Consider the following 72,089-nt stretch of genomic DNA (forward strand, 5'->3'; position numbering starts at 1 on the left):
GGTCAATGGTTTATCCATTATAGCACCCAACCTCAAATTATTTTTGCAATTAGTAATATTTATATCTGTTTTTATAGTGTAAAAGAATAAGGAAAGGATAGTCAGCATTTTCAAGAAATACAAGTTAAAGGTGTCCTATCATTTAAAATGATATATCATGTTAGAAAGGAAACTTAAAAGCTGGCATATGCAATCTAAAATTAAATACAGATTTTGAATTTCAGGCTGCGAAGCTAAAAAGATCAAAGGAAACTCTTTACAGTTCTTCAGAATTTGGTATTATACTTCCCGGGAGGTCATTTACTCCCATAATTTAGTCTGACTTATTTTGGCTTCAGTTCCATTAAAAGTATGTAGGAAAGAGAGGGTCTCTTTTTACTTTAATTTTTAACTGCAACCTGTCAGTTAAAGTAGAAAAAAAAAAGAGAGAGAAAAAAAGAGTGTCTGGAAGAGGATGATCTACAGAAGCACTAATAGCTTTCAAATCTTTTGACTTTTTGAGCCTCATATGGCTAGAAACTTATCTGGAAAGATTGTATTTTAACCCTTTTGACTGTTCTTGGACATAATGTGTGCTTTTATTGAAAGAGAACTTATTCACTGCCCTTGAACATATTCTGTCATTTCCACAATAACATCTCCCTTGACAGCAATGCCTTGACTTGTTGGACAAAATAATAGAAGGACCCTAAGTTTAAGGTTCCTAAAGGCAAACATCAAAAGAACACCTTTGTTAAGTCAGACAGATATCCAGAAGTTTACCTACTGTCTGGAGAAACCCAAAAATGAGCAGGATACCTGCTGGGATGTGAAGGCAGTGATGATAGGGCTGAACAGACTAAAACAGAGTTTCACTTCACTGCATTTTGGGAGCAATAAAAGCAAGAGTAGTTTGGAGAAGACGAGAAAAATTTGAAATAGCTTTTGCCTTTCAGAGAAGATGTGATATAGTCCTGAGGTCACTATTTATTTTACCTATACCACTTTCCAGAAACAAGACCTTAAGAAATAAGATATAAGACACACAGGTACTCTATCATGTAAGAACACATAAGACCACCTGATGGAAGCAGTAGAGGTGGAAACAAGATTCTTTATGCTGAAATAGGAAGTCATCTTCCCCCTTAGTACCACCCCTTTTTCCAGTGAGGAGTGTAAAGAGGGTACAACAGTTGAATTTTTCTTCTGCAGGAGGTTGGCCTGGGCCAGGCTTAAGGCTGGGGAATGAGGCAGTGGGGCCCAGACTGTGAAAGATTTTTCTCTGTTTGACTTTCAGACTTTCCACTGGTCCTGAAGAGAGTCCCACAAAACCACCCAAAAGCTGTGTGATCTCATATCTTGGTTATATTGTAGGAAGTAAGGGTTCATGGGGAAAATTCTGTCTTGGGGGTTGAGTTCAATCACACAATATGTTTGTGGATATAGATTTAGATATAGTTTTGCTTCTTTTTTTTGACCATATGATTTCATTATTTTATTTCATTACTTTACACTGCAGCAGCTGTTTTGTACCTGGTTCAGTGGAATGCATGCATGGGTTGTTGACTCTTCTATTCACCCCTCCACTCTCGTTGGTTTTCATTTAGCTTCTAAATTGTTACAACCAGAAGTTTTTGAGTCTTTTTCTTTCCCCCTATATCTGTAATGCATTATGGCAAATAAAACTACTAGAAAAAAAGCAGTCTTGGACCATAAAGAACACGATCGACTAGTCTTGTCTCTGGCACTTGGGAAATCTGGGGCTCTTGCTGTTCCATTAGAGTAGACTAATGACAGTCTAGTGTATACTAATAATTTCCCAGCAAGATATGTGCTTGAAAATATCTTCCCATATGATTAATGCTTCTGAAAAATAGCTGTTTCCTTCTGACAGAACCAAATGGATTAGAAATGTTCCAAACGCTTTTTTTTCTTTTCTTTCTTTTTTTTAAATTTTTTTTTGCATTAAAAGGAGTAGTGGCAGCAAAGAGGTTAATTCTCCTCTTTTCATGAAGGTATCTTCTTAGAAGAGAAGTGATTAAAGGAGGGTTTTTTTGGCATAAAAGTGTTTTTCTAATCTTGTTGAAGTGCCTAAAATGTGTTTGAAGAGCCAGATAAAAGCATGGACTTCTTATTTAATGAGTTACCAGTTATATGTACCAGTGTTTATTTTGCTTCTGTCATTGAAACATATTTTCTTAAAATGTTTTTTCTTCACCACAGTCAATAGGAATAATGATACAATTAATTTAGAATAAATTTCAGCATTAAGTACAAAAGAACAGCTCTCTCCTGAACTTGTACAACTGCACAGACCAGGTCAGAAACAAGCTCTCAGTTTTAAATAATTCTGAGCATAACTTCAGAGCATGCTGACAAAACCAGAATTTGAGTTGCAATTTCTCAGCAAGTTACTTACTAAACTGAGGCTGTCCAGGAAAAAAAATCAACCTATTCCTGCCAACTGTGCTGCCCAAAATGGTTTCACTGATATAATAATGCCAGAAATCTGATTCCCAAAGTCTCATTTTAATTATTCCCTTTCCCTTTCCCTTTCCCTTTCCCTTTCCCTTTCCCTTTCCCTTTCCCTTTCCCTTTCCCTTTCCCTTTCCCTTTCCCTTTCCCCTTTTCCCTTTTCCCTTTTCCCTTCCCATTTCCCCTTTTTCCCCTTTTTCCCCTTTTCCCCTTTTTCCCCTCTCCCCCTCTCCCCATCTCCCCTCTTCTCTTTAATGTGGGGTAAATTATTTTCTTTATTTAGATATCAAATAGTTGAGCCTGGTAGAAAATGATTTACATTAAAAGAGCTATCACTTAATTTAAATCACAGATGACAGAATACCCCTGCCTTCCACATTAGAAGGAAGGAAAAAACCTCATTGTACTCAAGGAAATGTCTAGCTAAAAGACTAGCATTGTCCCATACTGCAAATGTTCTCTGCTGGTATTAGATCATTCAGTGGAAAATTAGGTGCAAACCTAGGTTGTTTATTGAACTAAAGGCACACATGTGCTAAAGACAGCTCTCTGTTCTTACAAAGATATCGACTGCTTCTATCATCATAGGGTTTCCCACTATGCTTTACCACTGGGAAAGGAAGAGATCCAAAGCGGAGAAAGAAAAGCTGTCTGAGCACATGCAGAACTTCCCTGAACAGCAGTGGCTTTTTGTGCTTCTGCCATGTATTGGAAAAACTATTATGACTAAAAAAATCATCTAAAGACAGAGCTATATAAGCAAAATGAGTCCTACCTGCGACCTCCAAGGACCCAGCTCTCCCCTAAGCAGCATCCTTCCCTTGAACCCTAAGTCTGCAAAGTCTCATCTACATCAGGGCATCTAAACAGGTTGACCTTCATGGAGCACACAACAGATTCATAGATTAAAATGGCCACAAGGAAACTTCACTGCACCATGGAATTTGGTGGACTTGAAAATAATTAGTCAGTGTGGCATGTTAGCAAAAGTTCTAACTGTACATAGTTCCCAGAGAAGTACTTAGGCCTTACATCTTACATTAAGTCTGTTCCTCTCAGCAATTGAGATTCTTCTCCATGTTAAATATTTCTTTTTCACTATTCCTCTGTCCTCTTCATCTAAACCTGTCTGCCCTCTCTTTCCCCAGAAATTGCAAGAATTGGAAGTCGCAGCGGTCCAGCTTCAGTATCCATTGAGATCAAACCTAAAGAAATGGACCCATCTCTATTCAAAATGAATTTCCTTTATACAAAAACCACAAAGGAAACTGAAGCTACATTTCTAAATACTGAAAAGCAAAGAATAAAAGGTGACTTTTCCCTTAAAGTGTTCCATGTCAACGTCATTTAGTGCTTTGGCAAATCCCAGGATATTCTGGGAGGACTAGTTTAGGGTAGCAAGCCATGCATGTACCTTTTCATTAGCCCCTTATTTTCAAACAGAGGCCTGCAGAAATTCCAGTGCTCTGAACTCTCACAGGGGGATGGAGCAAACAGAAAAGATCTTGTTAAAACTGTCCTTCTCCAAAGACTACCTTTTTCTCTCTCTCTCTCTCTTCTCTTTTCTTTTCTTTTTTTTTTTTTTTTTTTTTTTTACTTCTTTTTTAAGTACTCTTCTGTGGGGAAAGAGAAATTAGGTTTAGCTGAATATGTCCTCACCATGATAGCTTCCAGTATTTTTCTGTATTGGGCAATGGCACCAGTCAGTTGTGGCATTGCCTCCTGTTTGTCTGTGGCAGGGTGCATGAAAGGCTGCTGAAATGCCAGATGAAATGATTTATGTACATGGACAGATTTTGTGAGATCAGCCTCTGTATGTGCTAAGGCTTCTTCTCTCCCTGTGTAAACGATTAACTATCATTACTACACAGTTACACAGAAACTGTGCTTACACAAGGCCAGTATTTAGCTCTCGTGTGCTGCTTTCGTGCCTCAGTGTGGAATCTTCTACTGATCTTAGAAGCACCTGGAATATAACTCTGTCATCCCTGGCAATTCCTCTCTGCTTTGCACTATTGGCTTTCTTTTCAAGTACCTCTGATAATTGACTTTTTTTCCTATCTTGTCACTTTTTAGTTCTTTAATAAAACAGTCTTTATAATCCTTTATTTTCTGCCTTACAAACAGCTCTTTTTTGTTTTGTGTTTTCCTTCTGGATTTTTTTCCTTTTAAACTTTTGTTTATCTGTGGGTAAGCTAATAGATCTTTAGCTTTCTCTTCACAATATTGAATCTCTTTCTTTACTCTTCAATTTTCTACCAAAAACTGTTTAAATATCTTTCTTAAAGAATATTTTATTGTACTTTGGAAGACCATGTGGATGATTTCATGCAGAAATTACAGGCAAATAATAGTGATATTGAGATTGCAACATTATGCAAGGAGAGTGACATAATTCAAGCCAATCAATAAGGGTTAATGAAAGTTAGATCTCATCAGAATAACTTGATATATTTTGATGAAAACCTTAGGATGTTATACATATATAGGGAGAAATTATATTTTTTATGTGCAGTGTTCTGATTTGATTTTGCCCAACAGTTTATTACAAAATGTGACTATTACAAAATCAATACACAGTACTTATTAAGTTGGTTAAACATGATGCTGGTTTCAAAATCTAGTTGGAAATGCTGGATCATCCACTGACTACAAACACTTCTAGTGTGTTGTTCATGTTACTGTATTTGATATCTTAATTCATGACATGGAAGAAAAGGGTCACAATAAGTTGTAGAAAACACTGAGGCTGTGAATGGAGCATATAAATAAGAGATGAAGGAATAATGCAAACTGTTATGGGGTACTTTGTTCACAATTAAGTTGGGCACAATCCAACTATGCATTTCAATGAATGTAAGGCCATATGCTGAGGAAAAATGAAGGGGGGGTTGCACTTAAAGGAGATTGAACTTATAGAAAGCAATTACACTGAAAGGACTGGCAGTGAAGGATGGTTCTGTGTAAAATTTCAGTGGGACAATGAAACCAAAAGATCCTCCCTTAACATGATGAGGAAAAAAATGACTATAAGTCGGAATTTCTTTGCTTCTATGGTGAGTAGTGATGTCTCTTGAAATACTGTGTGTTATTCCTGAAACTATACTTGCAGAGATGTAGAACAATAACAGAGGAGTCTGAGAAGAGACAGGAGTCTGATTAAAGGCCAAATAATCTGTCTGTTGAGAAAGCTGGAAAGCATTGCTTGTCAATTTGTCAAACAAAAATTTAAGGGCTGATTTATTTGCAGTCTATAAGCCTGTATACAAAAAGAGAAATGTTATAATACGTACCTCTTCATTATGTGCCAGATTATTAAAACCAACAATATTTAGTGAATCCAAAGGACCTCAAAAAGTCTTGCTTGAAAAAACGTATGATATTGTCCTGGCGAGAATTTTTAATCATTGGAACAATTAATGCAAAACAGTGGTAGTTTTTTCATCACTGAAAATTTAGATATTAGAGCTGGCTGTTTCTTCTGAGAGAAAGGGAAGGCTGAGCAAAACTGAATTTGAAGAACTCCTGTGGTATACAGGAGGTCAGACAAGATGTTTAGGTGTTCCCTTCTGTTTTCACCGTCTATGAATCTAGGCAGGTACCAGCTCAGAGAATTTATCCTCTTGTCTTCCGTGGGATTACTCATATACTTTGAGTTGAACAGGTGTTTAAGTGCTTTGCTGGATCAGGGCCAAGCAGAGCTGGGATTGTGCCATTTCAGTGCCCCCTCTGCAGCTGTGGCAGAGCAGGGCTTGAGGCTGCTGTGGTACCAGTGGTCACGCTGCTCCGCGTAATTGGCTTAGAAAATGGTGCAGATTAAATGGTGCAACCAGGACTAATTTTAAGAAGAAGGGAATACTGGATTGAATGTGGAACTCCTAATACATTAAAATTACAGCTGTGTGGCTCAAGTGATGCTTGGAAGGGGTTTTTGGAGTCCTATCATGATATTAGTCTGGGATATTGCTATAAGTGCATCAGTTTTGCAGAGACATGCTATTCCAAGTTTGGAATTATCTTCAAATAAATGGTATTAACAGTGGGAGAGTATTTTAATCACTTTCTTAACTAGTGCAGCTCCTCTAATATTACATAGTTGTGTAGGCAAGCTCATAGGCGTCTACAATAGTGACTGTGGCTTTATTTTGTTTGTTAGCTTTCTCAATCCCTACCGTATGTAATAACTAATTTAATGACCTGAATTATGTCCAGAGATGTAGGATTATGTCTGGGCAAAGAATGCCTGAGCACTTTTCACAATTGATTTGATTTTGGTCTATAGTAGATCAAAACAAAGTTATGAAAGGGAGAGCTGTATTGAATTGAGGCTCTACTAAACGACACAATCCTACTGCACCAAGTTATTGGGTTTTTTTATCTGACAAGTTTTTTACTACTTGTCTCTTTATACTCACAATTGCTACTGTCTGAAAATGCTTTCTTTTACTTGTATCTCCCCAGATTTCTCATCTATCTATTTCTGTTTGGAAAATATGCTAATGCAGAAGATCTGGTCCCCATGTCCTGCAACTTTTCTGTTACAGCTTGCTGTTCACTATGTGTTTTATTTGGTAGACTTTCCCAAAATATAGTGTACATCTATTTGTACAAAAGATACATCAAAGTGATATGCTAATACTGTGTGAGGAGACAAATAGCTTCTCCTCCTGTCATCACTATTTCTATTGACAGTAGTAGCTAATTTAAATATGTTTGGAAATTACATTTGGAATTGTTACAGTTCCAACTTTTCCCAGCTTTCTCAAAATACATTTGGCAATTGCTAGCTCTGTTCAAAATGCTGTAAGGTATGACTTAGCCAAAATGCTGATATGAAATGCCCACATGAAATTATGCCAGACCACACCAGCACCAATGGTACTGCTTGGTACCACAGGAAACCCCCAGCCAGCAGGACTGGGTCACATTCTTTGTCTGCTGTTTCTCCAAGTGAAGTAGGGGAGCTAGAAATGTGCAGTCTGAAAAGTCTCTTAAGTGAGTGAATATTTGGGGAACAGTTATGCTGTGTTCTTCAAAAGGTACCTCCTGTGCAGCCAGTCTCAGCACACGCAGGGTGTTCTGGTGTAACACACACCACGCTCTAACAGCGCTGCCTTTGCACAGCTCCTCGGAGGAGCACAGGAACCCAGCTTGTCCCAGGGCACTCTGGTCCAGCATCACCTCAGGCATGAGGCTCAGGGCTGAAAGGCCAGAAACAACTCTGCCTCTTTAAAGTGCCCATCTCTTTCAGTGTCACATCAAGCACAGCTTTACAGGACACAGGGGTCTTTGATTTTAAAACTGGCATATATTCTAATGCATATCCCACTCCAAAAAAGAGAACCATAAAATCTTTGGATTTTGTTATTCGTATTTAAAAGCCCTCAAGCATCTTCCTTGATAGGTCTGTATGTACACTGCAATTATGCATGCATACATTAAGCACTAAATGAAAACAAAAGGCATTTAACGTTAATTACTCTAGAAAGTCACCGTATTGTGATCACCCACAGCACCACTATTGCTGCCCAGCTAGATATCCCAACAACAGAACCAAATTGAATTACATAAAAAGAAGCTACACACTGACTCCCAGCAGTATGTTTTGACAAAACACTTTGTCTACTTAAATGATTTCAGAAGCTGTAGTCAAAAGCCTTGACTGCAAATAATGGGTTCATAAAACCTATCTTTAAAATTTTACCTGACAGTAATGCTGTGCAAATATCTGCACTTCTAGTTCACCTTCTCCACTTGTTTACATCAGGATTTTAATAGAGTGGCTGTCACAGAACAACAGCTAAAGGCCACTGTTTGATAAGTTACTGTAAAAATAGACTGCTTAAAATGAGAATTTCCTCCTAAATTCAGTCATCACAAAAAGGTGGTGGGTAGGAAAACATTGAAAGGAGACAATTTCTAGGAGGACTGCAATAAAGTCTTTTCAAGTTCAGTGACATTCTAACCCACAATGACTTTGTAAGAAACTACATTTCCCATCTGTCTTCAGTTTTACTGAGAAATGACAAAAATAAAAGGAGAACAGGAAAAGTCAGGTGAGAGAGAGAGAGAGAGAGAGAGAGAGAGAGAGATGGATGGATGGATGGATGGATGGATGGATCTTTTTTTGATTAGCTCACTTAGCATCCATGCATAATATTTGAAGAATATATTGACTAGATCTCCTTAACCACCTGAAGAAAGAAACTAAACACCCAGAGAAGTCTCAATGGCTACCTGTGGAGCCAAAGGGAGAGAACTAACCTGAGAACTAACCAAAGGTCTTTTGTTAGACAGTGCCCAACCATTCAGCTGCTGGCTTTCTCCATGCACAATGTCTCTGCAGAAGGTGACTGGGTGTTGATGGCTCTATGTGACCTGCAGGCACACCCAAGGCCCCCTTCCAAGGAGCCACCCTCCACAGCAGCACTCAGTCTGCACTGAGGTTATCTCAGCAAGATACAAGGTAGGAGCTGTGGGGAGGGAGCGTACTTTAGCCACTCACTTCTTTTCTGAGGAGAAAACATGATTTGGAGGGAGGTTTACTTTGCTCCAGCAAGAGGAGTCTGTAGCAACAGATGTGATCTTCTGTCATGTGGCAGACTTGTACATTTCTGTTTTCTCAAAATGGGAGTTGTTCCCTATAATTTCTAATAGCTGGTTAAATGTATAGCTGAATCCTTTCTGAATTCTGTATCATTGAATAAGATTTTGATGGAGCTACTTGTAAAATAGAATTTCAGAACCAGAAAAGAGGAGATAGAGATGCAGAATGGTTTGATCTAAATGGTTTGGGTTAATCTAACCTTATTTTCTGCTATCTCGGTTGCAGATCTTCGGTCTCAGTAGATTTTGGCATAGTCCAAAACCTTGGAAACATAGTATATAATATGCATGTTAAATATATTCACCATGCTTCCTTGCATTTTACAAAATCTTGAGATATTTATGACTACTTGGTAGCTATGAAATATAAAGTAGCTATATAGTGTGGCAACCTGCCTTTTTTGATTTTGGGTTGGATTTCTGGGTTTCTTATTTGTGAGTGTCTTTTTAGTATGCCCTGATTTCCTGCTGTGAAACATTTGAAACAAATCTTCCGGTTTGGATGAGCTTGTACCTGATACAGCTCAAGGAAGAAAAGCAATGTTAGAGCTGTACTCTGTGAGAGATATGAAACTGCTAAAGTCCATTCTGCCAGCCTCTGCCTATGTGTACCCATATTTCTCTGACTCCTTTGCCAGTGTTATGTAAGAACTCCTTTTGTCCTCATTCAGGGCTCATTTTATGAATCATTCATATTCATCCATTGATCAAAATACCTCTTCCAGATGAGAGAGTTGGGCTTACCCTCAGGTCTAATACAGCAAATGTCCCGTATGGCTCTCCAGAGCTACAACATTAGCAGCCGTAACAGCAGGACTTCACTGCAAGTCTCTGGAGCTGCCCCTGAACCAGAGCTTTAATGAGTGCACAGAAATCTAAGGCAGAGCACAGCACCCCCTAAACAGAAAAAACGTTGACCTAGAGCCTGCATTGGTGGGACTACAGAGGAAGAAAATGAAATACTTTCAGTTCTGCTAAATTGTTTGGAAAAATAATTATTATTATTTCATGAAGAGGGAATTTTATTATATTAAGGGACTTCAATATGCAGAGGGGATTATGAAGTAGATTTAGTGAGACTGATATCATTAAAATTAGGTAAATATGCATTGTTAGCTTAAACAAGTTAGTATATGACACTGCAAAGGCTTTAAATATTTATTTACACCCAAACCAGTAATAACAGCTTCATATCTTGGTGCTTTTTCCTCCATACATATGTTTTCTGTGAACCAATGCAGTCGCTGCAGGGGATCGGACCCACACTCAGGGCTTTGGCAGTACTGATCTTGAAATGCAAGAAGCACAGAACTGGTTTGAACATCTGTGGAACCCCTCTGTGCACTTGGGTCCTTAAAGCTACAAGCCCCTTCTCCTCTCCCTCCTCTTGCCTCTGAAGGCTGCAGAATGCCCCTGTCAAGGAGACAGACACCTGTATTCACCTTTCTGTCTTTAGCTTATCAATGCCTAATGTTAACAGCACAAGATAGCTCCACTTTTTCTTTCATTCTAAGAAATGCTGAAGATAGGCATTGATACTGTACTTAGATCATGCCCCCACATTCCTTTCTGGACAATGCTAGCATGCTTATAAATTGTCAGCACAGTTATTATTAAATAATTTGTACCTGTGCAATGACTTCCAGCCAAGACAGCAAAATACTTTGGTGTTAAGAGAACACTCAATGTTTGCTGGAGAAAAAACTATTTCTGGTCAGGACCCTATAGGAAGATGTTGCTGCCTTTGTTTTCTCTTGTCTTGCTTTGTTCAATTTCTTCTCATACTTTTTTCGCCTTTTATTATTCTGATTAATACTTTTATCACAGTAAAAACACAGTAAAAGGTCTGGATTTTTTGAGGCACTCTCTTCTGCCCACTATTTTTAATGTTCCAGAGTGTAAGAGCTTAACTTTTGCTCATTTGCTGAATGCAAGCCATCTTCATGGGAAAGGGTATAGATCTGAAATATAGATCTGATTTTTCTTTTTGTTTTTTCTTTTTTTCTCCTAAAATGCTTTTTAAAAAAGAAAGAGGATTGTGTACAGTCACACTCAAAGATTCTGAGAAATGAACTCATATGCTATGGGAAGGAATTTAAGGGTATGGCCCCAAAACCTGTGCTCTGACCATCAGTCAAAAGCTCTGCTTCTTATGGTAAGTTGTTTTTAAACCAACAGTACCTGAGAGATGTGTAAGGAAAATTAAGATTGCATATTGATGGAAAAAATGTAAAATACTCTGAAATATAGGAGATAGGGTGATGGAAACTGACCCCAGTCACCTATTATTTGTGTAATTTTAATTACTCTCCCTTTAATTTAAGCAGCTGACACACACTTTCAGTGGTGTTCAGAAAGTTAATAGGGCAGCTGAGTAAGGATTTTAAGGTCATATTCTTGTCCTTTGTTGCTTATTTTATTTATTAGCTGCTGCATTAATAGTCCTATGATTACAGAAATGATCATTTATGTATATAATGCATCTTACAATAGTATACAATTATGAATTTTGTAATATCTACCTCTTAATATGTCTTCTCATCCTTGATTCTTTAGCACTAAACTCACAAAATACAACAGCATTTAGATCAAGCTGCTTCTTTCCTTACATTATTTCTTAATTATGGTATGTAGTCATCAGTTTGCTGACAACAATTTTCCTGGATGTCACTCTTTCTTTGATTCCACCCCTCCTGACTGAAATTAAAATATTGACATAAATAATTTTGCATGAGCAGTAGAAAATTCAAGGAGGTGTTTAAAGCAGAGGAGCTTCTATATTTATTGCTTCTATATACATGCATTTGTCTGTGTTTTCCAGGTACATAAACGGTAATTTAAGCAAAATTATTGTGCTGTCTCATCCATGCCTCTTATGTAGATAAACTATGACTCTAACTTGAATTTAATTTTTTTAAATCAAAAACCCCCATGATTTGCATTATAAAACTAGAAGGAATCTGGGTTCTGGGGCTTTTTATCTTTATGGGTGAAAGCAATGGGGATTATTTGACTACCAGTGTACACAGAGTGGTCTGCTCATTTCTACAAACTCTTCACCCATTTGTTGCTCCCTACTTTACACAGCTCTGTCCCTCTTGCTCAGTGAGAAAGGAGAGGCAAAAATGGATCATGGAACTGGCTGGGGATCGAGCTGCAAGTCACGGCAATGGCCTTCAAAAATAAAAGGCATGTAAGGAAAGCATCCTCTGAACACTTGGTAGTCAAGCTGGAGATGGTGATGTTCTTCACTCAGGAAGAAATGATGGTGCTGTGCAATCCTGGGACTGCTCTGCTGAGCCCGTTGCAGCAGGCACAGAGGGAGCTGCCAGGTAGCTGCCTAAGTAATTTTTCCTATGGAGATATCACTGCACATTTCTGCCCCTCCAGACAGGTCCTGCTCACCCACTGCTTGGCCAGGCATGCAGCCTGCAAAGGGGAACTCCCTGCTCCCAGCCCTCAGCAGAGATGTGCCTCCATACAACAGCAGCCTCTCACCCCTGAGGCTGGCGATCACGGCATAAGGCAGTGGGCACACCAGTGAAATTGGTCAGAAAACTTAAACTGGACTCATGACTCTTAGAGTATTTCTCATAATTCTTTGCATGTTTTCATGTATACTGGGGGATTTTTATAGAATAGACACAAATCATTGCTTTTCTGTTCAAGAGGTTATCTTATGATGGATCTCACAAAACCTTGTAGGTTTTATAAACAACGGTGTGTATGTGATGTAGTGACACACACCAGTAAGTATTCTCTGTTTTAAATTCATTGCAGTGAATCGATCTCATAAAGTTAACAAATCTTTTTACATATCCTCCTGAAATGTCTATTCAACTTAAACAGCAAGGTTTAGACATTGAGCAATGGCTAATGAGATCATGGGCACCGCTAGGATCTGAAGAGTTATTGAGATATGAGGGGCAGTACGTTTCCCTGTTGTCAATAAATGTTGTAAATCCTAAATCAGACAATGCTGCGGTAATACCAAGACCCAGGAATCTAAAAAAATTCAAGAGCAGGAAGGGGACAAGCTACTAAGAGTCAGAACTGTTTAGTACTTCACAGAATGTGCATGTGTGGTCAAGGCAAATTTCAAATATGATGTATTGTCATCCTTCTTTATTTACTTGCACAAGTGAGTGAAAATTCAATCTTCAGCGCATAATACAGATAGGACTGTGGAAACACTCATCATTTTAGCCCCAATATGCTAATGCCCCCTGTGTGAATATAGATTTTTCAATTAAATTGAAGTAATTTGATCAAAGAACAAGTCTCACATGTGCAAGTAAAGGTTTCAGTAACAAGAGCCTCAGCTATTCATTGTTGGAGAAGTATTTTCCATGGAAAGGTGCATTGCTGAGGCCTAGAGCTGCACATGACTTTGGACTCAGAAGCACTCCAAAATGCACGTTTCAGTGGGAAAGCCATGAAACAGTCCACAACTTGGCTATACTACTGAGAGTGCATCTCTATATCCCACAGAGTTAAATTTCTGAGGCCCCTTGGAGCTAGCTCAGTGATAGGAAGCTCTGATGCTTTTTCTGGGATCTCCTTTGATGAAACCTGTGCCAATTTCTTTCTAAGAAATTTCCAGACCCACAGACTATTTTAAGGGATAGGACAAAATGTGAGTCTCCAGCAAAAGAATAGGAATCATAAATGAGTGGAATGACCACACATTAATACAACCCATGTAGCCTTATCCACTTACAGTATTTTATATTTTTAACTACTGGATATTTGTAAAAAGTCACCATCTCAATTGGCATTTGACAAAGGACACAGTTAAATGGACCTGGCATTTGCTTATTCATGTTGTTGAGCTACTTGAATTAAGGTTCAGTCACCATATGATACCATGCATTTTATGGATTAAAAAAAAAGACCTAATTTCCATGTAGACAAAAAGATCTAATATTTCTTCCTGAGAAGTTTGACTTCATTCTTTTTATAATTAGAAAAATATTTTTGCTAACTCCTCAGTGATGACCTCAATTTTAGTGCTTTGTCTCACACAGGTACAAGCCTTGCTTGCACATATCTTTACAGATGCACTTTCTGGAATACATGAAAATTTTATTTTAATTACATTTTTCTCTGAATTGTACGACATAATTTACTCACTTTCTTTAGTTTGTTCATTTTTAGGCTGTAAATATTATTAACCCACAGAGATTTGTTTCTGCTTCCTTTAGTTAATTAAACACACCGTTGGATTTATCTTGTGCTACCACCAGGAGGGCACAACAAGTGAAATACTGTATCACTAGATGGTTCATTCATTAGCATAAAATAATCAGTGCTTTTGAATATCTGCAGTTTCTCAGGTTTGGTGTTTTGTGATCGCATCTAGGAAGCAGCAGCATCAGTAAAGAGATAAAGAAGGGAGAGACAGAGAAAGAAAAGAAGATAGAAAGAAAGAGGAAAAGAAGGGAAGAAGGAAAGAGAAAGAGAGAAAGAAGGAAAGGGAAGGAAGGAAAGGGGAGGAAGGGAGGGAGGGAGGGAGGGAGGGAGGAAGGGAGGAAGGGAGGAAGGGAGGAAGGGAGGAAGGGAGGAAGGAAGGAAGGAAGGAAGGAAGGAAGGAAGGAAGGAAGGAAGGAAGGAAGGAAGGAAGGAAGGAAGGAAGGAAGGAAGGAAGGAAGGAAGGAAGGAAGGAAGGAAGGAAGGAAGGAAGGAAGGAAGGAAGGAAGGAAGGAAGGAAGGAAGGAAGGAAGGAAGGAAGGAAGGAAGGAAGGAAGGAAGGAAGGAAAAAAAAGCAAGCAAGCACATTATTAATAGCACACTATTAAAATTAGCAGGTTTCCTTAAGAAAAGAAAGAGGAAATTTGACAAAAAGGGAAAGTCCACAAGCTTGCCCGGAGGCAGATCTAACTGGCACCTAGAACAGAACATGGGAGTCATCTGAAGTAATTCTGTACTCTGCTACTAACAGAGATTGAATAATTAGAAACCCATTCTTTCTATCAAATGAATCCTTCCTTTGGGGAGAAAAAAATCCCAGACTACCATATGGTCCTGACAAATATTTCCATTCATTCTACCTAGTGTTTATCAAAGCAAAGTAATGTTATTTTTCCAAAAAGGAACAATGCCCCAGGATAACATGCATAAATAGATAACGACATATGCAGATATTAAAGGTATCTTGCACCTGCTTGGAGAGACCTTATCAGAGAATGTCAGAGAACACAGATTTCTTCAGAGGCTGCTCACTGTCCTCTTACACCCCTGGGGTCACAGTCTGATTTGCCTTTATCCTGGGACATCTCTGCTGTTTGCCCAGACTTGAAAGACTTTGGATCACCTGCAGAGAGAGCACATGCCTAGGTGTTACCTTGGGCCTCCTTCAAACCCTTCTCCCTAGGTATTTCTCCACCCTTTCTTTCAGTTTTTCATGGTTATATAAAAAATTAATAGGACTCTGATCCATATTGCCTTTTCTCTCTAATTGCATCAGAATCTAGGAAGGTGAAGCAATGATATAAGAGGGGAGGCTGAGGCTCCCTGGCCAAGCTAGGGAAATCAACTTACAGAGAGGACCCCTCTGTGTATAGATGTAGTTGGTGTGACCTATTTCTAGGACCCTTTTTTTTCCATTTTTGGGAGAGACACTATTAATTCATTCTTTCTTTCTGAGGAATAAAATAAGAACCCAGACACATTGATTATTAATCATTCATTTGGGGACTCTCCTCCCTCTTGACCAATGACATAATCTTCAGAGCAATATGTATACTGCAATTGACATTTGCACACAAAAAAAAGAAAAAATCAGGTTATATTGTATGCATCTGCACTAATAAAAATAATCATCTTTCAAGTCTTCCTTTTCAAAGTCCCACTGAACAGACTTCGATATCTATATAGTATTTATTCTGACCTTCTCCTCTGTGATCTTCCTGCACTGGGAAACTGTACAGCAATACAATAAAATAGAAGCTTTATTAAAGTACACATTTAAACTGCAGTCTTCAGAAGCTCCAAAGTTAGGTGTACAGGAATCATTGCACCCATTTGGAGGCTCAGCCTCTTTAAGCCTCTCAGGAATGCCGAGTGTAAATGTCACTCTGACAGTCTGTTGTGTAATTATTTTCCAAACAGTGCTACTGATGTGTTGTGTGAGTTGCAGTAACTCAACTCAACTCATCCCAAACTGAGTCTAAGCTTCTGCTTGTTTAAGATCCCTGTTTTTGATATCATAGGTGATTTAATGCTATCTCTTGTGGTGACAAAGAGTCATAGACAAAGATCAGTCACTCCTACTTGCAGATGAGTCACCCTTTCAGCATATCCTACTTCCAGAATTTTTTTTCCTTTGGCTTGCTTTGGTTTGAGGCAAAATGAGGATGTATGACAGTTTCTACTTCAATTGCATAAGCTCTTTTTTTCAGTCATAAAAGACATGCAGATGCATATGAACATTTGAGTAATTAGGAGACAGATATGTTCACTGTTGTTAGATTAGTTTATGCAGAGATTCTGGTTTGGTTTTAGGAATTGTAATGAAAAACATTCAGGCTTAGAACAAGCAATTAGCTCATGGAAATTCAGGGTTTTTTTTTAAATTAGCCACTAGATGTAAATCTCAGTATTCATATTAAAATAGTAATATTTGTGTTGAGGTGAGCTAAATAAAGCAATTGTCTTTGAGGCTGATGGAGTAATCATGGAGAAAGCAACATGAGCCATTGCAAGATGAAGGACATTGGGAAATAGAGCACTTCTGATACTGGGAAGGGCTCTGTGCCATTAGTATGTATTTTTACAAGTGTAGTGACAGAAATCACAACAGAAAATGCTGCATTTTGGTTTTAAAATAACATCTTTAAAAGAATGTTCCCGCAGAAATTAACTCTATTTTAAAGATATTCTCTAGGATGATGAATCATCAAGCACTGTTACTTTAACCAGTGACTCCCTGAAGAAACAAGTGTCAAAATGTATGAGAAAATATTAGTCCTAATGATTTTTTTCAGAAAATATTGCTCACATAGTAATTTTAATTAAGGAATAATTTAGAACTTTTATATTTGTATTCCCAATGTCAAACTCTTTTGTTCTCACACTTACACCTCTGTTATTAATGTTAGCCATGGTTTGCAAAAGAGAAAAAGCTAGTTATCAATGAATAATTCAGGCTCCATAACTGTCAGACCTCATTATTTTAAATAAGGCCTGGTAGTTCCAGTTGTAACTGGCTAATTGCATCATTTAAACTTAAACTGTTAGAATATTTCATATAATTAACAATTTTTAAAACTTTTAATACATTCAAAACTACTGTAGTACATAGGGCAATTTCCTTTAAATCAGGCTGAAAGAACAAAGAGACATTTGAGTTGTGATACGAGTCCTCAAGTTGTTAAAATAAAAAGAAGAAAAACTGTGGTGAAATTGATGTATCCTGTAGTTAAAACAAAACCCTATCATTAGAATTAAATGATGTAAAATACTTTAAAAAGGCGGAGTTGAAAAAATTAAAACACCTGGAACTAATTAAAACTTAAAAATTTGAACACCTGAAACTTTTGAACACAGTTGTAACCTGATCCTTATGGAGTTGTTGGTGGCAAGATTGTTCCAGCACTGTGAGTGAAAATGTTTCCTTTTGTGTGGCCATATTCTCTGCTCTGGTTTGTTTTCTCATAGTCAACATGTAATTCCCAAAGCAGCTAGAAACAGATGCCATGAACTTCTGAAAAACTGAACCAATATTTTTCCTAAAAAATCCAGGGAGTTATTCTTATTTGCTAGTAATTTCAATTTGTTATTAGAAATTTGTAACAGTATTTTAATTTGGAATCGATATTTACCCTTAATAATAAAGACTTGATAAATTGAGAAGGAAATGCACGTTACATACACATTTTTTTCAGTATGTATGGCAAGAAGGAAGAGTCAAGGGCCATTTATAAATTGAACTATTCTTAAAATGTTATTTAATTTTTCTCTAGCCTTATCCTCAGATTACATCCAGCAGATTTTTACATGTATCCAGCAACTGTAAAGTGAGGGAAGTTAATATATATTTTTAAATGGACCTATTAAAAAAGACAATACAATTCAGGCTTTTCCTGAAAATTATTTAAATGTACTACATTAAGACTTGCACAGTAAAGATTATCCCCATTTTCCAGATAAGACACTCAAGTTCAGGGTAAGGTATATATGATTTCTGCAGTCTCTGCCTTCCCTTCCCCTTACTTCGGAAACAAAGTGAGTTTATTTGGGGTTCAGAGTCTGGCTTACAGCTTTAATGGGAGGCTATAAGAGAAAACATGGTAGACTACCTGAGTGCTGTAAAAAAGAAAAAAGCTATATCTGCTGTCTCTGCAATCACTCCAGCATATTATTTCCTTCTTTATCCAATGAAAAAAAATTAAAAACCACCACAACTTTCAGCTCTAACACTGAAACTATAAATTCCAGCCCACATGGCCATTAAGAACATCATTAAGGCTGTGGAAGTTACACAGCAAGGGCTTGGATCTTATCCGATATGTAGCAGCCTTGCATTGCTGGATATCTTGTAAAAGCCACCCCTACATTTCTGCATCATACTGGAGGTCATTACAGAGTGCATACAGAAACTGTGTGTGTTCTTGTGCCTGAGAGCAGAGTTGGTGCACCACACAGATTAGTTTCCTGGGTTTTCCTCATGCTGAAACTGAGCCATTTCTATTTGTGCAAAAACCACATCTAGCAATAATTGGTCCCCACAGAGATACATACTATCATATTTTCACATTCTTCTGAGATCTTAAACTCAAAGTTGAGGTTTCTTGGGAGATGTATCTCTTAAGAAGACAGGCAGCATCGGGTTGAGTTTTGCAAATCTTTGCTTAAGGCAGATTTAAGGACTAAAAACATTTTTCCCCACCCATCAATTCCTAATTCTCTGTTCATGAGAGGTTTTCACCCCCTGTGCAGGAGGCAGTATGAGGTTTCTGAAGGCAAGTCAATTAGAATTGAATTTTTCCATGTTTTCCATCCTGTATTTGGATTGGAAACATTATAAGCAAGTTACCGAAGTTGTGCGCTTGGAATGCCTTATTTTGACAGTTGCTCCATTTTTGGGGTGTAATCACAAAGACAATGTGTTATCCCTTCTCAGAATGTAACAAGTGATATGACATAAAATGCTAAATGATTTCTCCAGTTAATACTTTGAGTACCAAAGAGAAGTCATGCAATCTCTGCTATGGGCAGGTAATATAATGTAAAGAAGGAGGTAGGAGAGGCCAAAGATGATGCATCACACCAAATCTGGATGTATACAGTTGGCTGTAAACCTTTATCATATCCTTAGGGGAACTTCAACACCATCAACACCAAAGTCCAAAGTTGCCCATGGCTAGAGGCACTTTGTACTGCTGGTGGTTCAGACTAATACTTTATCTGTCAGATTTTAAGTTGGCATTCTGAGATGGAGGTGTCCCAACAGCTTTGGTACTCAGTGCCTGCAAACTCCTTTGATTTCTGGGGTTTTTATCCACCTTACCTCTGGTTTGGTTCATTGAAGAATTTTTGTTAGGTTAGTGCCTCACATTTAACTGTTTGTGAACTATGTAGTCAACACTTGGAGACTGTAGAGTTGTAGAAGGGAAGAACTGGTAAAAATGGAGCTCAAATGATTTATATTTTGAATCATATATATTTTGAATCATAGTATCCCATTACATAGAATAATATTCACAACTCTATACAGACAAGACAAAATAAACTAATACTCAAACAAACTAAATTTGTAAGGTTCAATAAGAACACCATGAAAATTGTAATAATTTTGAAAGTTACGATGTTTAAATGATATTAAAATTTTAAATCCATACTGATTCCCCCCCATAATTTTGGAGTATTTTTCTGCTTGTATAATTTTATATCATTGGGGTAGATTCAAATAGAAATTAGTAAAACAAGTTGCATTTCAGAGGAAGAAAATATTTGCTTGTCTTGTCTTGCAGTGTCTGGAGACTTCTGCACTTGTTTACTTGTTCAGTTTCTGTAAGCTGTTGTCAGCTCAGCTGTCTGAACTACAGCTTCATTTTTAAATATTTTTCACTGAAAAAATACCAACTAAGCCTCTGAATGTTTTATGTCTACAGCACATCAGATATCACAACAAAAAGGAGGCTTATGTCTTGAAATTACTCAGTGTTGGCTTCACCCTTGTCAAGGGCTGGCTCCCCATCCAGAAGCTGATAGGCTTAGGGTACACTAGATATGTTTCATCAGTGAGAGGAATCAAGTTCTGGGTGTGTGCAGGGCATGGTCTTAAAGTCAGTGATTGCACTGACAAAAAACAAAAGACACCTTTTCCCTTCAGAGCTGCAGACACCTGGCTGGAGAGCACAGGGTAACCAGCACAATGTAAGAGGGAGGCGCAAGGCAGCAGGCAGAGCGTCCCTACCGAGCACAGCCATCCTGAACGGTCATTCAAACGCCGCTCTGCAAAAAAGCCTGAATGTAAATAATGTCAACCGTCTGTGCAAGCAGGTGGTTTAGGTCACTGAGCAGTGTACCTTGGTTAAATTATATTATTCTTTCAAATACTTAATGTACATCTGAGCTATTCACTTTGCTTGTCTATAAAATCTTCTCTGAGGAGAGCTATCCGCTGCTTTAGAAAGGAAAGCAAACAAATGGAGGCATGAAGTGCCATTGAATATTGGAAAAAATGTCGGGTAACGAAGACCATGCATTATCTAGCCAAAGGAGATCTGAAGCTAACTGCAAGTGATGAGGAGATACTGAAATTCACGTGAGCATCCCTGAGCACTGTGAAAGAGTGGGGCAAGTTTTTACTATTGGCGTAAAAATATCACCAAATGTCTCATCATTCTTAGATTCACTCTTATTGCAGGAAAAGAAAGATTGTGGTGTTGGTGTTGGAAGAAGCAAAACTTGGTTCTTTAAAGAGTGTATAAATGATGGAAATTCAGTTACATTTCAAGCTCATGTTTCACTCTGGATTGAAATCAGGCAAAAGTTTTGCTCAAGGATTTTGAAAATCCCTTGTGTCTTTTCTCCACAGTGACTGGCAGTTAGACCTGCACAACTGGGCCATGGAACAAGGGAGCTTCTGAAATTTTGACTTTTGTCAGCCTTTGCAGGAGAGGGGAATGAGGAACATGCAACCTCCTCCTCCTGTGTTTGAATTTGACAATCAGATCCAGTTGCAGACTGTCCTCAGGGACCCAGGGATGTGATCTTAGTTCTTTAAGGGATCTGCATAGGAAACAGGTCCCCAGAACCACACTGAGCCACCAGTTGACAAAATCTTGCCCAGCACTCCAGGTTTGCTGTGGAGGAAGTCTTCCCTCATTACAGAGAGCTATTGGGATGTCAAGGTAGGGCAGCAGCTACCGTTCAGTGTGGCATCTGTTGTGCAATGTGGCTGCTTAGGAACTTAGAAATCCTGTAATCAAATGTATTTCACTATGGCAAGATGCTGTTACTTTTCTCTGTTTTAGTTCAAATTAGAGAGAACTCAGCTGTGGCTAAATACTTACTGCTTTTTACTGTGTTTTCAACACAATCCTTTTATGTGTATGTACATCTCGCCTGCAAACATTCCTACACACTCAACAACAGATGCATTGAGGATAATTCTGCCAATTACAAAGCTACTAGGAGTGCTGTAGTTGAACTCTGAGTGTAGAGCAGCCAGCTGAAGTAGACAACAACAATTTTTGACACAGCCGGTCACAGCTGACATTTTTGTTCTTGATCCACTGAGTCATCTGAATCCTGTAAGAACACTCATCATGGAAATAGTCTGAAAGAGAAATAGTCTGAGCTTTCCTGCAGAATATATTCTTGACCCAATCCGCAATGTTAAGAAAGGGCTCTGATAGCTGCATATATTCTCTTCACTTGTAAGTAATAGGGGTACTCTGCTTACTGGTCCTAGTCCCTGTGGTCACAGCAGGATTGTCACTGTTTTATTAGTTACTTTTGCACTTTCTGATGTTCCTGTAGAAAAACATTCTGTTCCAGGAGATGTGCCTGTCAAGGAACCAGGGAGAAGGTGGATGACATGATGAGTGGCTTCCAACACTTTGTTATGTCTCCACGGGGTGGAAGCATTTTGTTAACTCTGCACTCTCAATGTGGATCAGTCACTGCTGCCAACATAAATAATTTCAAATATTTCACTGAGACTTGCTGCAAAGCTACAGGAGATTTTCTGCCTATATGACTGAGACTGTGTCTCCTTTGATTTCAACTTGATTTAATTTTGTAGAAGGAGAGGCAAATACAGCATGAGTGTTAGTGCAGCCCTGCAACTTGCATTATTGATACTTCCAAAGTGTCCAGTTCAAATGGGGGCAGAATGTTAACAGAACTGAGAGTATCAGTCTAGTGGCTGAAGGACAAAAATAAGCTGCCTTTTTGATCTTTGCTGGTCAACAAAAGCATGCTTTGCTAGCTCTAGAAGCCTTTCATGTGAGACAAAATGGACAGAGATGAAAACCCATGTCTGATCTAACACTTTGGCAAGCTTTATTTTCTTACACCCACAGGAGAAGATTTCTGGCCTTTCAAAAAATGGACAGAACTAAATCAGAAGTCCCTTTCTGCAATATAGAAAGTCACTGTTAAAGTTTATTCTGTGTATAAAAACATGCTCTGTATGCAGAATTATCATCCTTAAAGCCTTGCCCTCTGTTGAAATTAAACTGGTCAGAAATCAGGGCCTCTGGGCTTAAACCAGACCCTCAGTTCTTTAAATGGATCACAATGTAAGATTTAGAAAAAAATATTTACTATACTTGTCATCACTTTTCTGGCTTTTTTTTTTTTTTTTTTGGAGAAGCTTGATCAGGCAGAGCTAGAAGCCTGATTAATTTCTCTAACCACTGATGTGGAGTACATATACCTGAAACTGAGCAAGTAATTCAAAATAATTTTTCAAATAAATTCATTTTCTTATTTATTTTCTGCATGTAGAAAACCTGTGAGCAAATAATGAGTTCCATTAATTCTCTAATTGTTTGAACGTACTCCACATATTCTAAGTGATATTTTTATCACCTTAGAATGGAGTGATCAGAAATAATTTGTTGAGTTATTTGCATTAAATATCTGTCCGTGCTTCGATGAGCTTTGCTGTCATTGTGAAGAAAAGAAGATGGGAAATCTTTGAGGCTTCTGTATTTTCAGACAATGGGAACAGATTAGGGATAAGGAAGAGAAAATGAAGATTAGGGGATTTTAGAAAAATAAACCTGTGTATTGCTGTTGGTTTTCATGACAGAAAAAAAAAAAGGATTTTTTTTGATTGTGGTACATTTATTTCTGTCATGTTTAGAACCCATGTAATGGTCTATTGTTCTCTGTGGGTCACTCAGGCAAGCCAAAGACAAGCCCTGCTGCCCTGGACTGTAGCACAGTGCAAAGAAAAGAGCAGGTGAGGGAGTTTCATGGGAGCGGGGATGTCCAGCTCAAGTTCTCCTCTGTGAGTGTTACTGTTTTCATCCTGCTTGACATTTCTCAGAGTAAGCTGTATTTCAGATTAGTAGCCCTTGGCAGTAGGCTGGAGAAAGATGAGATTTTAGTGTGATATGCTACACAAGCATGGGGAGAAAGCAAAGAATATCTGTGAAAAATTGAAATGACAAGGTCATGCTGATAGCTTGGTTGTGGGAGCTGCCACGGTAGTTTGTTGCATTATGATTAGAGATGGGCCAACTAGCATGAATGAGATGAGAGCTGGTTTGAACCTTCATCCACTCCTCTAACCAGTCTGAAGAGGAGCCCACGATGATGATAAAATCATCATCTAGCACTGCTACGTTTGGTTGCTCAACATTATTTAATGAGCTTCTGCTTCTGATAATACAGCTCAAAATAGAAAGCAGGAATCTAGAAAAAATATTCAGGACATTAATCCAGTCTAAAATCCTTCAGTCTGGAAAACTTGATCATATAAAACCTTATGAAGACATTTTCATACCATTCCCTGCTTTCCATCTGTAACAAAGAGCTCCATATCCTTGTTAATAACCATCCTGTTAACAAAATGAAACAAAGTCTGCAAAGCTTTCAGATTTCAACAAGGGGTCTTTTTAATTATGAAGCCCTCAGATGAGATGCCAAGCTTCTGTCAAAGGGTGAGTGTGAGAGTAGTCTGTGTACGAGGACTTGGAGTGGGAACTGCACTGAGCTAAGCATACGATCCCTCTGTCAGCCCTTTCTCTTCTCTTTGGCTTTATCCTGTGGGAAGTAGCTTTACATTCAGATTCAGACTACAAGGGATTCTACGAAAGCCGAATTTCTGCACTGGCCGTGCTTATTCTGCAGTGTGTGTCACACTCCCCGCAGTGAGGGCTAAGTTCTCCCTATTTTGTGCAGCCTCTGTCTAATGCAGACAAAATTCCTCCTTCCCACAAGGATTCCAGGAGAAAGCAAAGGCAGAGAGCAAGGGCAAGTGGAGACAAGCACTGCAGTTTACCTTGGACTCCCTGTTTTGAAACACTTGCCAAGCTCACCGAGGTAATAGTTGTGATTTGATTGAATAACAAAATCCATATCCAGCCCATTTCTCAAAAGTGCAGTCAGCAGCGCAGGATTCTTCTCTTCCTTTTGCCTTAATAATGTCACTGCTTAGTTCTTGGTTACAGGTATTCATGATGATAGAGTGGGGCAGAAATACACAGGAGTCCAGAGTGTTTTGAAGTGGCTCTAGGAGTCACTGAAATAATGACCTATATTGGTACAGGAAACTTTTTTCCTGACCATTTTCATCCTCAGTGTGCTTTACAGACCTGAGAGCTGCATCTCTTTGAACTGTGGCAACGCAGAGCAGAAAGCAGCTTCTCCAGCTGGGGCTGCAGGGAACGCTCTGCTACGTGAGGACTGGAAGGATAAGCAGAGCTTCTCACCCATATCTGGATAAAGGATTGCCTGTTAACATGCTTTCCCTTTCTTCCCCTCCCTTCCACTCCCCTCCCAAAAGTATACGGCAGTGAAAGAAGGTAACCAAAGACTCCTTTTCTCTTTTACTTGGAGGTAAATGAACCTGACCTACCACTTAATGAAATCTTCTTTTTACAGGATGAAGACAGCAGCGGGGAAAAACAGAAAAAGAAAAGAAAAAGGAGGCTTTATTCTTCATGGGTAAATTTGCTGCAAGGAAAATAAAACTTGAAATTAACCTTGCCTGTGATTTTAAAATGTATAGTTTATTATTTACCCCCAGTTATTTTCTGAATGGCTGGGCTTCCATAGTCTAGTAAGTCACTGCACTCAAAATGACCCTCCAAGAGAGGTGTTCGGATTTTTTAACCAGTTATCATCCATTTCTGCTTCCGAAAACATGATATAAGGCCTCAGAATACTGTCCATTGACACCTGCAAATGAAGTCCAATGAACTCCTTACTTGATACCCTTTTGACTTTATAGTTATTGCAGCTTGATTTATTATTGTAACAAATTTACTCATATGGAAAAATAAGAGGCATTATATGGCTCTCTATATAATACATAAATAATGTTTCCTTTTTCGGGGAGTTTAAAGACACATGACTTCGATGTTACTGAAGATTGTGTCATAATCATCAAACGGAGCTGGTGCCAAATAAACCAGATGGAGCTTTCAATCAACAAACTGCATTCATTTTTGATATCTGTGGCTTGTTTGTTATCTGTGCACCTTTTAATAAGATAAGGTAAGGAAAAAGACCTGCTCCCAGGGAAAAAAGAGAGCTATAAGAAGCTCTCATCTTATTATTTGACCTGACAGCACAAATAGATGATGGGAAAAAGTTAAAGTACAATACCCAACTCCAAGTGGAAGGGATTAGTTTGATGCTTTCTTCTGGAGCGGAAGGTGGCATGAATGATTATTTCATCCTCCCATACTATGAAAAATTTCAGTGTTTTTATCTGTGCACATATTACTCCTTAATTATTGTTGATTACATTGCTATACTAGCACGTTTCTTTTTTTTGTCTCTTTGCAAGAACATATATAATTTTATTGAATATATGGCTTTGCTTGTATCTATATCAAATTGTTTTTATAGATGTCTTTGTATATACTGTATTACATTCTGCCTGTAGTATGAAAAGAGAGGAAAAGTAAGGAGTTTGATAGGTAACCAATATGTGTCACCTTTTTCTGTGTGATATGACATAAAACAGCCCTATAGCTATGACTCACTTTGGCCTTGTAGATACATGGAGACATGTAGATACGTAGAGAATATATATATATATAAAGAAAAAACAAACTCTTATTTAATTGCTTTTTAAAATTTTTTTTCCTAATGCCTCTTTTTTGTCTCCTTTTTTTTCCTCATAGTGGTAGTCTTTCTTTTCTGCTAAGTGAAGATGGATAATCCAAAATAATACTCCCCTAAGACTCTTTTAGCATTTGAATGTATGAAGACTATTGTATGAAAAATTATGTTGCTTCCCTGAAAGCTGTTCAGTCTTATGTGTAATTTCCTCTTATCTTCTCTTTATTCACATGTATTCTCCTAAGAGAGGAAAAGTATCTGTTTGTGGCCTAGGATGTATTTTTTTGTTACTGAGACAGATGAAAATTCTGTATGCCAAATGTTCTCATGTTTATAGAGAACAAACAATCCTACACATTCCTTCCCTGTGCCTGTACAGCTCCCTTTCAATCAGGTCCCTGCACTCCTATAACTTTGGAGAATTTCTGCCCCACTTACACGAGGCTGCAGGCATAGACTGGAACCCACTTCCTTTGCCCTTCAGAATATAAAGAAGTTAGAACACAGAAACAAGGATTTTTCCATTTAATTTTAATTTTAATATTTTGACTTCCTAGACCGAACTTTCGAACAAGATCTGAATTTTTCCTTACTGTATGGAATGGTAGTATAATTTCATGGTAATGAGCTGAATGGATTGTAAGGTGAGGTTTTCATAATTTATGCTGTAAATACATTTAATATATCAGTGCAATTCATTTATGTGATTTTCCAATAAAATTTCTAACAGATGAAAGACTGAGTTTAAGACTGACATATGAGGACTCTTCCACAGAATTCAGATTCTGCACGAGAAGTTAATATCTGAGTATGGGCGAGTCACCTCTGTGGATTGATCTGGGGGGCTCAGTCCAGTGCCACTCACCTCTCCGCACCCAGCACTGTAATCAGTAAGTCTCTACACAGAGCAGAAGAGTTAAGCAATCAGGATGACTTAACTATCAACTTGACCTTTAAGATCCCTTCAGAACAGGTTTGATCCACACTGATTTACTTTATCCTTCAAACCGTCAGATCTGTATTAAAACCCTGATTGGCCAGAAGTAATTATTAGATGCCTTATGTTAGCGATGTCCCAAGGCCCAACAGGAAAACTGGGTGTGAAAATCACACCTTACTGAAGTCAAAGGGAGGATTGCTTTCAGTGGAACTGGGATTTCACCCAGAAAACCATAACAACAGCCTTTGGGTCCTACCTATGAAGGGACGTGAATCTATGTGTCCATCATCTTATGTAAAAGGTATCTTGCAAACCACCCTGATATTGTCATCTAAAAATAGGAGATTTTATAAAAAAAAAAGTACAGTGATGGCATAAATTATGTACTGGGTTACTACAAAAAGCTGTGTCACCTGGTATGATAATTATATTGTTCTGTCATTCCTTTGGTAATGAAAGACTTCACTTACGTGTATGGGTTTTTTTTACTGAACATGAGGACTGCAATACATGGGAGGAAAAATGCACAATCAACATTAGGCAGTTATCTTGCAGGCATAGGAGCAACTAACATAGACATTTGTGATAATGACTGACACATATCTTTGGATTTCCATAGCTACTTCTTAGTAACTTTAGTCATTTTGTTTCCTCCTTTAAAATTCCTTCAAAGGTCATTTCCATAACCTCCCACTTCCCGGGGCAGATGAATCAGCTGCCTTTGTAACTCCCTGTTTTGTCTCTAGGGATAGTTTTCTACCTATATCTTGATCAAAGTAGGTTGGATTCTTTCCAAAAACTGCTGAAAAACTAGACCTTTCTCAGTCATGTATGTGAAGCACTGATATGCAGTTAACTCAGTGTACATCACCTATTAGGTAACAAGATTTCTATATTAAGATGTTAAAAATCTTATTCTGATTTGACTCTAATTATGTCATGCATGAAATTCTATTTGCTTATGAGACAGTCTGTAGACAATTTTAACTACTCTCACCAATGTACCTACTCCAGACATTGAAGATGGGGTACTGCAGAGTACTAGGACATGGATGGATATAAATTCCTAAATGGAATGGATATAATGTATCCTAAATGGATATAAAAATCACAGAATAATAGCCAGCTCAATAAAATTACAGAAGACAAAGTTCTGAGAATACTTTTTCCAAAGCATTGGCATATCCTACATTTAACTTTGTTACTGAATTTTATACTAACATGGTGCATCAAGTGTGTACATTCACAGACCCTTCCTCCAAAGCCAATTCCTATTTGTGACATACAAAACCAGAGAGGCTTCTTCACATATTATTCATTCTTATCCACCCAGAAACAGAAAGAAATATGATCTAACATTTGCTGGGAGAAAGAGAGCAATTTAAAATTTAAATAGTCAGCTTGAAACAGTAGAAAACTCACAATTGGTCTTGAAAATAAAATAATTAAAATATTTTATAATTTATTATTTTCTATGATAGGTATATAAATATGCAGACTATTAGATAACATATTTTTACATTGCATTGTATTAATACAATATACAATATATTAATCTACATGTTTTTCTGTACTATAAGAATAATAGAAAATATTTCCTATCCATTTATAGATATTTTAAAGAGTATATTCTATAAACTAGAAATGAGTTATTAATTATAGTTATATATATGAATATGGTGTGTTTATTTATATAATATACTCCCACATTCCCTGATGAACGATTCCCTCTCCCTTCTGGGCAGGATTTCTAGGATGTTATCATATGGTTCTAGCATGGATACATTCTGCAGGCACCAGTTTGCCACCAAAGATACTAATCACGGAAGAAAGTGGTATAGAAACTCACAGTGATGTTTTGCCTTTCCAAAGGAAGTAAATGACAGCAAAACATATTTCAAGGTCTGGTTGCCAACATACTCAATTAAGCAGAATTTGGAGGAGGAGGAGAAGAAGGAGGGGGATAGCTGGAAACTTCCAGTCATACTATAAATGTCAGCTATCTGCTGTCAGAGACCTGGTGACGTTGAACCAAACTGTGAAATGTGTGTAATTCTTCAAATATTGCTGATGATGTAGCACCAGATTTTTATTTTTTTCCATGTGCATGTGACTGCTTTTGACCATGACAGGTTTTCATAAATCTGGTGTCATTATAGAACACATGACTTGTGTCACCACTGCTACAAGAGAAATCCATCACAGATCAAAGTGCCAGGAAAAGTCCTATTCACTATATAAGCCCCACTTAAGCTTTCCAAATACAGCTTGAGTGGAATTTAAGTGGGCCATAGGCCGTGTTTTTGTTCCTATACACAAATATGAATTTTAGAATGTGAAAACAAATTAAAATATAAAGCATTTTCTAATGTAACACAAAGCTATCTGAAGTCACAAGGCCATTCAGATCTAGATATCTTTGCCAGTATTATACACTGAATGCCATGTTAATTATTGTAGAATATGAACATAAACAATAAAACTGTCCAGTATTATTTTAATACTTTTAATATCAGGCCTTCAATCTACATGCCATATTAGATCTATCTGAACAAAGTTGTCCGTAACCTCAGACCACAAGCTCTTTGAACAAGGAGCATGCTTGTCTACTTGTTTATATGCTGTCGAGATTGTTGTGGGCTACAAAAAAAACCCTGTAAGACATTTGTGAACTCTGAAAAACTCACATTTATTTATCTTTCTATATAGTGCATATATATATATATATGTATATATATATATATGTAAACTGATATATATATATATTTGCCTACAGGAAAGGGATTGTGCTACTACACTGTAATGCTTCCTGACTTAGGCAGCAACTTCATATAGTACTACATTCATTTTTACCCTTCCCAATATTTAAATTTAATGCTAACTGCTATTTTAATGTGTTTTTTATAATAAACAAAAGTCTAGGACACTTTAAAATAATTATACAGTAAAAAAACCCATATAACGACTAATTTAAAGCCTATAGAAATATTTATGTCATCCCATTATTTGCAATGAGCAAAATACTTTTTGTGATTGATTTCAGTAGATTCCAGTATCTGCTTTCTTTCCCAAAATTTAAACACATTGATTTTACTAAGCATTGCAGCCTATTATACCTACTTGTTTTAATGCAGTAAAGTAGGAAACTCTGTACCTCTACAGATCAACAATTCCCAATGCGGTGCTTTGAGTTGGCTGTGTGCTCCTAAAGATCATTTTTATTCCACTGATATTAATTTCTCCTTATTTCAATAAAACAATAGAAAATAAAATATTCTGTTCATCAAGGCACATGTATCCAATTTAATATAATATTTCATTTCAAATTGTCTCATATTATTCTCTCTGATTCTGTTAAAAAAATCACTATACTGGGAGAAAGTCAAACTAGAGATTATATTAGGCTCAGGAAAATGGTATTCACCTTTTATAGTCCCTATGTTTTATAATGAAGATACTTCATTGAAACAATGATGCATACTTCAACTGTTCCCTGGAGAGCAGTGAATCCTGTTTGGAGAGATTCATGAATATGTGCATTAGCACAATCCAACTGGAACTTGCCCTTAAAAACGAACCACAAGAGAAGCTGATCAGTTCCCGCTTATGTATATAATCAGAAGGTTATCATATTATCTCCCCCTCCACAGGGAAAAGCAGATGCATATTCTTCTACCACTATAAGAGGAGAAATGCCAGAGGAAACAACAATATCCCCTTCTATGCTTTCAGCAACATTTACTCTATGGAACCAGAAAGACCTTTTACAACAAGAGGAGGAGCTTCTCTAAATGAGTATTTATTTTGCATACAATTAGTCAGTGTAAACCTTTTTTTAAAAAAATTACATCTGCATTTATTTAGTCAAGGCCATCAATAAACCAGAAGTGAGTTCAAAGACTGCTATAAATGGCAGAGATGAGACAAACATTTCACAGAGTCAAGGTTTGCACAGATATACATGAAGCTCTGTGTCCTGAAGATGAATGAGGAACACTTGGCAGTTCTTGAAGCAGTAGTTTATTTAAAGTACAAAAAATTCAGTGAAAAATACTTCTGGCCAGCAGTTGGTGCCCAGCTTTCAAGAAAAATGGCAGACCACCACCAAGCTAGTGACAATGATAAAGAATAGTCACATAGATTTGCAGATTTATCTTTAGGTTTGCAGCAACCTCAGCTCTGTGAAAAAGCATGCAGCGGTGAGAGTCCTTACCACCTTTGAAAACAAACTAAAAGCTACTGCCTTATCACAGTGCATATTATTAAGTAGTCATTACACATACCAGACAGTAGCAATAAACTTTATCATCCAAAATGAGCAATCATTTGATCTAAGCTTGGAACGATTAAACAGTGCAATGAAACCGAAAAGAAAAAACGAAATTTTTGATCATCTTCTGGATAAAACATACCACTATCTTATTACCACCTCTTCTGTATCCTCTCATTCTGTAATATTCATACCCAGTACATTGGTAGGTAGGTAATTGTCCTAAATACAAAATATATTTTGCTGAAAAAGCTGCCTTCAATTTTATTATGGTTAAGAAAAATTCTGATGCCACTGACTGACATGTTTAATTTAAATTGTCCAAAAGTCATTACTAAGACATCTGTGAAAAATTTGGAGAAACTCTTGCAAGATGTAACTTCATGTCACCAAAAGCCTCTTTATATTTTTAGGAATTTTTTCAGGTTTATATCAGGAGTCCAGCCTAGTGTTTTGCAGCCCAAAGATCCCTCATCCAAAAGCTTTCTGGATGTCCTTGGTATTTTGCATGCTGGAAGCAAAAAACACTGCATCTCTGTGTACTAGTTTGTCTGCTATTAGGAGAAGCATTATGCCTTCTAAATAAGATATATAGAGATGGCATAATTATACCCTCTAAAGAGGCTATAATCTCCTAATTGTGCAGCAGAGTTATTCTCAGATTGCACCACAAACCATTCTTGTATGCCTGTTAGACTAACACTGTGCTCATCCACTAGTCTGAGGGTATTATTTTTACTTAAAAGCTGGTTTAATATTGAACATATGTGTACTCATATGTTGGTTCTTGTGTATGAAGTACCCTTTTTCCTAAAACAGATCCACCTATCAGGTTAGTTTTTATTCACATGCACACAGATATACAGAAACCAAGCACTTGAAACACTCAACTGTAATTTTTTTTTTCCACAGCTGATAATGGCTCTTCACCACAAAAAAGAAAAACACTTTTTTAAAATGCAGTGGTGGGGGGAAAGGCTAGCAGGTTTATTTTGCTTAACTTGCTGTGGTGTGTCACATTCAGCTCTAAACACTGCAGCTATTACCATATGTCATCAAATAACCAGCATAGGCAGCTATGTTGTTCCTTCACAGTGACCCCATCTAGAAGTTGAGAGACCAGGAGCAGGATGATACCTATTTCTAGGCCCACACAGTCATGCACATGCCTATGCACAGTTCAAGAAAGTTTTTAAATGAAAAGAAAATATTTCACCCTACTGAATACTTCTGTGTCTTGTTTTTGCAGGATGCATCATTGCACAGAAACATTTGCCAAATATATGGCAAACCCATTAAATTCTGATATTTCTCTTGGTGCAGTAAAGATACAGCACAACTACATATATATTTTTGTATCTATATATGCTTTTGTCCCTGCCGTTTGCTGAGTTTTTGAACTTGTGCAAAAAGCAGTTTTCAGCAGTGTAACAGTGATGTTTAGTGAAGACAAAGCTTGTTCATCACAGCAGGGGGACAAAGGGGAGGGGAACAAAGGTCAAAGGGTAAATTCCAATTGCTGAGACATGTTTTTATGAGTTGAATCTTAACCATGTGATAAGCAGCATTCAGAGTCTGAGCAAAATGGAGTAAGGAATCTTACTTACCTGGGGGAACATTCATGAACCACTGTACCAGTTTGACACCTGGCTGACAAAAGCTGGGTTCTCGCTTTCCAGTGGTTGCTTTCTCCTTTTGTTCTGGTTGTCAAATGGAGTGTTCTTAGGTAATTAACATGTTCCTTCAGCCTTTGGAAATGGAGAGGAAAATGAGTGCTTGGTTTCTGCAGTATACATGGCAATTACTTCTGCTTCACAGATTGCCTTTGATTCCCAAGATACACAAAAGGTGCTGGTGCTACCTTTTTGGTAGAAAAAACATGCAAAAAGGAAGGGGGTTCCCTTAAGTAGGTACAAAAGCACTGTGGGCAGGAACTGCAAACACTGCGTGTGAAGGGGTAACAGCAGCAGCTGCTCCAAGGACAGGTGTAGCAGATTTTCCACTACCTCTTACACAAATAGGATGGGATAAACTTTTGCCCTCTTGGCAGATCCTTTCCTCCTTCTCATCTTAGTCTGTTTTTTTGCTAGCTTCATGGTAGGAGTGCAGGAATCCTGCATTCAAGCAGATGGTACAGGGAATATCCTCTTGTAGGATGGGTACATTGCATAGCTGTGCTGAACTGAACTGATGAAGAGCTGTTAAACACTATCTCTGCACTATCTATTGGTAGCTGACCCAAACAACCGTAAAGATGGGATTTTGGTAAGCCATCCCTGCTGAAATTCCCCAAAATTACATCATTAGAAGAATTTGATTAACTGAGTGTAAAAAGTTAGCTGGTAGCTCTATATCTGGCCTTGCTAAATTTCTCTGCTGATATTATTGTTTGATATAAATGAATGCATCTGCACCAGCTTATGCTTAGAAAAATATTAATCTGTTGGTTTTGTACAAGCTGTAGGAGTACAGTGCATACCACACTGCCAGTGATACCACAAATTAGGCCAAACAAAAATAATGAGGCACTTACATGTTGTGTTACTATATATGAAAGAAGATTTAGAAAACAAGGTCCTCTCCTTGTCCTGTTCTTAAAGCTCTGTGAACACTGACAGTAATTTAATATAACCAGAACCCACCCACACTGTTTGATTCCTGTGTTTTGACAGACAATTTACCAGTTCCTCAGTTGCTCTAAATCTGCAGTTTCATTTCAGTCACTGGAGCTGCATCAGTTTATTCCACTTATGGACCTGATCCAACACCTTCAAATAGCTACAGGAGGAGGAGATTTCTGCCCATTTTGTCCTGCTTTGCAGTATCTGCTCCCCATGTTTTCTCTTATAACAGATATGACATAATTTTCCCACCAATTACTGTTACAACTACCATAAGTGGCGGAAAATACGTCATCCAAGCCTGATCCTAAAATAAGCACCTGAAATGAGTAAATGGTACTGACTTTTAAGGACAATTCTCCTGAGTTTAAGTTTATAGGATTACTGCTGAAGTTTGTACAGTGGTGCAGTTCAGCCTACTTCATTTCAACAGTACAATTTATTAATGGGGGTAATTGAAATGTATCTTTTGCCTATGAGCAGAGTTGTAGCATTCATATCCAAATGTTGATGATGTCACATGTCCCCTGAAGGTCTAAATCTTTCTAAGTCCTTCAGGGGAGATAAGAGAGATTAACAGCCCGAAGAAATAGTCCTACTATGAGCTCTCATGTAAGCTTCATATTTGTCCTGGAAGAATCAAAGTGTAGTAATGGGGCATATTTTTCCACTTCTTAGGTTTTCATTGCGGTATCTTTCTTCTGTACCAGTTGTATAATTGAGTTTCCCTATTTTGGAATGGGTTCACTTGACCCCAGAATAACCTAAAATATTACTAAATTATTTTCACAATTTTCTAAGGAAAAAAATTATTTCCTTTACTCGTAGTGTCAGCAAATAATAAAATATTGTTGCTTTGCTGATAGCACAGCAGACAAAACCCATAAGCCTAAATAGACTATTTGCAATGCTAAAAATTGACTCAAACAGAAAACAAAATTAACTTTTTAATTTTGTTTAAGGCAGAGATATTAAATAATCTCCAAAGTCAAGCACTGTTAAAAATCTTATTTTAAACTAGGGAGCATTTGACAGCATTGAAGGTTTCACACAGCTAAACAAAAGCTTTCTGAGGGAAGTTTCAGAAGGCATTTCTTTGTGCTTTGTCCATATTCTAAGTGCCCTCTACTGCCAGAGGAGCCGTACTACAGAGAAAGCCAGCGAGAACAAGTAGGAACCCACCCAGGGGCTGCTGGAAAGGAGGAATTTGATACTTCCCGGTACTGCTTTTCAGCCTATCTGTAGCTGGACTTGAAAGCTATCAGCAATAAGTTGTTTCGTTTGTTATCAGAAGAAAAAGGAAAATTAATCCAGTGGTGAATGGAAACATGCAATCATTTATTTCTCCTGGCAATGTGAGTTGCTCCTTCCTGCAGCTTGCTGTCCTCCATTGATTTCTCTGCCTGTTTGCGATGTCCATTTCGGTATTTGAGGGAATATTTCCCCAGAGCAGGCAAGTTCTGCCCTTGCGCCCGAGTGCGAGCCCGGCCAGCGACGGGAAGGAGGAGGGCAGAGGCCGCTCCCTGTGCAGCCGTGGGGTGCAGGGGCTGGGGAGGGTGAGGAAGTGTAACCAACACTGCCCGCACTCCACCGCAGAGGAAATTCTTTCTGGGGCACGGGGAGGTGTCAGAGGCAGGCCTTGCTCCCCTGGGAAGGAGCTCTCCTCCTCCCGAGTGAGAGCGGCTCGCCGTGCCCAGCCCTCGGCCAGCCGCGGTGCCTCCCTCGTGTGCTGTTTGCACCGCACCTCTCAGCAGAATGATCCTCATTGCTTCACCAAGCTTATATCGTTCAGCAGAGACCAAAAGTTACTCCGGAGTTTCTGGGTGTTATTTCCATCTAAAACGGTCGGACGGAGAAAACGCAGGTCTGCACTATACGGAGCTGCAGATCTGATTGTGAAAATCACTTTTGAAAGCAGTGGGAAAAAACTCATGGCTCAACTTTGGCCTTTTATAAGTTAGAAGGGGATGTTTATCTATTCTAGACAGTCTTAGTACATTTAAAAATCTGTATTGTGTATAGTGTAAGAACATGCACATGTGTTAGTGCATGTATGTCTGTACATATATATATATATACACACACAAATATATATATATGTGTGTGTGTATTTACTGTGTGTTGGTGGTGATGGATAGTCCAATCACACTGGCCAAGCTGTGAACAAACATCAACCCTAATACTGAAGTCCTTGGTCTCTGATCAGATTAACCCTTCATCTCCCAGCCCACCTGGTAGTGCACTGGAATTCCCTGACAGTTTCCTGTCTCCTGCAGGAGTCATTATGAGTTCAGGTACAGTCTTGGCATTTGAAAGATACAAGAATCCCTGAAAAGTGGGAATTATGTCCATTTGTTGGTGGTATGGAGGTCTTGATGGTTACTGAAGTGACCAATGCTGTGGGTGCAGATCCATCGTGGGGACTTGAAGCTGTTGGGAGTTCCCAGTGCTGCAACAGCCAGTGCTTCATTATAAAGAAGTATCTGAGAAATTACATTTTTGTAATACATTTGCTATTTTACTCCTTTTCTGATTTACAATATGAAAGACATCCCATAGACCTGTGTGACCTCAGGGTGATATTGAAAAACTGTAAAAGCAAGAGCTCAGCTATATCCCCTGCTCTTCCCCATGAACATACAGGATTTTTTTTTACAGGCTATTCTGAAGTGCCATGTCAAACCTGGTTTAAATAAAGCAAACTACAGGAATGAGTTTGCTACTTTTGGGAAAGGCTTTGAAACCAGTTTCCCTTGCAAAATATGGGATAGCACTTTTTAATGATTTTTGCTAGGACTTAGCAGAATTCTGAAAAACAAACAAAAAATTAAAGTCAATTAAGTCTATAGATTCATCAGATTGTGAAGTCAGTTCTTGGACTTGCTAGCTGAGATTCCTCAATAAGCAGTTCATATTGAAAGTGAACAAATTTATACACTGAACATAAGGAGGCAGGTGTTCTCAAGAATCTTTTGCTTCTAGAAATACTCTCATGTTTTACCATGCAATTAAAATTATACCAGCCATATGAGATAGAGCTGAATTATCTTCCACTATATATATAATATATATATGCACATATATATATATCTATCTATATGATGCTTCTGTGCATGTAAGACTTATGAGGACACCTGCACTTGAAAGTGAGGCACTTTGTTTTGGTAAGAGTAACTTTCAGCATGATCCTTCAGGCTTTCCAAGGGCAAGTCATCAGCCCTCATCTCAGTGCAGAGCTCCAAATGCTCAACTGATTTTATTGTTTGAAGTTCCATGTCCCGTTGGTCTCCCTCCAAAGGGAGACAAAAGTCTCCAGTGGAGACAAAGGTGTTGATCATTTCTTACCTCTATTAGTGGATTTTGTTGTGGATGTAATATTTTGAGGTGACAAATTTTACTACGGGTAGAAAACCAGACACTAGAGTTGTTCAATACAGTATAGGCAGACTGAACAAGAAGTTGTGATTTCAAGTGGAAGAGGACCAATTCAACTAAGCAAGAAACTGTGTATAAAACTAAAACCCGCAGCTCTTCTCCAAATTATACAAACTCCTAGTATCTGCAGATAAAAACTTGATACTTTCAGGGAAGTTACACTCTATTCTAGTCAAGCAGAAATTATTTGGTTTACTACAGAGGTAGCTGGGTAGAATTTGGTGGCTTCTGATGTCCCTGTAGAATGTTGGATTATGCTGACCAATGGCAAAAGAGCAGAACTGATGATATTTAGTAGACCCCTCTAGCCAGAGCTCCATGAATGTTGCACATGGAGATGCACTAGATATTAATGACATTGGCCTTTCACAGTCTGTGTCAGATTTGATTCATGGACTAGATATGAATGAGATAATGAGATACAATGTAATGAGATACAAAAGTGACCGCAAGCAGTTTACTTCATCTTGAATTCTGGTGGTTTAAGTGAGTCACTCTCCAGTGGTGGAGTTTGATTTGCCAGCAATGGTATAGTTCCTGTCCTTGAGTGCTGGCCAAACCACCACAAGTGGCTGGAGAAATCCAGGACTGGGCAAACTAGTCAGCAGCAGACTGAGGCCATTGCTAGAAAGTGGAACAAAAACGTACAGAAAGATCTAGCAGTATGAGTGGAGTGAAAAGTGTCAAAGACTGGTACTCCTGAACTGTTTCTCAATGTTTCTCAGCTGCTCAGGTCAAGCATTCATAGCAAAAGATTCAGAGATGCCTTCTCATCACTTGCCTTTTCCTTGGCTGGCTCGCCACCCTCCTTTACAGTTCCCTACCAAGAAAGGGGCACAGTGCACACACTGTTTATGGCAGCTTCTCCTGGAAGACCACGAGGGTTTATAAGCTCCAGTTGTCTGAATCAAAGACAAAATCATTCCCTACTCCCTTCTCCTCTATGCCAGTGGCCAGCACTCCCCAGAGACACAGCCTCACTGTCAGAGTGGCCCAGCCCCTCTGTCCTGGCTGAGGACAGTACTGTGCTTTGCCTCTGTCTTTGGCACTGCTCTCATGCTGGGTCTTGCTCAAACCCATGCACACACTCTCCCCCTGTGTGTATCATCACGTTATGGATACATATAGAAAGTCATATGCACTCCAGTAATATGCATTCCTCTGAGCATTCTTGCACTGCATAGTCTTTACTGCAAATACACAGCTATCACTAATATTCCCTTGCACCCCTGTCCCTTCCACTTGAGAGCTCAACCTTCAAGCCACTAAGAAAATCTCAACAAAGGGTGAGAAATGAAGCAATTTTATTTAAAAGATACACTACTTGGACTATATTGGAGTGAGCCATAAAAACCTTAAAGTCAGATTATTAGGAAGTATTTAACAAGTCAAGTATTTAGAAGCTTCTTCTCAGCCTGGTTGCAGATCTCAATAATTCCTAGCTCAGACTTAAGTAAGCGCTAGTAATTCTTGACATTACTAGGATGAAAAACCATACACAAAATACTGCAAGTGACAGTCTTGCTTATATCAAGCAGTAATGGGGGTGAACCTTTTCTTATTTTGAAGAATTAAACAAGATATTTTAATGAGTATTGATCAACTGCAGTTATTGACAGAAATGTTATCAAACTACCTGATGAAAATAAAATTTTGCTTTGCAACAATAAGATCTATGGAGCATTTGATATGCTTTTTGAATATTTGAATTGGGGATCTAGAACTGTATAAAATAGCTGTTTTACATATTATGTAAGTTAACCATCAGCTCATGGCTCTTGAAGTCTAATTATAAGTGGGAAATTATCACTGACTAGGATCTCACTAGAATTTTTTCCAACTTTGTAGTATTTTTATTAATAACTCATAGAAATCATCTAATCATATCAATTCTGATTAAGTTTTCATATAAAGGAAAGACTGAAAAGTGATAAATAAGGATAAAAGCAGATCACTAATATAAAAGGATCTACACTGCATAGAGAGCTAGAAGAGTCAAACACATGCTTCAATGCCAATGATAAAAGACTCTTTATCTAAAGGAAAATATACGTCATATTAAAAAAAAAAAGAAATTCCAGATTGTAAGTTATCAGGCAGTATTGCCAATAAAAGAAATAGCACTCTTGACAGGCACCTGAATATGTGTTGCTTCTGAGTAGGCATCGTGGCTTCTGTGAGTAAAGGTATGATTTAGTGAAATAAAAGGCAAAACACTTGAGGGTTATAGTGTCTTGATATTGGAGCATCTTTAGTTAGAGTCCACACTTTAAGGAAGATATTACAAATAAATCCAAGAGGGTTCAGAAAAGAGGCAGGAAACAAAGAGAAAAGTTTCAAAGATTACTGTAAATATTAAAAACTGTGGTAAAGTTGGGTTATGAACTTGATCAGTTAACATCTGAATATGGAGTCTTGATCATCTATATTTTGAACACCATATTTTGACTAAGTTTCTGTGGATACTTTAGGATAAATCTACTACTTACTCTAATCTTCTTGTGGTGATTTAGAAGATCTGAACTTCTTGAGTTTCACCACTGCTGACTGTATAACTGCAATTTTTTCCCTCTCAATATTCCTCTGAAGAAGATTGTAAAAGAACAAGCCCAAAGTCTAGGTGGAGATAAAAAGTTGTGACATGTCACCTTAGCTAATAAAGCCATCTGCTAAATTAGAGCCTGGAATTTGCTGTATTTTATGCACATTTCAAGGAATGAACAGCACAGTTATTTCCCCCTTGCCTTCAGAAGCATGTCTATACACAAGCCTGTCTCTGTGCAAACATCCCCGGTGTGAGAAAGGATGGCTGGACAGCTGGCAGGCTTGTGTTTGCCTCTGCTGCCACAATGAAATATGGAGGTGAGCAATGGGAGACAGAGGCAAGGAAAGACCTTGTGCAGCACCACCAGCTTGGTTTGAGCTGCTTGCTCAAATCTGAATCCAGGCATTGCTATCCAGCAGCAGAGGTAAGACTTTGAACCCATCAGAAAGAAGGTCAAAAGAGCAGGTTTTCTCAAATCTGTACTTATCTACATGGGGAAGAGTACTTTGAAGAATGCACCGTTGTTCAGTCTAGCAGAAATATAAGATCCAACACCTGGAAACAGAAGTGGGAATAATTCAGACTAGACGTAAGGCTTGCATTTTTAATATTGTGGGTAATTAGGCATTGTGAACTACCAAGTCAGGATTGCAGTGTATTTTTCATCACGAGAAAATGTTAAGATTGGGTATTTTTCCAAAGTATATTCAGCTCAACCATAGCTGTAAGACTAGAAACAGGAATTAATTCAGGGATGTTCTTTGACTTATGTGGAGAAGAAGGACAATAGAATAGATAATTATAGTATGGCATTTTGCCTTAAAATGTGGATAATTGTGAGTTTGAAAAGAGAAAATGCAAAAGATTTGTGGAAAAGATAGTTAAATTAAGTAGACATAGTGAGAAATTCTAATCTCTGTATCACTTTTCTCTTTGTTCTGCAGCTGAGACTCTACCCAATGTATTTGAATAAACTTGCACGAGTATTGACCAATTTATTCAGGAGCTGGAAGATAATACCTCAGCTCAGCCTCCACCCTGGATCCACTGCACTTCCCTGAGTGACTTCACAAAATTTCAAATACGAAAATCTGTCTGTGCTCTCCAGGGCTGGCAATAAAAGAGAAAATAACTGAGAATGAAAACAGATGGCTTAGGTAAATGGGAGAGAACTAAACATCTACTTAGTCCTGTAAGTTGAAGTGGTGGATGGCTCCACACTTCAAAGCAATAATGTAACCCATGACTCTGACAAGCCTGTCTGCTTTATTCTCTGCTTGCCCAAGCACTGAAATGCCAGTTCAGCAGGTGGCCTGAACCACCCATTCCTGTTCCCTGATGACCAAAATCTAAATGATATTTCCAGAAATGTCATATTCTTTGTGTCATTTTCCCCCTTTTCACAGTTCTTGCAAATCTCTCAGACACCTGGAACTCTCGACCAAGGACCGAATCCTTCATCTCCCACAATGGCAATAAACGATCAAAATTTAGGAATAGAAATAGGTTGCAGCTGCCACATATAATGCCACAGATAACACAGAATGGAAAAAGTCAGCTTTTACTGCTTACCTAAGAAAAGAAAAATTAACCCTTGACTTGCAGTTCTATAGTCACCTCTTATTTGAAGCATTTTTTTTCTTCCAGTTTTATTTCCAGGAATAAAAGCTCAGAACTAGAGTCTGCTCTTGCTTGTTGCCAGTTAAACTTTTAGGGGTAGTTTTAGAACTTCTGAAAAAGAAACGTTCATCTTCCCTGAACCTGTGCATTGCCTAACAATGCCCATAATCATTTGTTCCTCATTTCATCAATTTCTACATTTATTATAGTTTTATCACAGGTTAGAGATAGCTAAGATTTTTTTGCATGGTTGCCAGACCCTCTCTAATGTCAGAATGAAGCTGAGTATATAAAGATTTCACAGATTAGGATCACTGGATGGCCAGAATGGTCCTATTTATTTCTAAGATATTGTAGCAGCTGAGCTCAGATGAGGTATTTGGGCCAGTAGGTCAAGTTCCACTGGGAAAGAGGATGGTGCTGTCTGTTAGGGATCCTAAACCCAAGCAAACCAGGCAGTACAAAACACTGCAGTCTCTCAAATGTCTTTCATGAGAGCCAGAGGTGACCATCAGAAATCTTGGTTCTAACAGATCTGGCTTTTAAAAACAGATAAATTGTACTGCAGCTCCAAATGTGCATACAGACAAGCTGAAATAATAATTTTCATCTAAATTCTCAAGTTTTATTAACATCTTTACTAAGCTTCACATAATATTCTGTTTGGAAATACTCTATCAGCTACATCTGTTCACATGTGAAATGGCAAAAGATGGAAAAATACGTTATGCCCCAACTCACAAGAAGTTTTTCCAGAGTCACTGACTTCATCAGCAGTTTAGAAAAGGTGCTTTGAAGAGTCTTCTCTAGCAAGTCCCTGTTTTTCCCAGCTCTGTCTTTTGGGAAGTCATGCCCACACACTGCACTTTTTTCAGCCACCACCAACAATGGCTCCATTCTATGCCACAGGAAGACCACTCACACACTGAAATGGCAACTGTCTGTACAGCATCCTCTGGGGCAACTCAATGAATGTCAGCCTTGTCTTGGGCCCTGCTTCTCATATAATTTCTGCTCTATTTTAATTGTACCTTAGCTACATGTACATAATTCTTTGAAACACCACATTCTACTTCTGGTTTTGGACCTTCTTTCTGGAGCCATGTAGTTGATTCCCAGCTTGTGAGCTGATTTAACCAAGGAAGACTCCCAAGCTGTAGAGCTGTGCAAAGAGCAGAGTCACAACTTGGTGCACTGTGAAAATGCAAATCTTCCTGGCACATCTATGTTTTTTGTGCACCCTTTGCTCAAATTCCTGCTGTACTCAGCAATGTGATAAGGTCTTCACCAAAAAGTAAAGCGGTTCGTGAGATTACAAGCCTGGCTTATAGCATAGAGAGGATGCCATCTGAGAAAAAAGTACTAAGAAAAAAAACCAAGCCACAGCTTCCATGAGGAAAGCAAAAACAACCCTCAAACCTTGAAAAAAGTGCAAGAAAATCACTGTCAGTTGCTGTCCCACTTATTTTGGGTGTCAAGGATGGAGCTGGTCAGGGTTCCTCACCCAGAGAAGGGTGAGAAAACTGCAGACCAGTACAGGAGATTTGGCTGCAGAGATGAATTACTAAGACAGAGCAGAAAAGAATAAGTCAAAACAAGCTGATTTGTGAGTCTAAACCCACAGATTTCCTCACTTTAACAAACTTTCTTTGTGCCAGAGCACCTAGACATCAAATTTTATCCTAGAGAAATCTTTCTCCAGTATCTCACTGAATTTTTTTTTTCTTGCCCTTTTTCCCAAATAAGAGACCTTATATTCAACAGTATCTTGGTACATACTGGTGCATATTAAGGAAAGACCAGATTCAGTTCAAATTTTTCTTGTTTACAATTTCAGGCTGAATTCTGCCCTCCAGTCCTGACTCCAACGGGAGTAACACTTGTGTAATTGAATACAGAATGCAACCCTTAGGGTTTTGGTCTGACCAGCAACAGAACTTTATGTGTGTTTAATTCATTTTTAGGTTTAGGCATTTGTAGGTTTCGAATTGGGGCATAAGTTCTGCTCTCATGTTAAGAATGAAAATAATAAAAAAAGGCAGAAACTTATATTTGATTTCAGTACACTCATGCATCCATCCATATGTAGCATGTAGAGAGAAAGAGAGGAAGGAATGTCTGGAAGATATTATTTTTAGAGGTATATAACCATTAGATATCCTTCCTTATTGTTGAGAAAGTCTTCAAATCAATGCAGTAACAGAACATTCACTTGTTGTTTATTGATGAGGACGCTCCTGTGCCCAGATGTAACGGGGTCCTGTTCTGAGGGAGAGAGCCTGCAGCAAACTCCCTCAGCTGCACTGGGAGCAGGATCAGGCCTTGCTGGTTTGAGGGTCACTGCATAATACATTCATATTTACAGTTCCGAGCACAGAATGGCCTTTTTGGTAGATTTTTTACTTTCCTGTAGGTTTTACATTATGAAAATATGACAATATTTAGGGTGGGGTAAAATATACCTAAAGAAAAAAATATTGTGATCATAAGGAAGGATATTTTCAGTAAGGAACTTGGCCTACATAAGTCATGGATCACTAATAACCAGCCTCCTCCTGGAATGCTGAATTAATTCCCAAAGCTACAGTAACCCTTAAATCATCAAAGTTTTGCCAGGCCACGGGGAAGTGGTTATTGTACCAGATATAAAATCAAAATTGAGGGAGAGAGATAAAAAGGACAGAGATCATGTAAAAAGGGAACTTAGAAACAAATAATAATTTAAAACAAAACCCAAAATAACACTACTTTGATTTTTACTCTAAAAAACATATCACAAAGCTTGCACCAGTGCTAGTGTGGAGAGGCAAGGAACTGGGAAGTTTTTTGTAGATTTTTTGTATCAGTGCAACAGACAAAATGCTAGGACATTTTAGCAGATGGAGATGAGAAGAAATTGCAAAGGTGAGATGATATTTACCCAAGTTGTCTGAGAACTGATATGTGAACTCAAACAGTAATAGTACTTTGGTTTAAAGCATCCACAGAGGCAGAGAAACAAAATGTGATTAATGCAACATTGATCTTCACTAAAGTTCCTATTGCAGGCCTGGAAATTTATTTCTGTGTCAGGTAAAGAAGTAGAGACTGTAACAAAACATCAGTATCATATGGGAAGAAGGTCAAGATTAACTTTTGTACAGCATTCATGCCCCAAAATCTTTTATAGTTGTTAGATCACATCAATGTGTGTATATGGATAACACAGCCAGTTGATACAGTGTGACTGGATTTCCAACAGACTTTTAACAAAATCCCTCACCAAAGACTCTTAGAGAAACAAAAACTTGAAGATTAGTCACGGGCTAAATGGAAGGTATTCCTCAGGATTAGCAACTGGTGAAAAGAAGGGAAACAAAGGGAAACAGTAAGTGGTCAGTTTTCACAGTGAAGGACAATTACTGACAGAATTCCACTGGAGAGCTCTCTTGGGATTCTGCTGTTCAATGTATTCATAAATTATCTGGAAAATGTTAAGTAAGGAGTTATCACTTTACAGTTTATGAGAATGATTCAGGATTAAATCTGTGATGCAAAGTGTCATAGAAATGACTCAACAATAAAAATAACAGATGGAATAAAGGGTAAAAACTTGGAGGTACACAGCCTTAATATATACAAGAGGAGACATTCTTATCTCAGGAGATTTTAAACAACTGTGAGCCTATTGGCAGTGCCAGAACAATGCTATTGACAACGAAAGGCAAGGAGGGAGTTAGCTGTTACCAGAAGAATAAAAGAAAGAAAATATCATTGTGCTTGTGATAAGTCTCTGGTACATGCATGCCCAAAACTCCATGTGCAGCTGGGGTGAGCAGCATTGAGGAACACCAAATGGATTCTGAGACAGAAAGACTGAACATGCCTGTGAGAGTCTCAAATATGTCTTTTGTGCAACTGCTGACAACTTCAATGTCTGCAAACTGAGCCTAGTGTAAAACCACCCATCTTATACTACCTGCAGAGATTCTGAGCAGCACAGCCAACACGGTATGCTCAGGGCATATCTATTCCCATGAGGAACAACCATCAAGTGTGTGCTCTATCAACTAATCCTTTCTGGGAAGGGCTGGCTGTACTCTGTGTGTTGTATGGGTGGTTTGTGTAAGCAGAGCTACACTTTGTTGAGCAGTGTATAACTGCACACTGCTGTCCAGGAAAATTACGCTGTCAGCAGGGTGATCCTGCCAAGCTCCTGGGGGGATTCCCTTGCATCTCCTCATGCTTCCAGGGCATCCCTATGGCTCTATGTCAGGAAAATCTAAGATTGGCTAGAGTGGACTTCCTGAGATCTGTTTGTTCGAGGCATGAATTGCTAAAGGGCTTTTCTGCAGCAGATACTGTACAGTTTTACAGAATCCAGTTCTACATGTTGCTACATGTATGTGAGCACATCCAGCTGGGTGTGCATATGTGTCATATGGCCGATAGAGACGTTTGATACTACATTGATACCTAGACAGATTTATGGTTGTCTAATTGTGAAAATCATACTATGTGCAGTAAATCCTTTTGCTAAGTCAGATTAAAGGTGCTGTTACTCATGGCAATGTAATACTATCTATAATTTCTGTGTTAAACTTGACATTATAAATCCTTTAATCTGAGTATTTAAAAGCTGTTCTATGGCTCATTTTTCAAACGGCATTCCAGTTAACACATTTACTGCTAATGAACCACGAACTTGTTCTTTCTTTCTTGGATAAATGCTGTTGACCAACATTATTATTTGCTCATCAAATAATTTTTTTTTTGCTTTTTAATTTAATTGCTTCAATAAAAATATACACCAATAATGCATTTTTAATTACACTTCCCAGGTGACCTATGCAAAAAGAGGTTTTATAATGAAGCCACAATAATTAGCCTGTCACAGTCCAGTTTGGGGCTATTGTGTAGTTGTCCTTTCCATGGTTCACCTTAGCCTGACTGGAATTCTAAAAGCCTTATATATTATCTCCCATAACACTTAGAAAGGTATTAAAAATGTGCTCAGTACTGGCAGAAGCAGGCTTTCTAATTATTGTCAACTATTTCCAGTATGACGTGGTAGATCCCCTTGAGAACAGAAACAACAGCCCACTCCAGGATTTGTAATAGGCCCTAGAGCCTAAGTAGTTGTAGACAGAGCTGTTTCCCTCAGGATAGATAATTGGTTTACATAGCAGCTCCACATCTGAACTAAATCTGTTTTTTCCTATTGTCATTTCCCTGTTAAATATACATAACTGTTTGGGGGTATTAAATACAATGTGGCTGACTATTTAGTAGCAGAATCATTTGCATGAGCTACTTTACCTGGAATGCTAATAACTGTTATCACCCTACATTTCCATGCATAAATGATAAATATTATTAAGGTGAAATTCTGTAGTCCTTAATCAAGAACACCTTTCACTGAAGCCACTGGGAGTTTTGCTCAATTAAATATTGCAAAACATATCTCTCAGTTTGTTGAAAGTAAGATATCATCATTAAGATATTCTACCTAATGTTTTTATTGGCCAGCTTATTAAAGGAGTATTAATGTTATGTACAGGTATAACCAACACAGTAGGGTGCTGATCTTTTATCATCAGTTTATAAACCACTTTTATGAAATGCTCAATTAGCAGAATTAATGGTTAAGAGACAAATATATTTACTGTCAGTGGAAATAACCTGATTCTAGCAACTAAATGTCCTGAGTCTGAATTGCTATAAAGAGAAGATAGATAGTGAGTTTATTTTAAAAATACATTTTACTTTAAGCTTGCAAATCTAGGAGCAGTATATACAAAACAATTGTGAAAGAAATCAAGGCACTGCAATAGTTGTGGTTTCTTCCTTTAACAAAGGATGTCTTACTATTTCATGTAAGGAAGAAAACAACTGTAGATCATTTGAATAAAACTTATTTTCTCACCGCTTTTCAAGGAACATAAAATCCTGAGTCTGCAAGTACGAAGTACTTCAGAAATTCAGGATGTTCAGAAATCACAGGATTACATCCTAATCCTTGTGGTTAAATGTGATACCCAGCTGTGCAATGCAGTTAGAGATTTTGTGTCTTTGACACTAAATTTGGTCATGTTGGACTTGAAGGACCCTAATAACAAGATTCATCCTGCATTTTCCTGTTTGTCCTCTCATTTTAGTGAGTATCCTCTAAAAATTATTATTGTGCCTGTAGCTTTTTATCTGATGTACACAAGAACTTAAATTATCCCATATATTTCTAGTGTCTATCATTCAGCACCAGCTCAAAAATCTCATGGATTTCAAAAGCGCTGCTTTGTCACTCTTTTTGTCTGATATTAAAATGTTGTTGCTAGACATTTTCTGTCCCTGAAAGGAAAAATTTCAGAAAAAGAAACAGTAGGAAATCAATTCATAAGAGTGGTCAAAATGTGATACCCTGAAGTTTACAATTCTTTGTAGAAATACCTAGGGATATTTCGTCTCATAAGAGGTACAGGTCAGACCCTGCACACCATGACCATTGCCATTGATTTCAGTGTATAGAGCCAGTGGCTCCAATTCTACAAAATACTCAAGTCCCTGTGAAAAGCTACTAAAGCAAAACCATTAAGCATGGGCTTAGCTTTAAATTTATGTTTAAGTTAAGTGGAAAGCAAAAGGATGAGTCTACATTTGCCCACTACCAAGAAGTTCTTGTGCCCAAAACAAAGCACTGTATTGTGCTGGGAGAGGCAGCTCCTCTCTACCAAGACTGCTGTGGATTGTTCCAGAGATACAGCTGTCAAACTGAAGTTTTTTAATGAACAGTAAACAATATTGTTAAAACAAACCTTAGACTAAAACTAATATGCCTAACATGCTCAAATATGACATGGCATATGTTCTGTGTGTAAGAAGACTGAATCTTTTCGAGGAGGAGAAAGGATGAGCAAAAAAATCAGTCATGTGAGTTGTCAAATATAACCTTTTGGCATTCTAATAAACTGTTGCTTGGATAGAAATATCAAGCTATTACTAATGGCTATTAATGTGTACATGCTTCATGTAATTTTATAGTATCTTATTTTAATATCTGTAATTGTAATGAATTGCAATTTAGGAAGGAAACAATTTTCATTTACTTTATATAACATAATTATGGACCAAATTAACCCCACACTAGTCTTAATTACATTTAGTTTCATTTGGCTGATCAAGCAATTAATGTGCCACTGTATTTTGGAAGTAAAAACCAAGTTGTTATGGTCTGTCTTCAAAAAACATGTACTCATCTCAAACGTAGCCACTGTCTAAAACTGTCCTTTGGAATATTTTTTTCCTGGTTTACTGTACATCCGTATGTTGCAGCACAAGAATGTGAGTATAATGAGGCCCTTCTGCACCTGGGGTCCTGTTATACTATGCTGCTTAATAATCTTCTCTTCATGGCACCCTTTATCTTCTGTTCTCAGATTGTACTTGTGCTTTTCTCTTTTAATTGGGAACTAATTTTAATTTTGCCATTAGAGATGATAAAAAAGCCCACATATAAACTTGTGATTTCCTGAAGCCTCTGTACTGTCATTCAGTGTGGGGTTGTTTTTTTTTTTTTGGTTGTGTTTTTTTTTTTTTTTTTAAAGTCAGGGCTGGAACTCTCTCTTTTTACTCTTCTGGCTAAAGAATAGCAGAGGGAGAATATTTTTAAAAGCCAAGACGAGAAAACCCATAAAATATTGAGCTGCATACTGATGTTCATATTCGGGTTTTCCTCAGCAGTCCAGTGAAATCAATGCCAGCAGAAGGCAGCATGAAAACAGTGTAATGGCTTTAGGATCTGACCCATTAGCATTTAGTACTATCTATCAGTGTGTCTAATCCTTTTCAGCTAATTGAGAGAGAAAACAGCCTTTTACAATATAGGTATGTTGTGAATCTAATTGGGGTAGTACAAGGTAATTTAAGCACAGTTCATAAGCAGGGACATTCTCACAACAACATAGGCACTGTATTATCTATTTATGAGGATTTGGAGGTGCTTTCAGAAATCAAGTGACTCATGTCATAGCAATAGCTTTATGTTATTTTCAAAATCTGAAAAAGGAATGACTATTCCCACGACCTTCACATTTCTCAATGGAAAACCGCAGTGCATTTTAAACCCCAGCATTTTATTTATGCTTCTTGTTTAGAGATAATTTGTGTAGTTTTGTGACCTAGACAGAGATAATTTTCAGCAGCTTTCTTCCATTTAGAGGGTGGATGAAGCACCAGTCTACATGGGATCATACTATTGGCCTTGAGAGTGCATAGTCTTACTACTGGGATTGTATTTGCTGGACTTCAGGAAAATCTGGGTCTTAATGTACTCTTTAGCTACTTCAGTCAAACTCTAGCACTTTTTTAGCTGAAGCAATTCAAAGTCATTTTTAAAGCTTTTTTTTAGTGTCCTTAACAGCAATTCTGAGAAAGTGATGGCTTTACACTTCCTTTTGCTCCAGATAATGCTCAAAGCTAAATTTCTCTCCCTGAAGAACATTAGTCAAACTGACTTTGTAGGGTTCTTTACATGAATAAAATGAATTGGATTTGACCTTTCATTTTTGACTGGTCTGGATGACAATCATCACGAATATCATATTATATTCATGTCAAAAGCTAAAAGATATTCCCCCCACCTCACTCCTAGTAGTAGGAAAGACAGCTCTCTTTTTTTTACCTCTCTGTGTCCACTGTAAATTCTCACCTTAACAGTTATCAAGAGCCAATGAAAAATTGGGCAGAAGGAATGTCGAAGCATCTGTAGCCATGCATTTCATCGAGATGTTCCCACATTTCCCCAGTTGGAACTGGTCCATCCATCACTGCTTCCACTCAGCTGTGTGCCCAAAGCTGTTCCCAGCTGATGTGGGTCACCTCCCACCCAGACAGGGTAACAGGCTGCACAAATCACAGTGTGCAGCAGTTTGTCCCGCTCATGCAAACACTCTAACCAGGGTCACCTCATTGGTGCTTAGCTGATAAAGCTCAAAGGCTGATGTGGACAAAGCTTAGCAAATGATAAAAGCAAATCTGGCATAAAGTCACTCGTGACTTCTCAACTGTAGGAGAAACCAATCTCTCCAAGACAGATAAACTCTGTATCAATTGGATGACACAGTAGATTTTTGAGAATCAGGGGTCAGGGTGAAGTACATCTTCCTGCACGCTGATTTGGGTCAGATCACGTGGAGTGTGGCTCATGATCAAGAGAAGGTGGAGAAGCCTGGTTCTACAGGAATAGCCTGATCAATTAGGATAAACTCAAAAGGAATTTTGCTGTTGCTTTCACCAGTACGGGAATTTTACTCGCACACGAAGCTTCACGCAATTAGAAACAGATGTTAAAGATGGAATTGATTATACCTAGTTTTCCCCTAAATTCTCTCTAGCAATATTTCAAAACCAAAAGAAGGCAGCATTTCCTAATGCTGCTATATACTAAATTTAAGGGAAACTTGTATGGAAAAATGATACAGTCTGAGGTCTAAGCACACTCATTATCAGAGAAAAACACAGTTAAATGAATTGCAATTGGTGCCATATATGTTTCAATGAAAAGAAAATATACTGACTAATGAGAGAAGAGGATTTATTCTCATTTCTAATGCAAACAGCTGAACCACTGTCCCACGCTTTTGACTGAAATAAGCAGTCCAGATGTGGAAATATACAGGGTTTTTAGCTGCATTTTTCATCTAGTGAGAGAACTTGGGCATGTTTACAGTGATTTCATATTCAAAGCACTGCATTGTAGTTTTAAAATTATTAACTGCAATGAAGCACAGTTTTGGCACTTCCTACAAAACCTGTTGGGCAGAGAGATCATTTCAGAAAGAGGAAAAAACAGAGTGGTGGGTGAAGAGTCCAAGTGCAATCTAGCTTTGAGCGTGAAAATGAGGTTATGGCTCCACGTGGCAGACTGAACATGCCTCCCCAGTTGTTCCACAGCATGTAGAACATACATCAGTAACTACTCAGACTTTTAATAACCTAATCCAGCTTTCTTTGTGACAATTGGTGAAGCTGCAATACCTCTCCTGCACTATGACTAGATCTATGGTGGAGTGATGGCAGTGGAAATGCCACAATGCCACACTGCTTTCAGGCTCTCTTTGCTATCCAGAGCTACCAGAGAAATGACACTTAGGAGCTGGATTGACCAAAAAACCCCACCAGAGGAAATAAAGGAGACAAACTAACAGAGAACAATAAAGCCATTCTGAAAAAATGCTGTTAAAATCCTGAAAAAAAGATAGCACAATCAGATTCTGATTTAGAACTGACTCCCAATATTCTTCCAAGCTAGAAAGTATATTTAGGTTGGCTAGAGAAAACTGAGTAACATTGTCAAATGTCTTCTCTTATTTGCAAGATGTCATTCTAACACAACCTCCTATTTTTTATTTCAGAGGAGATTGAAGAGCATCCTAAATAGTATTTAACTACAACTGGCAAAACAATGATTACATACATTCAATTTTACATTATTCTTGATTCTTTAAATTCTAGTTTTAGTTTACACACTGTACATCAGACATTTATTCATTAGTTTGCAGAAGTCAGTCACTCAGTTTGATTCCCCCAGTCAGTTGTTGGTGGAAATTATCCAATGTTCTACTCTATTTCACACCCAAAGCACTTCCATTATGGTTGGATAATGGTTGTACCATCAATAAAGAGTACGAATCCAGTTATGTGGAGACCTCGGCTTAACCTTTCCATATGCTATTGATATTTATAGAGCTTCTGACATAATCAATTAGTCTGAAAACTGGCACTCGTGGAAGGTAAACCCATATAAAGGAACCATTGCATCTGCATTTTCATTAACCTTTCAGATAAGTATGTAGAAAATAAAGACGAATATATACCATATGTAATGAACACTAATCCCCCGAATTTTCTAATGATATTGTGGATCAAGAATAAACTTGTTTAGTGCTATCGTGATTGCTTAGTTCTGCAGCTGCTTTCATGGGTGTTTTTATCTTCAGTCAGATATCTAGAAACACTGTGAAAGTGAAATGAGATTAGCTGACTCTTGTATGATACTCCTCTGAAACTAGCACTGAATTTAAAGTCAGATGCAAATCCCAGTTTCATATGGCAGCAAATCGTATTTGAAGTCAGTTGTCAACAGCTGACATAGCATTGACATGATCTAGGAAATATTAGACACACTACATGCAAGTTTCAGGGGAATATGTAAGCAAGCTGGTTTTGATATCTGGAGATACCTGGAGATATCTGGCCCTGGAAGAGGAGCTAGAACAACTGAGCTGGCCTGATTGTGGTTCACGAGTATTTGTACTCCTTTTCCACTGACACACTGCAGAAATACACTTTTACTTTCTTGGAAGACTTACTGGGTTAAACACCTGATTTTTGTACTCTCTTGATGGTTCAGAGCACAGATCACAATATTTTAGTCATTCTCTAGAATAAAGATCCAGTCATAATGGAAATATTTTCATCTTGAGAGAACAAGCTGTATCTAATTATTAATTAAAACATTACTACAGTAGATTAGTTTTCCTAGTCTGTATGTTTCACTCTATTCATGCAAGTCAGAAGGAAGAGATTTCTGAAGAAATGAGTAGAAGAGCTGAAAAGGAAAGCAAGTCCTTGGTGCCATCACTGTTAAATCCACAGGGCAGGTCTTGGGCACCTCAGTAAAGACAGCTATGCTTGGTTGGGCTAGCCTTGAAAGGAGTCCAAAGGATCGTTCCCACAGATAATGCAAATTCTTCCCTACTTTAAAGAAGGGTGTGGGAAGTACAGCAGAAGAGAAATACAGAGGTCTCTAGGCAGGCTCAAGGAAAGGACCTTTGGAGAAGCTACAACCATACCTGCTATCACCTTTGGGGATTTACAACTGGTTCCAGTTATAGTGCCCAGTGAGGTTACCATTCACTGTTGAACACAGTGCTCACCTCTTTTTGGACCCAAGCCATGTGAATTACTTAGGGAGACTTAGACAGATGGGGTGAGGTTCCCCCCTCGGCAGCTGAAAAGGAAAATTCACCTAGACTTCAAAGGAGACAGATTTTCCTCAGCCATCAAAGGATGTTGGGTCCTTCGTAATAATACCTTTACATATGCATAAGTACAGGCTACAGAAAACCAGAATAGATTATACGTAAGGAAGAAAATGTCCTGCTTATTTAGTACAAATTGTTTGGTGTGAGTGGGATGTTTGCAACAGCAATCACTTTGGTTGCAGGACTGCATGGCAAGACATTCTGGTGAAAGGAGTGAAATTCATTCATTAATTAAATAGATATATAGCTTTTACATTTGAAAAGTGGGACTTGAAAATGTTGTAATTGGAAGGCTTTTTAACTCATAAGATGGTGTGGTAGAAATGAAGGCCTTGTAACCTTATTTTAGCAGTCTGATGGGGTTTTGTTTCAAATCCCATCTTATGCATTTAGTGCAGCTCTAGCCTTTTATTAAAATGGGAAAATATATTGTTTATAAAGGGTACTCCTGACAAATTGTAACCAAAGAAAGGTGCAAAAAATGTATTGTTTCCATAATCAGAGATACACTGTAAAACAGAATAAAGTGATAAATACAGAGTGCCATTGTTTGTTGTTGTTATCTGTCTGTGCCCAGTGGCAAGAAAGTCTAAATGAATTACAAAGAAATTTTTAATAAAAGAACAACAACAACAACAAAAATGTAATGGGCTCCATAACATGGAAGAACTTTGAATAAAAAATGTCCCCTGAAACCAAAAGTCCCTTTAAAATGTCCGCACTTTCTCACCCTTTTCTGGGTTTTTTCTTTCCCCTGCTCTTACTTAAAAGCCTCTGGGTGATTTGTCCTATTCCCTGCCCAATAACAGCCAAACCATTGTTTTAGGGAAGATATTTTTAATGTTGTATATTTTAGTTTTTTGTTGCTTTTATTTCTTTTCCTTGGACATTTCATCCATGCACTGCAGAAAAAGTGCACATAAGCAGCTGCAATATGAGATGAACTCTGAACACCAAATAGGTAGGCCCTAGAGGGGAGGAACTGAAATATGAGCTGCTTATTCTTGGAGCCCTTTAAACCCTCCAATCTGTTTTAAATTATTTTGGTGCCTCTATTTAAAGGTTAAATTTTTGTTGTTGTTGTGAGCCATAGTTTAGTAATACAAAACCTGGGCAACATCAGCATAGAGTCAATTCAGAGATTACACACCCAGGGTCTTTCCTGATCCTGCCTAAAGTGAAGCAGCATGTTTATGCTTAGCAACACATTTTGACATGAATGAACTTTTCACGTCTCTGCTCATAAAATAAACACGTACATTCAGCAGGAAAAAAATCATCTCACTCAACGATCCAGCTTACATATGTTATTTACAGACCATATGTCGAAATCTAAATATGGTTATGTATATGCAAAAATTATACATATAAAACACTGACTTCAGAGCTGTGCATTAAACATCAAAACTTTTACATCTATCGTTAAATGCTTTTTTGGTGCTAAGTCTTTAGTACATTAGATTTCACTAAAACAACCCCAAACTTATTTTCCCCTCTACCTCTTTCAAGCGAAATCTTGGCACCTAAAGCATTTATGCTTTGTTTTCCCTTCTACAGTATTTTGTTTCAAGGCACTCATAATTTGAGCACTAGGGCTTAGATGTCAGCATGAACTCTGTTCCGATGGCTGCTTTTTGCCATTGCCACTTTGAGCTCAGCTCTACTAAGTGCCAATGGGAAATTCCTAAAGGCCAAGGCATTTTCAATAAATTAGCATCAAGACACTGAGTCTTTGTATAGCACTTAGGTGAAACTTGATTCAAAATGCATATTTGGGGATTTCTGACAATGCTTTCTTTGTTTTTTATGCAAATAGAAAAAGCCTTGGAATCTCTTGAATTTATATGATCAAAGATGACCACCATGAATGTGTCTGGAAGCATTACCAAATGACAGAAATACCAGAGACAGTTATATTATGAAGATTAAAATAGACATCTTTTAAAATCTGTGCCTTCTGAAGAACACTGGGCATTTGACAATTCATTAACTTTACGTATTTTTAATCAAACTAATTTTGAAGCATCACATTTGACATGATACACATCAAATGGTTACCGCTGGCTGGGGACTCAGAGACTTCTAGAATGTAGCAATTAAAGGGTTTATGCTCCTCTCAACGGGCAAACTAAACTCCGTTACAATTAATTAGAGAGAGAGATTTACACATTCTTTTAAAGGCATGAGTATGGTTTCAAAGATATTAAGCAGCATGGCACATACTCCTTCCACTACAGCCACTGTGATGCAAACTTGGTGCATGGATCTTTTTATTCAAACAGTGATAGCAATGCTTTGTGTTTTGTTCTGCTGGGCTATTTTATTTCAAAAACTGCAACCAGTTAAGGAAGAAAGGTTTTCCTTCAAAGATATTTCAGTTACCCAGGTCCACATCCCTATGTAAAGACCAAAAATACATTATAAAAATGCTAGCTATAAGAAAAATAACTAGTTTGGTAGTCCAGATGAATAACAATGTACATTTTGCCACAGGAAGTAAAAATGGGATGGTGACTCATTCATTTCCCTGAGGAGTCTGTTCCAAAGACTGAAATGGGACTGGCAAAGAAGGCTGCCAACCTATGGAAGGTTTAAAGGACAGCAAAAGCATTTTTAATCGAATATTATGCAGTTTAGCTGCAAAGAAAGCCATTGTGAGGAATCAGAAAATCTTTATTGCATGAAGAATTGAAAATATTGTAAACAGCTACCAATTTTTTGTTTGGTAGGCTGAAACTTTCTAACTTCTGATGATGCCATAAGAAAAATTTAGGGGTTCTACTGCCCAAATAGAGCTTTGCAAAGGTCAGATATATAGATTACCTTCTTGTTTATGGCCACATGTTTAACACAGTACTAAGAATAAGATATTGTCTTATTTTCATGTGGCACCACCCCTCCAGCAGAATAATAAAAATGGGACTGAATCTCCTACAAGGTCTAGAAAGAATTACCAAGAAGCAATGAAGCTCACTTGCAGGATGTATTTCAAAATTCTATTCCTCATGATGCTTCTACTAAAATGCATATATCCTTACTGATTTTAGGAAGAAACTCTCTGTTTCACTACTGATGGATCTCCATAAAAAACAGAAATAATTATTTTCTATATAATAAACCAAAGTATTTTTTCCTACAGAAAAAAAGTCTGCTTGAAGAATATTGAAATTATACAAATTGGAATTGCAGTGGACAAGGATTGAGACAATGGGTCATTCACTACTGCTGGGTCAGTTTCTAACTGACATAAAGCTCTGTGAAGAATATTTCTGAGAATCTCACCAAAAATCCATCATGGCTGATCTAAGTCTCAGGGCTTATATAGCTCATCCCTTGGCTTCTTCTGATAAGGAGAGGTTATCATCCAAGCAGAGTTTACTGCAAGTTCCTGAGGAAACTTTGAAAATTGAAGGATTTCAATTAATTTTTTTTTCCTTTTATTTAGTTATTCCTTCTGTGAAAAAAGAAATAATGTTTTCCTCACTCTAATCATAGGACTCAATTCGTTGGGAAATTTTGAAGGTATAGATTACCCCTAACTTGGTACATTATTTGTGGTGTGAGCTTGGACACTGTGGATGAAAATGGAATTTTTTTCTTTTGACTTTACTGGGCCATGGAACAAGCTCAATATCCACAGCAGCTAGAGAAAAGTTTGCTTAATTTAAGTTTTTCTGTCTTTTTTTTTTTTTTATACACAGATACATGGTGTCATCATTTTTTTGTTTACCATAATTATGTCTTTACTTGAAATTCATATTTAAACCAATGCATGGTTGTCATGGAATTGTTGGTAATGTGTGATTACATTATGCTGTCTTTTGCCAGGACACTTGTAAATGAGACATTATCCTTGGAGATTTTCTTGGCTGAAAATGTGAGTAATTAAAAATGTAAACAAATATTATCCATTACATATGCCACAATAATAAATATTTCAATATAATGCAAGTTAATGACTCTTTAGGGATTCAGCCTAATCCCATTACAGAGTGTTTCATAGGTGTACAAACAAACATAATCATTTAATATTTTAACATGCTTATTATGGTTATATAATATACTTCTCAGCTAAAAAAAAAGAAGAAAAAAAAGCAGCAGCAATGCCTAATAATTTTAGAGCACGAAATGTAAGAGAGGCAAATGGAGATGGAAACCCAGAAGGTGTTCAGGGCACCTCTTGGTCTGCTTTTCAGACAGACATTGGGTAAGGATGATAGATATGAAAATTGGGGCACTTCTTTTGCTTTCTCTCCAGTAGAAAAGTTATTAAACCTCTGGTAGGGATATTTATACCCAGGGTGTGAAGGAACATGACTCAGGAGGGATGTGTTAGTCGCAGTCAGCCCTGCTCAGGCTGCTGCTGAGAGCCGGGTGCAGGGAGCACAGCACCCCTCTGGCCACAGAGCAGCATGGGAGAGGGGCCTGGATCTGTGGGAAAGGGAGATGGGATTCAGTCAATGCTTTTGAGAGAAGAAGATTCTTTTCTGTCTTTTAGATCTTGCTCTCAGAGTTAAAAAGCAAACTAAGCCAGATGAAGAAAATTCTCCAAGCACTGAGAAGGCATTTGCAAAAGAATTGAGAGCTGGTGTCGGCAGCAGGTGCTGCACTCAGGGCAGAGGAATGGTGCAGTTCAGATTGGTTCCATCAATAATGCAGTTACAGGGATGCCAGAGAGCTGGAATGTGCAGGGGAGGTCCTGGAGGAGCGGATCCAGGCTGGGTTCTGCTCAGGAAGGTGCACAGAGCTGCGTGTGGTCCGTGGCCCACCGTGGCCCCCGTGGACACCATGGCATGCTGTGGACACTGTGGCACACACTGGAAGGATGGATGAGCTTCTGAACCCTTGGGCAGCTTCATTCAGTCTCTTCTTGGAGCTCCTGCTTTCTGGTGCATTGGAGCCAGATGCCATCCCAGTGCATCTACTTAAGCCCTTTCCAAACTTGCAGTTCACCAGTTCCTTACTAATTTTCATGTTTTTCTAATGCTTTAAATAATAGCTGGGCAAAATTTGCCAAATTATTGCTTTGAATGGATACTGGAAACTCCTAAGCATTCAGTATATATCAGAAACTTTTCCATAATAAGTTGCTGTAAAAGGACAGTGATCCTAGGAATCTGCAAGGAGACTGCTGAGTCATCCTTATACCAGGCTCTTGAACACCTTGCACAGAAATGCTCTTCAATAACTTTGAAGTCATATTAGCAGGCAGGTCTTATTAACTGCTCTATGGATGTGAAGGCTCTTCTGGAGGACAAAGCTTATAGCAAAAGTCCAGGGATCAATTTCAGAGAAGAAATAAAGACTTTTGATTGTTTGATGCCTCCTTTTTTCCCCCCTTTTCTTTTCTGGGATGAATATCTAATAAAGCCAAACCACCTGCAAACAGGAAAGAGAAAACAGCCTGTGCTCATGTTGTGGGCCTTCTCAGAAGGACAGGATCAGCTCTCTGGCAGCTGAAGACATTGTAGGTGTGGGCATTTTGTAGCTATCTTCTGCTTACATTGTTCTGAGAGTACCATCTGACATACGAAAGATGATTTGAAGACAGGCAGGCAGAAATCCCACCTGCACACTTTAGCTATGAAGAGTTTTAGTCAAATGAAGCCAAATAATCCCACAATTACATGGTCATGCCTAACTAGCATAGCTCTTTTACATTATTCACAGAAAATCCTGTCTCCAGTTTTTTGGAATGTCTCCTAAATAGAACCTCTTTTCCCTCTAAGTTTCATCTTTCTAAGTTTGTGTTACCCATTGCCTTTGATATGGTGCTTTGGTTTATCTATTGGAATATGTCTGGTTTTGTAACCTTAAGATTTCAGGTCTCTTTTATGGTTCACAGTAAATTCACAATTTTTACACTAAAAGACTTACTAATCCTGAAGTTTGAGGTGTTTTCACTCTGATTCTTTGATTTACATCTTTTTACAGGATGGCCCTCCTCTCACAAAATGTAAGGGAAGGCTTGGAACAGACAGTAATTGATAACATCACCTTGAATTTCATTACATCTGCATAGCTACATAGACATCCCACAAATCCCAACCAATAAAAGCAAGGACAAGCTATTCCTTTTTTCTAATCAGTAGTTTACCAATAACACATACATCAAAATACTGTTCAGGAGTAAAGGTACTGAAGTACAACCCGCAGTGTGCCCTACACAGTGTGGTAAATGGAATTCCTGAGGACAGTTAGTATGTTGCAGTCTGAAGCCAGCTAATATCAGATGTTTGCTGCCTCATTGATTTTGATTAATTGCTTCAGTGGAGGTGGACCAAAGGGTAAGCCAAAAATCCACGTCAGGGAAAGGAGATCTGTGTTTCACCCTCTCAGATTTTAAGAAGTAAACATGCTATGAAGTTTTGCTTTCTTGACTCCCTTTAACTTTCACAGTTTGCAAGGAAGGTTCATCATATTGTTAAGAGTAATACCAAAAAACCTGAAAAAACCATGGTTGTGTTCATTTTGTGCTTGCACGTTCTCTGAAGAAAGGCTTGGATCTTCTGCCACCAGTGATTTGGGATCACTTGGTTGTTTCAGAGATGTGTGATCATCCCTAGTCTGTCTCTTTCTTTCTCCCAGACTTTTTTGTTTTCTGTCAACTCTACTACAGGGTTCCTGGAGCTATTTGACTACCAATACTTTAATTTCATCTTCAGTCCCCTCCTGCTACTTCCTGTGGGTGACATGGCTGCACAGGGACCAGGGTGGGGGCAGGGGACGGTGTGAGAGACATATGCCTGCCTCTCAGCTGGAATCACGGATTTTTCCAATTCAGCTGTAGGTGATCACACCACCTGCAAAGCCTGTGGGCATGGAGCCCTGGGTAGTGATTCCAGCCATAAACTTTCTGGTTTGAGGTATTTACCTTTGCTATCCCCCATGACAGGTTTCTCTTCTGAGCAGTAGCCTATGGCACTCGGCTGGGGCAACGAGACTCCTGTGCGATGCACTATAAAAAGAGTGACAAATTAAAATGACAGGGCTGTCTTACAAGATTGGGATCTAGTGAAACAAAATATTTCTGGTCCAGGTAACAGAGGCAGTGCTACATGATAATTTGTGGGAAAAGCCAGTGTAGTTTTCAAATGTCTGTAACATAACAGAGTTTGTCACTGTCCCAGTGCTATCATGTTGCGTCTTCCCCATCTGCAGCTGAAAGTGTGGCTGGGGGGACTGTATTTGCAAAAATAGCTCTATTTATAATAGAAACATGCTTCATTTTTATCTCCTCTAGCTGTAATAATGGCAGCAGTAAAATGAATCTAAAGAGCCATCACGAGCTTAGAAAATCATGTGGTAAAAACTCCTTTACAATGAAATTCGGCATATTATCTGACACTATTTCCCCCTCCTTATTTCAAACTGAATAAATCAGTTAATCATGCAAACATATACACAATGCCGCACTCTGATTTTCTGATTCCCATTGTCCTATTTAACTAATAGAAAATGTTGATCTTCTGCTATCGGCATTTCAAAATCCTGAGTTTTAAATTCATTGTTCTGCATTTTAAATAAAGGCTTGAAAATGACTTTGAAGAGCTCTTTTCTCCCAATGGGTCTTCAGTGAATACAAACAAATATTTTGTATTCTTAAACACAGCACTGATGTACACAAATGGGTAATTGCCTCTACAACTTAGGTATCTGAATCTCTGCCTTTCAAGTGACATTTTGCATGCTCATTTGTGTGTAAGATTACAATGAGGCTTCAAGTGTCCAGACTGCATCAAAATCATTCCTGAAATGCTTATGCCTCTGTTTAATTAAGTTGAAGTGAAATTCATGTTATTCAAGCACTGTTAAATCAGGCTGAAGTTAGTGAATCTGAATGACATGCTGTAGCATGATTTTAAACTAAATACGTGGCATTTCAACTGGCTTTCTTTTTGTTTGAGAAGCAGGTGTTTTGCAGAGCAACCCAAGGAAAATCAAAGCCTATTTTTCATATATCTGAAAGGCAGGAAAGTCTGTGTTTATCAAAGAAAAAGAAATTCCTCTCAGAAATAAAGACAATGCATGCCTTGCGCTAAATAGAATTCATAATTTCTGAAATACTGTAGTAATTGAAAGATGTTTCTTGAGTGAAGTAATGGTAGCTAAGTAGGATACAATTTGTAGCCCCCCTGCCTTCTCATTTAATTTCAACTTTAGAACGATTTCAGTCCATCACTGAACATGTTGAAAGGGATCTCATTATTAAAAATTCAAAATATATTCTCCATGATCTTTTATTCTAAGAACTCCCAAATGCCTCAATGTACAGAAACACACATTTTTAATGAACCAAATGGACTTGTTTTTATAACTGACAGGAGGTGCTGGGAATTGGAATTGGAGGGGGGGAAATCAGCTAATTAAATCTAAACCACCAACGGTGAACATAATTTCCTTGTCCAGTCGCTTCCAGTTTCACCAGCTCCCTTGTACCAGTCTCATTCTTTATTTCCTGCGCTAGTTTGGCTTTGTTACCTTTGAATGTTAATTAGCCAGCTCCCTGCTCGCTGCGCGGGTGCCCTCAGCGGTGCCCGGTGTGAGGGCGGCCCCGGGGCTCGGCCCACTCCCGGGCCGCTCCCGGGGCTCCTCCCGGGCCGGACCCGCTCTGCCCGGCCGGACCCGGGGCTCCTCCCGGGCCGGACCCGCTCTGCCCGGCCGGACCCGCTCTGCCCGGCCGGACCCGCTCTGCCCGGCCGGACCCGGGGCTCCTCCCGGTCCGGACCCGCTCTGCCCGGCCGGACCGCCCCGGCGGGACCGGCTCACCCACAGACAGGCGCCTGCCGTGCCACACCGCCCCGCAGGGCTTTCAGCTGCTAGAATGGAAGGAGCCTCCCACCATGTGCCACTGCAGCTCCTCGAGGCTTGCAGCACGGCCTTCCCTATCCCCCTTCACGGGGATAGGGAAGGCTGCCTCCCTGCCAAATTTCAAGTTGCTGTTCCGAAATACGAGGTTGATGGATCTGCTAGGAAAGGAACTTGCCAGATTTCACCAGCACTTTTGTTCCTTTTTTTTTTTTCCTTCCTAACAATATTCTTGAAACATCCAAATCTTGTGAGATGTTGTCTTAGTTAATGCACCTCAGATGGTTCAAATTTGGCAAACACTTGGAAAACAGAGTTTTAGAAAGGGACCTGCTGGGAAACCTTAATAAGAAACAGAGCTAACAACCCAGTCAATGTTTACACTGAAAGAACAAACAAATAAACAATTGTGCACTTTAGTTGCCTTGACAGTAAATCTAATCAACATAACAGATTGCAATAGATCTTTTTCCCATTAAAATGAGAGCTCTGAGTAAGAGCTAAGAAAGGTAGACCTTTATTTTTTACTGGCTGAGGAGGAGTGCATACAGCAATACTCCAAATTTAAATGGAGAGCAAAAAACAGCTTCCTAGAACACACAAATGTGTTAGAGTATGTTATTCTTTGGACAGAATCATTTTCAAATTGGACTCCAATTATTCACTCTGCCATGATCCACCCTGGCACCTTCATGACAAGAAACCTGCATCCTAGATTGGCAGAAACTCTGTTCCTGCCCAGGGTTTTCCCAGATTAGAGTAAGACTTCATTTATAACACTTAGGCAGTTGCTGTAAGTACTCTTTGGGTAGCATTGCCAGAGGAATCCTGTGCTGGGAGGCAGAGGACAGGAGAGACACAGGGAAGACCTGGGGGGAAGCTTTTATGTAGCTCCACTGATCAGCATAAATAGAAAAGGGGCATGGCTGCATCTGTAGTCACTGAGCACAAAGAGTTATTTTTCAGTGGGATGGAGAATTTAGGGTCTGTTCCTACATTCTCCAGCTTAACTCAGTGGGCAGGATACCCAATATTGCTTCCACATTTCCCTTTGACATCATACATTTTAAACCAAAATCAACCTGGCCTTTTGAGTTTATTATAGCTATATATTATATATAGCTATCTATAGCTATCTGGCATATTTTCATTTTTTGTAAGAAAAGGGGGGATATACACAGCAATGTATACATTGTAATAAAAAACTGAAATTGAGAAGCCACTGCTTAAGTTAATTCAATATGGCCACAATATAGCTCAATTTAACTAGAATTGAATAAACATTTTTATATAAATTCAATTAATTGGTGTGGTCTTATGCATGCATTCTACATCGTGAAATTGTGACCAATAACTTGTTCTTCCAGTACTGCTAAATAATTGCCTGAATTCAAGGGATAAAGAATAGAGAAAGCTGAAAATCCATTATGCTCTGTAACAGTCTGACTAAAACTAATTAGCTGCTATCTAAATTTTCACACCTCTATTTCATGATTATCTTCTCTTGTAAAAATAAACACATGCACTCTGAAACAAGGTAAACATAAATGGTGTTCAAAACATGAACACAGCAGGTCCAATTTTGAACTCTACTCTGGCTCCCTGGTACATTGCAGAGACACTGGAAGGGTCAGGGGTTTTAGGAGGGGGGTCGTCCCTGAAGGGACACAAGAAGGGGAGTCCCCAAAGCAGCCCACCACGTTGGTGCTCCAAACGTTTCCTCAGAGCTCTATAATTTCACAAATACAATGATTGTTTTAAAATCCCCTGACCAATGTGTTTTGCATGTTGAAAATGCATGGATTGTTGCTAAGTTTAAATAGGGGTTGAAAGTTTGGATGACACCATGCTGGTGTGCAAGAGCAGCTAATATTTATGGCTCTTATTGCTATGGGTTATGAAAAGCATCTGAATAATTTGGGAAGGGTAGTACTTGCAGGGAGATGAAACCATATTCCTCTTTAAAATTAGCTCAGATTATCTCCAACTTTTGTAGACCCATAGGGTCAGTGTCAGGAATGTACAGAGAGACTTATTGTGGAAAAATTATTATCATAATAAAGTACTCATCTTTTTGCATGAAATTGCAATCTCTTCAGGAAGCTCTCTCTTACACGGTTATGACAACATCCACTGGGTAGAGTTGTGATGCTATAACTTCATTTGCCTGTCAGGAAATGCCTTCTATTGTGATAAGACAAAAAAAGAAGTGCTTATCTTGGTTTTGTATACTGATACAGCCAAGTTTTGTCAAATTTTTCTCTAGTATTGTTATTTATAAGCTCACGTAAGCAGAGGTTTCAACATGCATTGGTTTATCCAGCAAAATTCAAAAGTGACTCATTCATCTGGTTGGGCTTGATTAGATGGGGAAACAGAGGGTCCTTCTATACCTAAACTCTTTACTGATTTGCACCATGAAATTCCTAATCTGAAACTCAGAAGCATTTAGAACACCAATGCCTTACAGAGAGATGATAATACAGACTGTGAACTTAGTAGAAGGTAGGTCTTTAGGGTATTTACTTTGAACACATTACTCTCAGGACATCTGAATGAAGAACTCTACCTAAACTATTTTTATTTAGCAATCATTTGTACAAGAGAGTTTATCTCATTGGCCTTCTTTAGCTCATTATAAGTGAAAGTCTTAAAGTGCTTTCAAAAACCTGTGCATTTTCTTGGAAGCAATCTGTGAGTGCAGACAACAGTAGAAGAGAGAACAGCAACATTTTTTTCTTTCAGCAAGATTAAGAACTACCTTGCTTATTTATGAGCTGAATAGCACTTTGGCTGCCCTTGAGACTGAGGTGGAGTCACTATATTGGTAATTACTAGACCAGGGCATTATCCAGCTCCTCTGGAAAAGGTTTGGCCTTTATTTCCTCACTTTGCAGACCATGAAACTCAATGGAAAGAGTAATAATGAGTCTCTGACTGGGACATGATCCTGTTGCATCCCCAAGCTGCCTTTACACAATGTTAGAGCTTGTGTTACATTACTTCTTCTGTCTTGTAACACAGAGATTTTGTATTACAGTAGCATGGGTACAGCACTGGACTAGACTGCTGTCCAGGTTCAGCCTAGCCTATAGTGCAGTGATGTAGATGTTCATGCTGAAATATGTTCATAGACAGTCCTAGACACTCTAACCCCAATGAAACCTAAAAATTCTGCACTGTGAGTGCTCCCCAGCCTCTGCACTTTTCTTTGGAAGGGAGGTACCACTTTCCCTCCAGCATGCTGTCCTGTGCCCTAAGGCCGTGTCTGGAGGCGTCCTCCAGAGCAGGGCACAGCCCGAGCACAGCGTTTCCCTTCGCTGCCCGGCCAGAGACGGGCACCGCAGCCACTCCTCAGAGGTGCCACTGAGAGAGGAGGGATTGCTCCCAGTGGGACTGCTTCTGTAACATTTTGCTCTATCCTTCCAACAATCAAGCCAGTGGCTTGTTGCCAAGTCAAGAGCCTGCCTTGGCTTTCAGATCTCATTTATGTCAGTGAGCAGCGGACTCAGTGAAAGAAAATGTTCGCAGTCAAAACTATTCTCAGTGAAATCAAAATAGTCAATGCATTGTCAGGAAAGAGTGGTGCTGCCCTACCAAATAAATGTCACTTTGGAACCAAGTATATTAACAAAAATATATGTGTAGGCAAAGTCCAGACACTTGTTTTGACAGTGCATGATTTTGCTCCCTTGTCAAACTTCTCTTATTACACATGGAATCACACGCTCATTTTCAACAAGTACATGACGATGCAGGAGATTACCAGTACATCACAGCATGTATTTGCCTTTGGATTGGCTTTATGTATTTTTAGGCTTATCTGGCTGGCTTGGAGAATGCACATGAACCAAATTCAATCACTGCTTATGCTTTAATTACAAAGGTTTACAATGGGCCTGCAATCTGCATCTCCTCTTTCCACCGAGATACATTTCTGTAGATGATTTAGATATTTTATGTGCCTCAGTAGATCTCCTTGCTGTAAACATGCAACTTTATTTAAAATATGAATTCCTGAATTAGATGCAAATAAAATGTTAAATAAGAGATTTTCATCAGTAATTATCAACCAATAAAAACAGTTTTATATGCTTAATAATGAATATAATTGGAATTTTTACGCACATTACTGTGTAAGTATTTGCAATTATTGGTTTACATTATTTTTCTATCAATCTTTATGTCTCTGTGGAATAAAAAACCAGAACATTTTTAACCTAAGCATATACATTTGTAAACCAGATAAATGTTGTGATTATCTCTTCCTGTATATAATTCCTCATGAGGGATTCAGTTAATTGAACATACCTTTCAAAACATAATCTATGGCTTAATTAAGCTCAGCAAATATAAAATTTGAAACCACATACCCTCTATTGGCAGCAAAGTTAGGGACTTTTTTTATCCCTTTTTATCCAATGCTACTAATGATTGCTTTGCACAGGCACATAATACATGCAGGTAGCATGACTATATCCAAAACAGAAGTTAAGTTTTTGATTTCACTGTCAGAGATCAAAAGTCTTTTTTTTTTTATACATACATCAACTCTTTCAATAACAAAATAAGAACTTATTGACGTTGAGTAGATTTCATAGCTTGTAGAAAAGACACATATCATTGTAATGTGTGAAATTTTAATCAGAAATGTTGTGAAGGATAAAGGTAAACTGACTGCTATAATTAATGTGTTCTGCCACAGATATTTAGCTGACACATTTGAGAAGTGTGGTTTATGTTAACTATTCCACTGCTTGAATTCTGTCCTTGCTAAATGATGGTACAATTTGACAGTTTTAAGTTACCATGCTTTCCTCTCTTCAACAAAGTTTTTCTTCATCTAGTGCAAACCAGAAACTTGCAGAACTGCAGTGGTAGGTGGACAATGGACATGCTGATGTAGATAGGCTGTACTTGGTAATATGTGTTAAACCTGCTGGCAAAGTTGTCAGTCTTGAACCACTTGAATATTGCCTTTCCTCTCCCTCCCTTTTTTTAGCATTTTATCATTCTATTTATTTTATCATTCAGTTTATGAAGGCTTGTGCCCATTCTCTTGAATAAAAAAGGTTACCTTACCCATGCATTGAAAATTTCTAAAATCTATTACCACAACAATAACAAGGATAGAGTTATAAGAAGATTATTGTTCTCAAAACAAAATGCCTATCTGTTACATCTAACGCATTTTTGGAAAAGGCCCAAGGCCCTGATTCTGCCACTGTTCCTTGCATTGAGTAGAACCATATGGTCCCATTGGAGTTGATCTAACTGCCTTTGGAGTGTGCTACCACTCAAAATAAATAAGACTGGCAGGATCTGGCCCTGAATGAGCACATGGGCTCTGCACCCTGCCCTAGAGGTTAACAAACTGGGTAAGAAAATTCCAGGGCTGAAGGGGATTCAGCTGAGAAGGCCCTCTCTGATACAAGCTCCTACCCCTCCAGATGTAGGGCCTCTTAAGGAAAATGCTCATTCAACATGCATTCACTTTAGAGGGTTTTGTAAGAAGATACATTTTTTTTTAACATATAATTTATATATTGTCCTATTTCCAGAAGCAGTGAGCTGCCTGTGTAACTAATTGCTTTAATGAAGGAATGACAAACCTGGGACAGACAGGAAATAACAGCTTTGGAATTGTATTTGTCATTCTGAAGCAAGAGAAAGGATTTTCTGGTGCAGATAATACTTGGTCTTACAACCAACAGAACTCATTTTGCAGTCCTTAAACACCCAGCTTCCTCTGCCAAGTAAAGATTACCCTAAATGCATATCTTATTTTCCAAGCATATAACATCTTTAAAAAGTTGCTCTTGCAAATCGAAAAAAATTGTTAACTTTTGCTGTATCATATACCCCCCATCATTACAGCACATTACAAGGCATATTTTCAAAGAGTACTGGGTTATGAGTATGCAAAATAAATCCCTATGATCTGTCTGAAATAGTTGATTAAAGTGATTTTCTCAGAGTGCAAATAGAGAGAAAAGTATCATTTACAAAAAAATCCTGTACTAAGAGTCAGGGATTCTGATTCTTTACTTTGCTTCTCCCTCGGATATATCAGTCTTACCTGAAAAGATCTACTGCAGGCGCCTCTTGCCATGCCAGTATGGGTGTGCAGCAGACAAAAGACATACCAGAAAGGGGAAGACAGATATGCCACTTAAATTAAATAGGAAATGAATTGGCCAGCAAGTTGGCATGTCTGCTGAGACAAATCATAGACAACATGTCTCTCAACAACAGAACTTATTTGTTTTCTCTTGCCAACAGATTCATCACTGCCCAGGCAAAACAGGCAAAATACATTAGTGTCATGGTAAACTGATAAAGAGAAGTGCCTCAATCTAGCATCCTCAATGGCGAAAGTCTTAGGGCTGTATTGATCTGTGTTATATAAATCTTGTTTTCTGTCTGCAGAAGTGAATCAGGAATGACCCTTAAGGTTAACAAACATTGTAATGTCTTTCAGCTGGGGCAGATGCCTATGTGCTCCACACATTGTATTTGGTCAAGTCCCATCTTGTCATTTTACTGCCAAGGAGCTTAACTAATTGCTGGCAATCATAAGACAGTCTGATGGAAGCAAAGAATTCCTACAATTGTTGCCCCTCTCCCTTTTTTTCCTCAGCCTTAACAAGCACTCAAAGCCATGTAGCGGAAAACAATCAACACTGAATTAGTCAGCAGGAGTCTTAGCTGAGCTGGAACTTTATGTAATTGGCATGTCATGTCCGTACATAGCCAGAAGCAGGCCTGATTAAGCTGATGTATTTTGTTTCAGTAAACTTTTACAAAAGCCACTTTACCTCCTCTTGTTTGGTTGCACGTCATTGCATGTGCTTCACATGAGATTTTTCTGCAGAGCAAAGGCATTAGACAGCCACCACAGGCATTTTGGATAGGAGAAGTATTGTCACACTGGCATGTGCAATATTACATAACCACCAAGCCTCTAGAAAGAGCCAGTATCAAAAGGAAGCAAGTTCGTTATGGAAGCACATCTCTTACACCAAACTTCTTTGGCTTCTGTGCACAACTTCATCTTCCACAGCCTATTTAAGCAGATTTGAGAAAACAAGATGCTAGTTACAGTTTTCTGTTAGAAGTATTTCCAACTAAGCTTGCATAGTTTCCTTGGGGTTTTGTAAAATAATTCCTATGCAACAAAGAATCCTTTGAGTGGAGATATTCCTCAGGGCACTTAAGCAGTCCACCCTATCCAATCCAATAAAATTTTACTATGTGTTTTACTTCACCCTACAGATAGATTTAGTCTTAAAATGCTAAAAATGACAGTCTGCATGCAAAAAGAAAGTATCTAATCCTTACTGCTGAAAGTAAATCATAGGGCTTAAGGCACACCAGCTGTATTCTTTCGTAGTAGTGTCCTTTTTGTCATAACCTTAAATCAAACTATATAGTTGAACTTGGCACAGATTATTAAAGCTAAAAGAGTGAGTATTCCGTGCTTCTATTACGTCATAGTTGACCATATAAAGACAAGATTCAGGGAACTAATGGAGCTTTTTTCCTTTTGTCATAGAAAGGTCAAGCTAGTTTTCCACATTTTATATGTGTGTCATTCTCAATATAGCAACAGAATCTCTTATAGAAAACAATGTAAGTAAATGTCTCTACGAAGCTACTAGTCACCTGATCAAAAGCCAATGTTGAAAAACACTTCTAATGACTTTCTCTTATGCATCAGTGCACCTACTAATGAGCTGCCAGAAAAGGCTTTGCAAAGCTTTGCTAAGATAGAGCAGGAATGTGAGAAGCCTGAGATCTAACTTCCCTGCTGTGATCCCTGCCTTTCTACTAACAGGGAGCCCGGGCGCGGAGCTGCTAATGAGCATGCTGGAGAGAGTGTCCAGCCCAGCTCCGGCTAGAGACCATCCACCTGTCTGCTCTCCCATGCAGGGGATGGTGCATGACAGTAAGACACCCTGTTGTAGTTTGTCCTTAAATAATTTAGGTATTTATTGATTTTCTTCACATTTTTATTTTGGGGCTTTTTCTTATTGTTTTGGTTTGGTTTGGCTTATTTTTTTTTTCCATTGACCTTGCTCTCCGTAGCAACTCTCAGTGTCTTTGGGAGAAAGTAGCAAGTTTCAAAAACAGGTTTTCCCTCCATAACTATTATTTGATTTGATCTAAGAAAAACAGTGTTGTTATATCACATACTGCTCTCCAGAATTTCAAGTTTATTCCTCCTATAACATAATCATGCATCCTTAGCTTGATATTACAAAAATGATAAACCAAAATTACAACTTATAAAAATCCCAAATGTCCTTTATTTGAAAAGAAAAAGAAAAAAAAAAGAAAAAAAAAAAAGGAAAAAAAAGAAACAAAAAGATATAACAGCTGCCTGACACTAAAAATAGTGTAAATTGCATAAATTTGAGCCCACATTTCAAAGGCATGGCACTCAACATCTTTATCTACAATCAAAAACCAGCAGGATACTAATATGAAACATTTACTTAACTCTGTTAAGTAAAATTCTGAAATGAGCAGAAATTCTGTATGAATGGAATAGTTACTGCAGGATACCTTTCAACTCCAAGCTGCTCACATAACGCATCATGACCATACCTAACTCCCTTTGGGCTTTTCTTGAGGTAACCCCACCATTTAATGTTTTGTTAGGCAAAGAGACAGGTTTGCAAAACAGACACTAGATAACATTGCCAGTTAGCAGTAGGATGTCACAATTACTCTGAAAGACATACAAAAATGGACAAAAATGTAGCAATGGCAATCTGATAAATTTCCTGTATTATGCTCCAGTTCATCATTGGGAAAAGCTGTTCAAGCCAGCCAAGTGATTTGCTGTTTCCATTTCTTGTTTGCCTCTGTTTCCTATCTGAGTTTTGACATTAGAAAACCTCTAGCATGTCACAACTAGGAAGAAAATGTATCCTCAGTGCATTATTGATCTCCCACAGTTTCTTCAAGTCTTCACCATTATGAAAAAGTATCTCAGGAATCTGTAGTCTCCTGTTGATACAAATTCTCACTGACATTAATGGGACTTGAGTGCACATACTGCATAGGGAAAACAAAACATTCTATTGATGTTCAGGACTAATACCTGGAAAATCTAGTATTAAAACACAGTAGTATTATAACCACACTCACCTCCACACTTATAGGCTAGTCATTCTGAGTAGGAGCTTTAATTTTCAGCTTAGTGAGTTCTTCTTCTGACAACATTTTAGAAATGTTTAATTCAATTTTTTAAATTTCTTTTTTCCTAGCTAACACCTCAGCTTTCCATTCTTAGAAGATTTTAAAATAGTTGCTACATCTTTGCTGAAAAGAATGTAACAATTTAAAAAACTTTCCTGATTTCCACCATTTCAGTTGAATTTATAGGACACATTAAATACGAAATCTTGAAAAAATAAATGTTGGGAGTAAATTTCATGCACGAAGAAATAAATTGTTCAGGTGTATAAAAGTTTAAGAATGCTAGTAAACTTGCTTGGGCCAGATT

Source organism: Prinia subflava, chromosome 6 (genome assembly GCF_021018805.1).
Source record: "Prinia subflava isolate CZ2003 ecotype Zambia chromosome 6, Cam_Psub_1.2, whole genome shotgun sequence".
NCBI classification, from domain to species: Eukaryota; Metazoa; Chordata; class Aves; order Passeriformes; family Cisticolidae; genus Prinia; species Prinia subflava.